Raw genomic sequence first — 72089 nt, forward strand, 5'->3', positions numbered from 1 at the left:
TCAGATTTATTAGTTAGGATGTTGTTGACTGCCATAACTGTGAGAACCCAAACATATAATGGCTCAGATCTAACAGTTTATTTCTCACCCAGACAACAAACCAAGGCACATGGTTCAGGTTGGTAGGTGGCTCTCTTCCATGATCTGATTCAAGGACCCAGCCTATTTCCATCTTGTGGCTCGGTTATCCCCTGGGGCCTCACTGTCTTCTGCATCCAGCCAGTGGAAGGAGACCAAGAGGGTGGAGGACACACACCTACTTGTTGAAGGCCTTACACTTATAGCCATATTCTTGGAGACCTTGACTATACACCTACTCCTAACTAAAGGAGAACATGGAAATACAGTTTCTCTGTGTGCCCAGAAAGGAGAAGAACCTGATAGCTATGTTCAGCCAGTCTCTGCTACCTTGTGTGACAGACCCATGGCCTCCAAGCCTGTGGTTAGAAGAGAATCCTATTGATGGCAAGTAAGGTAAAAGAGAAAGGACTCTGGATCAGTGCTTAGAACTTCAACCTTGTCTAAACTATTCAAGTAATAAGAGACCTGATGTGTGTTACATTTCAAGGAAATTCTGCAGGAACTCCAGTGGTGGAAGATGGCATAGAAAAGGAAACAGAAGGAAGTAACTAGTGCACAACTTTGCCAACCAAACAAGCCAGGAAACTGTGCCTGTGTTCAAAGGCCACATGGAGAACTTGGCTGAGACCATTCATTAATTTAACCAATAATGGAAGTCCCTTTCCCTGTGTCTTGTACCAGGTTATAGCAACTATACAACTTGGATTGGTTTAAACAATAAGGGAAGTTATTGGCTTACAAAATGATTATGCATGGTTACGGGGTGGTGTTCAGACAAGAGCTGATCTTAGAAGCTAGTCATCGATGTCAGGAAGATTGCAATTTCTTTTGTTTCTCTGCTCTATCTTCCTTTTCATTTGCTAAATAATTACATTTGTAAAAAAAGTTTCAACCATTTATTTCACAAAAAGAACACTTAATACCAAACATGTCAGAAGGACAGAAGCTCAGAATGAAGAATAATCCTTTAAATTGAATACATCTAACTTTATGAAAAGTCATTACATTGTTCTAATCTTTCCCCTACTTTTGGCTTGAATCGGTGGCACCGTCATCATGGATGAGCATGTGTCCATGACTTGCACGTAACATTGGGACAGATGTTGCCCCTCACCAAATGTGAGATAGTCTAGTGCTCTCCGTGGGCTCAGGAGGCTCTTGATTGAAGTGTATGTCTTTCCTCTGTCCTACTAGGGAAAGGCAGATTTGCCTGAACCTTCCCATATAGCTCCAGAATATACTTCACCCACCCCAACATACAATCTCCGTATCTGCAACATCATGACCCAGCCTCCCTGTCTTTTCCTCAAAATCCAAGCCAAATGATTTAGTGTTGATTCTATTCTGAAAAGTCAAACTATAAAATTCCATTATTGGATTTTTTTTTTACCCAAATACCAGGCCCATATTCTAGTTTGTTGACCAGCATATTAATATCTATATTTAGGTTAGAAAAAATTAATTGTATTAGTACAGACTTCGGAGTACCTATTTTCACACAGATTTATATGAAAAAAGTCCAGGGAATTTGGTTGATGACATCTCATATGGGGCAAAGTGTGAAGAGGTTCCTAGCCTGGCTTACATTAATATATGGGGCCCAGGTCACAGTAGATAATCATTTCCCTATTCTGTCACTGGAGAGTCTTGTTCAGTTCTGGGCAATTATTTTAACAGGACCATTCACCAACTGCAGTGATTTCTGAAAAGAGTGGGTAAGATGGGAAAAGTCTGAGCACCAAGTCACATGGAAAATTGCTGAATGAACTGAAGATTTTTATCTTGGAGAAGAAAAAATCAGGACGAGTCCAGTAACAGAGCACCTTGGAACTGAGGTGCTTTTAGTGTTACTTTGAATACTTTCTGGGGGCAAACTAGACCAATGGGGAAAAGTTATAGAAAGTTAAACTTAAGTCAAAACTATAAAGAAAAATTTCCTACTCATTACAGTTTTCTGACAGGGAAATGGGCTCTTTAGGGAAAGAGGTGAGTTTCCTGTTAAGAATAGTGCAGAAGGGCTTCAGCAACCCAAGATGCCGAAAGGGAAGAAAGTGAAGGGGAAGAAGGTGGCCCTGGCCTCTGCTGTCGTGAAGAAGCAGGAGGCCAAGAAGGTGGTCAATCCCCTGTTTGAGAAGAGGCCCAAGAATTTTGGCATCAGACAGGACATCCAGCCCAAAAGGGACCTCACCCGCTTTGTCAAATGGCCCCCCTACATCCGGCTGCAACAGCAAAGGGCTATTCTCTATAAACGTCTAAAAGTGCCTCCCGCAATTAATCAGTTCACCCAGGCGTTGGACCGCCAGACAGCTACTCAACCGCTTAAGCTGGCCCACAAGTACACACCAGAGACAAAGCAGGAGAAGAAGCAGAGATTGTTGGCCCGGGGCCAAGAAGAAAGCTGCGGGCAAAGGGGATGTCCCCACTAAGAGGCCACCTGTCCTTCAAGCTGGGGTTAACACTGTCACCACCTTGGTGGGATCGAGCCCCGCATCGGGCTCCCTGCTCGGCGGGAAGCCTGCTTCTCTCTCTCCTGCTCCCCCTGCTTGTGTTCCCTCTCTCCCTGTGTCTCTCCCTGTCAAAAAAATAAAATCTTAAAAAAAAAGAGTCGGACCCTTAACCAACTGAGCCACCCAGGTACCCCAAGTAGTGCATATTTAAATCCCATTCAGCCTCTCTAAGACTTCCCTGATTCCCAGGCTGGAGGGCCTTCTTCCTTTGAATTTCTATAGCAAGTTGTATGTGACTGTTTATTTATTTTTTTTAAGTTATTTTAAGGCTTTCAATAGAAAGCAATACAGACTTATTATAAGGAGAAAATATAGCCCTGCAGGCAAATTCAAATATTATTTCACTCTACTATTCCACTACTTCAAAGCTGTGTGATAATGGGAAATGTACTTCAACTCCCTGTTTGTCTCTTTTTTACAGATGGGGCATAAAAATATACCTATTTCATAGGGTTTCTGAGAGATTAAATAAGTTCAATATACAAAACACCCCAAATAGTGCCTCATTAGATGTCACTATTCTAAAAATAATAATTATTGTTAGAAAAATAAAAAGAAAGTCACCCATAACTTCACCACCCAAACACAATCAAATTTACTGTTTTTCCCTACTTTTTCTTTGACATAATTGTGACCATGTTGCAAATACAATTTTGTCCTCATTTTTTACTTAATATTAAAACATAAGCATTTTCTTAGCTTATTAAAACTCTTCATGAACCTTAATCTAAAGGTCTATTTGATGCTTTACCATATGGCAATGCCACGACTTATTAATAATTATTTTCATATTTCTTAAGTTATTTTCTATAGAGAGGTTGTTTGCAATCTTGATTATTATAAATCATGCTGTGATGGATGTTCTTCCTGTGTTATCTTTTTTTTCCCCCCCAGCACATTCACTTTCTCCACCATTAGTGTGAGTTTCTGGAGGCCAGGGGCCAGAGTATGGCTTCTGGAATACAAGTAAGGACATTTCCTTTCATCTGGATACTGATTTGCTATGTCATGTGTCAAAGACCATTGGGCAAAATTAAAAGTGAATTAGTGAAATTATCATTGAAATTCTGATTGAAGAAGTATGAAGGGTTTGGAGGATTAAAAAGGGTGAGAAAATGAGATCTGGAAAAATGAAAATAACTGGTGAACCACATATGTTCCAACTTCTAGGCAGGGAGACATAGTGTCATCCCCATAAGGAACAGAAACTGATAATAAAGAACTTTGATCTTTCATTAGATTTAACATTTTCAGGCTGATTTTAAAGCTATGGCAGTCTGTTTGCAAAGACTGGAATCTGAAATTTGCTTCCCATCCTGATATGAGCTGACATTTTTTTCTTTTCAAAAAGCATGTCCCTTCTTCTCCTAGAAAGAATAATATAGTAATATCTTGACATTGAGCAGCCCTTACCCTTATTTCCAGAGACCCTGCATTTCCAGCCCTGTATTTTCACCATTCATTTCAACTCTAGGTTTGTTGGAGATACCTTGCCTTGTGAAGTTAATGTACCTCTGAAAGCTAGTGTGCAAATAGCCTTTGGCAAATCCAAACATTTGAAAAGTACACACTGGGCAATGTTTTTTTTTAAGAAAATGAAAAAGTTGGCCATTTTGTTAAGCAACTAGTCAATGCTGTAATTTATCTTCTGAGTATAATGTTTGTATTTTACACACCTCTTATATGTAAATGGCCTCTGTAGGTAATAATCTTCTTTGATTTTGTTTCCAATGACATCTTTCTTCCTAGTCATTTGAAGTTGTCATCTGTTAAGCTAGTGGATGGGATGACTGGCTTGTTAACCATGGGTTCCCCTCTCTTCCCTCCAGACCCATGGCCCTCACCCAGTCCTCTTCCTTGTAGGCCTTTGGGAGGGTTAGGGTGGAGGGTGACTCCTCCCTTCCACCCACAGTGGTACCCATTTTGGGATCAGAAATTTCCTAGACTTGACACCACACACTCCACCCTGGATTCCAGTGGCATGCAACTGAGGGGCTGGGGGATTTGGACTCTGAACCTGGGTCAAAATCATTCATGACCCCATCATATGGATCAGATCAGTTGGCTAGATGGAGGGCTATCTTGTCTCCAGTCTCTTGTGCTGAAGCTTTTAGTCTAGAAGAGGGCAGTATAGGTGGGGAATCACAACCCTAGAATTCGAGTCTGGGCTCCCTCAGGGAACAGGGAGGTCATCGCAAGGCTGGGCCCTTAGTCTCTGGGTGAGAACTCAATCCACTTAGCATGATCACAATACAAGATATACAGAAAATATGGAAACAAAAGAAAAGAGAATAAAATAAGAGACGTATTGGAAAAACCATGCTACCAAGGGAAAGAAGAATTCAAGATAAAATAGGAGGAACATTTTGAATTCAGAGTTGAGAAAGTGAGAAAGGTAAAAACCTTATTGGTGCAAACAGTGAGCCTTTGTGATCCCATCTAAAAATTACCCCAGCATGCTAAATCACATTTTGTTTTATGTTAGGTAGTCACAAGAGTGTAGGTAATATTTAATGTATTAAGCAATCAGTGTGGTAGAGACTGATAATTGGCCTCCAATAGCAATTAGTTCTTCTATAGCAATAGGAGCTCTAATTTTTAGCTGGGTGTGTGATTTCCCAGGATAAAGACCCTATTTCCTAACCTCCCCTGTAGCCAGCTACAAAGCCAGGTCATGTGGATAAGTTCTGGTAAATGAAAGTGAGCAAAAGGGATGTGTGCACCTTTGAGGTTACACTATAAGCAGGGAGGGGTAGGTCCTCCCTGACCTCTTTCCCCTTCCTGCTGGTTGGATACTGTGGTGATAGTGATGACATATCTTGAACTATGGATGAAACACCTTGGACTATGGGGTCCTTGAGATGGCAGAGCAACAATAGGGAAGGAGCCTGTGCCTTGTCCCCATGGAGACGTCATATCCTTACTGGACAGCTAACCCTACACTGTTACATGTTACACGAGAAATTAATGTTTCTCTAGCTTTAGGCACTGTAATTGTGGGTTTATGTTGTAGCAGCTGAGTCTATACTCCAGCTAATGTACAGTGAAACCAATCTTCAGGCCCAGAAATGCTTTGAAATCATTTCAGAATCACATATCTTCATTTATCCTCTGATTTCTTTCCCTGAAAGGATGTATGCTTGTCTTTAAACACTAACATCATAGGCACTCTAATCTACTTGACTTTTTTTAAAAGATTTTAAAAATTTATTTGACAGAGAGAGAGACAGCGAGAGAGGGAATACAAGCAGGGGGAGTGGGAGAGGGAGAAGCCGGCTCCCCGCTGAGCAGAGAGCCCGATGTGGGGCTTGATCCTAGGACCCCGGGATCATGACCTGAGCTGAAGGCAGATGTTTAATGACTGAGCCACCCAGGTTCCCCACTACTTGACATTTTTTTTAAATAAACCTCATTTTTCAGAAGTTTTACAGAAAAATTTATTAGAAAATTTATTAGAAGATAGTACACAGAATTCCTATATATCTCACACTTAGTTTCTCCATCTTATATTCATATGATACATTTGTTACAATTAATAAAACAGTATGAACACATTGTTATTAACTAAAGTCTATAGTTTTTTCAGATTTCCTTAATTTTTTACTTAATGTCCTTTTTATGTTCCAGGATCCCATCCAAGATACCACATTACATTTAGTTACCTTGTCTCAGGCTCTTCTTGGTTGTGACAGTTTCTCAGACTTTCCCTGGTTTTGATGACCTCAAAAGTTCTGAAGAGTACTGATCGGGTTTTTGTAGAATGACCCAGAGTTGGGATTTGTCTGATGTTTTTCTCATGATAAGACTGAGGTTATGTGTTTTGGGGAGGGAGATCACAGGGGTAAGATATCATATTCATCACATCATGTCAATGTTCATGTTGACATTGATGACCTGGCTACTGTAGTGTTTATCAGGTTTCTGATAAAGTTACTTTTTTCCTCTCTTGCCATAGTGTTCTCTTTGGGAGGAAGTCACTATGTGTAGTCTATGCCTAAGGAATAAGCAGATATGCTTCACTTCTTGGAGGTTTTAGTATCTGTATAAATTATTTGGAATTCTTCCACACAGGAGATTTGTTTATTATCTCCTATTTAGTTATTTAATCAATTATTCAATTATTTATTTATGCCAGGATGGATTCATGGATATTTATTTTATACTTTGTGTTATAATCCAATATTTCTTTATATTGTACCTCAAACTGTTCCAGCTTTGGCCATTGGGAGCTCTTTCAGTTGGCTACTCTGTCCCTTTGGCATACACATCATTGTGGGGTTTTTCCTACTGCTTTTCCTTACTTTCTGGTACTCCAGGCTCATCTTGTATATTTCTGTCTCAGTTCTAGTATCAGCCATTTCTCTTTCTCTTCCTTTTTTTTTTTTTTTTTGGAGAATGTTATTAGAAACCAAAATCTGGGTGCTAGGTGTACTTACTCTAATCTACTTTTTTCTTTTTGAGAGAGAGAGAGAAAGAGAATGAGAGTGTGTGCACGAGCAGGAGAAGGGGGAGAGGGAGAGAGAAAATCTTAAGCAGGCTCCATGTCCAGCATGGAGCCCAATGTAGAGCTTGATCTCACGACCCTGAGATCATCACCTGAGCCAAAATCAACAGTCAGACGCTTAACTGACTGAGCTACCCAGGCACCCCTGCTGTAACCTACTTTTGATTGCAAAGGTTTGGTATTTTGGTACACTATGAAAATGCATTAGCATTTTGGTTTAGGCCAGACTCCAGAGTTCCTAATTTAATAGGTTTGGGGTGGAGCCTGAGAATTTGCATTTCTAATAAGCCCCAGGTAATGCTGATGCTTCTGATTCAGGAACCACATTTGGAAAATCATGCCATTGTGGGTCAAATGGGGTTTTGAGATTAACCCTGGGAACCAATGCATCCCAAGTTTCAAGCTACTGACATGCACAAAGTTTCTTCTAGAATTTATGCTGTTAGGTGTTAGTTGATGTAATTGGATTTACTTATCCTGGATCATTTACCATAGGAAAGTGTACAGCTAATGGAGGACATGACAAAAAGATTAAAAACAAGTCAAATTAGAGTTTTCCAAACTCATTGCTTATAAACCAGGAATCCAAATTATGCCCCAGTTTTTCAACTAAAAATGGAGAATCTGGTAAGTTTCTCCATTGGAGAGAGAAAAATGGAAGGAGAGTTGCTGTCTATGGGTTTATTGGTAGAAAAGGAATTTTCCCTCTTTATTCTCAGGTGTTGGGTTGCTATCAAATGAAAGATACTAATTTTTTTTCCAGTTAGGTCTCCCTTGAGTAGATCTAACTTTACCCCAGATGCCCAGTAAGGAATTAGGTAGAAGGAAGAAGAGGATTGATTATTTTTATTATTTATATTTCTAATATAATTTTATTATTCATATTATTAATTATATAAGTGGTCACTTTTACAAGAATATGCAATGGGAAAAAGACAATCTCTTTAACAAATTATGTTGGGAAAACTGGACAGCTACATGCAGAAGAATGAAACTGAGCCACTTTCTTATACCATACACAAAAATAAACTCAAAATGGATTAAGGACCTTAATGTGAGACCTGAAACCATACAAATCCTAGAAGGGAGCACAGGCAATAATTTCTCTGACATTGGCTGTAACAACATTTTTCTAGATATGTCTCCTGAGGTAAGGGAAACAAAAGCAAAAATAAACTACTGTGGCTACATCAAAATAAAAAGCTTCTGCATAGTGAAGGAAACTATGAACAGAACTAAAAGACAGGGTGCCTGGGTGGCTCAGATGGTTAAGCATCTGCCTTCAGCTCAGGTCATGATCTCCAAGTGTCGGGATCGAGCCCCATGTCAGCCTCCCAGCTCTGTGAGGAGTCTGCTTTTCCCTCTCCATTTGCCTCTCCCCCTGCTTGTGCTCTCTCTCTCTCTCTGTCACTCTCTGTCTCAAATGAATAAATAAAATCTTAAAAAAAACCCTAAAAGACAATCTATTGAATGGGAGAAGAGATTTTCAAATGACATATCTAATAAAGGCTTAGTATCCAAAATATATAAAGAACTTATACAACTCAATACCAAAAAAACACAAATAATCCAATTAAAAATGGGCAGAAGACATGAACAGACATTTCATCAAAGAAGACATACAGATGGCCAACAGACACATGAAAAGATATTCAACATCACTCATCATCAGGGAAATTCAAGTCAACCACAATGAGATCTCACCTCACACCTGTCAGAATGGCTAAAATAAAAACACAAGAAACAACAATGTTGGCAAGGATAGGGAGAAAGGGAAACCCTCATGCTCTGTTGATAGGAATGCAAACTGGTACAGCCACTCTGGAAAACATGGAAGTTCCTCAAAAATTAAGAACAGAATCACCATATGATCCAGTAATCCCACTACTGGGCATTTACTTGAAAAATACGAAAACACTAATTTGAAAAGATATATGTACCCCTATGTTTATTGCAGCATTATTTATAATAGTCAGATTATGGAAGCAGCCCAAGTGTCCATTGATTGATGAATGGATAAAGAAGATAAAGAAGAATGGATAAAGTATGGATAAGGAAGATGTGGTGTGTGTGTGTATGCACACACATACACACACACACAAGAATATTATTCAGTCATGAAAAAGAATGAAGTCTGGTCATTTGCAACAACATGGATGGACCTAGAGAGTATAATACTAAGAGAGATAAGTCTGTCAGAGAAAGACAAATAAATACTACATGATTTCACTCATACATGGAATTTAAGAAATGAAACAAATGAACAAAGGGAAAAAAGGAGACAAACCAAGAAACAGACTTTTAACTATAGAGAACAAACAGATGGTTACCTGAGGGGAGGTGGGTGGGAGGATGGGTGAAATAGGTGATGGGGATCAAGAGTACACTTATCTGAATGAGCACTGAATAATATATAGAATTGTTGAATCACTGTATTGTACACCTGAAACTAATTTAACATTGTATGTTAACTATACCAGAATTTTTTTTTAAAAAGTGGTTATCTTTATATATCTATTGTATTTGTAGATTTCTAATGCCTTAAAGGAGCTCTAATGCTTTAAAGAAAATTGCTGGAAACCTTGAAGTATTCTAAATGGGAGAATCCAGGAATGGGGCAAGAATAAAACTAACATTTATAGATGGTTGTTATTATTTAGTGCAGGCTAAACTTCTGTAATCAATAGACCCCAAAATGTAATGCCTCTAACAAAATAAAAATTTGTTCTTGCTCACACAACAGTGTAGACCGGGTATTCCAGGATGCTGGGGTGGCTTGTGGTAGGGGAAGGAATGGGAGTAGGAAGAATGGATGGCTTTGGTCCACACAGTTATTAGGGACCTAGGGTGCCATGCTCAGTGTGTGGCTTCACAGTCTGTTTGAGATTGTGCCAGCCCATGGACCAATTGCTGTGACAGGGGAATGGGATCTTGTTTGACTCAGCCTAGACCAAATCATCACTGGGATGGGAAGTCTTCTGGGGAGTGCTGAGTAGACATGAACAATCTTTACTATAAGATCCTTATTCTTACCCAAACTTCCTTCACAGAAACACTTGTAAACTTATACATTTGTATCTTCATGTAAATTAACACATGGAGACAGTATTTTTCTCAAACTTAAAATCTTAGTTCTTTATCTGTAGTAAAGGATGTATTCATGATGAGGAAGTTCAAGGACTGGACCCAGCAGATGGAAGCTGGTACTTGAGGTTGAATTGGATTTATGGGAGCTGCTAGGAGCTCAGGAAAGTAACACGGTGTAGACAGATGGACCTGCGTTTGAATCCTGGCTTAGTAACTGAGTAGGTTTGTGACCTTGGGCAAGTTGCTTAAATTCTCTGGGCCTCAGTTTTCTTGTGTATAAAATAGTGAGAATTTCAGGGGGAGATGAACCATGAGAGACAATGGACTCTGAAAAACAAACTGAGGGTTCTAGAGGGGAGGGGGGTGGGAGGATGGGTTAGCCTGGTGATGGGTATTAAAGAGGGCACATTCTGCATGGAGCACTGGGTGTTATATGCAAACAATGAATCATGGAACACTACATCAAAAACTAATGATGTAATGTATGGTGATTAACATAACATAATAAAAAAATAGTGAGAATTTCAGCTTCCTTGTGAAGTATTAGGAGGAGTGAGATAAAATATATATAGTGCCCAATAAATGCAGATTCTCTTTCCTGAAATCACATGTCAAATATGGCCACCATTCCTCCTACATATAAGGCTACCTCTCATTACCAAGAATATGTATTAATACATCTTTCCTGACAGTCCCAAAACAGATCTATCTTGTTAAATTTGAACAATTTATAACAACACTTTAAATGGCTCTCATCTTGAGAGAAGTAATCTTTCCAATGTTCTCATAGGATTTGGATAATTTGGGTAATGTCAAATTGGAACTTTTTCCTCTTTCTATCATATCCCTGTTTTGTCTTCATCTTTCCCCTTAGCTAATAAAAAGATCAAAATTAATTAAATCTTTCAATGTATCAGGATAGCTCTTAGAGTAAGTGTTAAGATAAGGACACTGAACTTTTCCACATGATTGTAGCTCTATAACCTGAACATAGATTTAGTGTCATAATCTTTTAGCCTCTGGGAGGTTAATTACTGCACCAAATTCTCCTAGGCTGACAGGGTTTCTTACCTGAAGAGTGGGAATATGAGTACCATTTTATGGGGGTTATCTGAAAGCAGCTGAGCAGGACTCTGAGCAGGCACGAGGATTTAGGGGGTGTTCACACCCTGGGCAATCTCCTCATGCAGACTCTGGTTGGTCCATGGGTCTGGACAAACCACCATTAGAAAGGGGGTGGAGGGGATAATGGCGATTGCCACTTCCTAGCCCCCCCCGGGTAATAGTGGTAAGCATTGAGGCTGGTGAGCTTGCTGTGAGGAAGGGAATATGTTGCTATACCAAGCTCTCCTGCCATTTTTCTCATTTAGAACCTGAGTGTTTTAGTTTTCTTTGAAGAAGAAGGCTTGGGTTTATAACTGGAAACATGTCTTTTAATCTTACATGATGTGGATGCTACTTTAACTCATCTACGTGCTTATGAAGCAGAAGTTCTGGGTTCTGCTCTCCCAGCTGTGGACAGCCACTTCATGAGGACTTGTTGGCTTTCTCATTTGACAGATGATGAAACAAAATTGACAAAAGTTGATGATTTTTGAAGTCGTTATTATCTGTTCCTGCCAACTGTCTGCACTCTACCTGGCCTACACATGTTGCATTCTCATACAATGCATTTCATTTCTACTGACAAATGTTGACTCTTTTAGGAACCTGATGCAAAGAAAGAGCTGATGCGCATTCTGGTCAGTATCCATTTCCTGTTTTCATGGCTTATTGACTTCAAATAAAGATGCAAAATGAGCTTGGAAGGAACAATGCACATCTGATCACATTACCACTAACAAGGCTTTCACAATCACAAACATTTCTAGGTTCCATTTAAGAATCAATTTATATCAGTGATCTCAAACCCTGCCAGATTTCAGGACAGCCAAAAAAGCTGGATGTCCTGTGAAGTTTGTGGGCATGGGATGTGACTAACCAGAAATACTTCAGTTACAGTAGATCAGACCTCAAATCTGAATGACTGTAGGTTTCTGCAAATGCTCTTTACTGGCAAGAAGGTGGCTTCTTTGAACATGTTAAGAGTCCTACAACCAGAGGCAGATTTACTCTGAAGCCAAGTAAAACCTAGCAATGTGGTTTCATGGTTGTGATTTTGAAAAAATTTGCAAAAAAATAAAAAAAATAAAATAAAAAAAATAAAATAACATGGTCCGTTTCCACTCTGACTTCCTATTGCACCTCCTCTTGAATTGGGTGGTGTTGAAATGGCTGTAGGGATTTTTGGGTTCTGGCAAGGGGAAGTTGAATTGGGGATGCATTTATTTTGGGTTTAGAGGGATAGAGTTATGTGGTTTGCAGTTGCTCCTGTGTATAGTTATTTTTAGCCATCTGGTGAAAGAATGACTTCTAGGAATACTTCTGCTGCCCACTGGGCTGACACATCCAGCTTTGTGAAATATTAATTTCAGGGATAGAAGTAGCATCACGATATGGATGTGCCCTGCAGTGTCTGACACAAATAGCTGCTGGGTGGTGGAGAAGGAGCATGATTAGAGATGTCTTTTATAAAGTTAGATGTGAGGGGTGCGTGGGTGGCCCAGTAGGTTAAGCTCCTGTCTTCGGCTCAGGTCATGATCCCGGGGTCCTGAGATTGAGCCCCCGTGTCGGGCTCCCTGCTCAGCAGGGAGTCTGCTTCTTCCTCTGCCCCTCCCCCTGCTCATGCTTACTCTCTCTGTCTCTGTCTCTCAAACAAATAAATAAAATCTTAAAAAAAATAAAAAGCTAGATGTGCAAACTTTTGAAGGGAGGGTTTGCTTTTCATTAAAGCCTAAACAGAATGGAAGTTCTCCCTGTCGGCATTATTCTCGATAATGCTGCATACAATTATAACTGTACCATACATTTTCTCTTTTGATGGGAATTCAAATTTATGAGAATTACCATGTGGTAAGGCAGCATCTGTAGCAGTACTACTACGTTTCTGGACATCTGTAGGTGAGGTTGCATGCTTTACCCACCCCAGAATGTTGCATTGTCCCTTTAACGTACTAGTGTACATTTCTCTACTAAAATCTGGTGGTTCCAGATGAAAAGGCACACAAAGTTGGTACTGTTTTAGCAAACAGCCAGAAAAAAAATCAAGAAACAAAACTACATATATTTAACATATGTGATATAAAAGGAATTTGATTTACATTGTGATTATACCTCAATATAATAAGTGACAATTTAAAAAATATATTTTAATTTTCTTATGTATGTCTTAAGATTAATATTTTGTAACTTTTCAGAATATGTGGACAGAAATACAGGAAAGATAGAGGTATATCATAAAGTCAATTATAAATATATATGTATTTTTCTGGATTTTATGATGTTTGTGATGTTGGATTATACACTTTGACTTTATTAAAGAAGGCCCCTGAAATTGTAAAAAGCTCAGGTCCCCCAAACCTGGATTTACCACTGTTTGCAATGTGGGAAGATGTATGATAGTCCCAGTTACATGTGGCTTACAGTATTCTATATCTTAAATCCTAGGTTGAAATTTTTTATATTTAATACATTTGGTATTCTAAAGAATTAGAAATGAAGAACAGCAGAAAAATTATCCTCCTATCTCCACATCCCTAACACCTTAAAAAAAGTCAACTCTAGAGTCTATTTGTTAAGTTTCTAGGTCCCTCTTTCCCTATAGCTGCCTTCAGGGGAGAGTACTCTTTCTTGGCATCCCTGAAGCCAGGGAGGGTGGTGTTCATCTTGCTCTCTCATGCTATTTCTAGACAATTACCCTTCCGCCATCTTGTAAAAGCTCCTCCTCTTTTGAGGTTCATTCTACCTACTATGTCCTCTCCTTCATGTCATTACTGAGCTTTCTACTTACTCCCTCATAATCATCAGACTCCTGGCTCAACCCATGGTGTGTCTAGGATGTTTCAATGGCCATATGACATACTCAGCAACCTAGCTGTATTAGTTAATGTGGCATCTGCAATATACTATCTCAAATTTGGTGGTTTATGATAACAGAAATTTATTATTTCACAGTCCTGGAGGCCAGAGGCCTGAAATCAGCATCACTGGGCTGAAATCAAGGTGGCAGGGGTGTCGGCGGGGCCACACTTCCCCTGAAGGTTTTAGGGTTTCTTTCCTCTTCCAGCTGCCAGTGGCTGCCAGCATCCCTAGGCTTGTGGCCACATGGTCCCAATCTCTGCCTTTGTGGTCATATTGCCTTCTCCTCTTCTGAGTGTGTAAAATCTCTTTGCCTCCTCTGACAAGGACATATGTGTTGGCATTTAGGACTCACTCATATAATCTAGGATAATCTCTTCATCTCAAGATCCTTAATCACACCTTCAAGACCCTATTGCCCCCTTTTGCCATATAAGGTGACATTCACAGGTTCCAGGGAATAGGATGTAGTTAAATTTGGGGGGCCATTTTTCAGCCCATCACACTAGCATTGCATTTCCTGCATATTGTCATCTCCACATTCCTCTGTCTCTGTTCCAGTTCAGCTACCCAATTCCTGGACAACATACTCTGAGGACCATCATAACCCAGAACTGCTCCATGTTACAAGGCTGACCACAGCCTCCTCCCTTCTCTGCCTCACCCCTACTTCTCCCACATCTGCACTCTGGTTGCTGAAATCCTCAATTTCCTCCCAATCTTTTGACTCCCTCTGGCTTTTCTTCCTCCTTCCTACCTAGTCTAGATGCTCCAGCTGATTGAACCTTGAACTTTTCTCTCTCTATAACCCCTGATTACTTGCCTCCTTTCAGGCGACTGCTCCAGAAAATCCTCAAGCCTGGACTCACATGACTGGGGACATGCTTGGCTTCTATCCTTGGTCTGCAGGGTCCTCCTGGAAGGTAAGTCACAGAGCCACACTGACTCCACTCTGGTCTTGGCACCCTGCTTCTGCTCCATCTGCAGTGTTCTCTTTCCTCTTTTTCTCTGTCTGCTGACTAGTCTTTCTCAGAATATGTTCTGTGGATCTGTTCTATCAGAACCTCCTGAAGCGCTTGTGAAAAGTGATTCCTCGGTCCTAACCCCAGACCTATTAGATCAGAATCTTTGGGGAGGAGTTTGGGAAGTTTCATTTTCAACAAGTCCCCGCACGTGAGTTTTTTTTCCCCTCTCAGTCTATATTTGTTCTCAGGTGTTTTTCTGTCCAGGACTTTCTAGTACATTAACACCAGTAGTTAAATAGGAAAGAACTTAGTACGCATTGGTAAAACACCCCCCCCCACGTTCCCTGAGTGTCCCTGACCTCCTCTGGAGACACATGGATCTCCCTGTGGCGTGGCATCTAAGGGGTTACCCATCCCTGTTCTGATGGTGGGGTGAGGGCCCTTGCCATGCTATTTAAATATTGTGAATACACCCTTACTCTCTGCCCTTCCTTGACATTGCCCTTTTCCAACTACTGTCTCTCCTTTCTCTTCCTTTTCTAATATAATTGTTAAAGATGTATCAATCAAAAAATAAAGTAAAAAAGAAAATAAACCAAAAAATCCCAAACAAAACAAAAAAATTATGAGAGCAGATAAGAGAAAGTACTCTGGCTAACCCAGGAGAAGCGGGTTTTAACACAGGGAATTATCAAAGGGGTTAGAGAGAGGACTCAGGGAGCTAAGATGGCACCCAACACTCTGGTGGTGATCCAGAGGCAGGGAGTTCTGCTTCAACCCCAATGCCTGATCGAAGAACATAAGGTTGGAAAAGGGAGTGTTACTGATACTGATTTGCTACCTTGGCAAGAACTCCAGGAGATGGTGCAAACTCACTTCTAGGATGGCTCCTAAGCATAGAAGTAGCAATGGCCTACACTAAGTGAGATGTGGTATCAGAATTGCCATGACAGAGGATGGAAAAAGGGGTTGAAGGGCTCAGAGGAGTCAGGATGCTGGAGTGGATATACTGTGAAAGGTTAGAAAACACCCTATGATTACGTTAAGGCTCAGAGGATGCAGTATTTAGCAAGACCATGCAGAATTCACTGGTGGGAGGGGTGTAAGCATCACCAAGAAGTCTGGTGATGGCTCTCCTCTGGAGGCCAGTGTTGATGGTAGGAGACGCTGCCACAGAACCAGGCACCTTGGTAGCAGAATCTTAGACCACAAAACAATAGAGCCCAGGTGGCAGTGATTAACCTCTAGGAGCCAGGTGGACACAATCATTATAATGAATAGCAAGTACGAAAGGGAGAGGGGTTGCTAATCTGTAGAGTTCTGGATGGTTAATAGAACACAGCATTTCTAGGGACAAAATAGATGAGCAGTGACAAGAGTACTAAATCTGTACCATCAAAATAAATCAAGGATGGATGGTGTATTAATTTCTTAGGGCTGCTGTAATAAAACCACAAACTGGGTGCATTAAAACAACAGAAATTTATTTTCTCAAAAGTTCTGGAGGCTAAAAGTCTGAAATCAAGGTGTTGTCAAGGTTGATTCTTTCTGGAAGCTTTGAGGGAGAATTTCTTTCATTCTTCTCTCTTAGCTACTGGTGGTTCCAGGAATCTTTGGTGTTCCTTGTCTTGTTGATGTCTCACTTCAATATCTACCTCTGTTGTCACATGGCATCCTCTCTGTGTGTCTCCACTTTCACATGGTGTTCTCTGTGTGTGTGTGAGTCCAAATTTCCCTCCTCTTATAAGGACACCAGTCATTGGATTAAGGCCTCACACTGGTACAGTATGATCTCATCTTAACTTGATTACATCTACAAAGACCCTATTTGCAAATAAGATCACTTTCTGAGGTTCCAGGTGGGCATAAATTTTGGGGGTATAGTATTCAATCCAGTAAGGACGATCAGAAGGCTGAGAGAAGTTTTCATAACAAAAGTCACAATCCTTTTCCCATTTTTTAGACCTGAGCTAGTTTTGGGGTCTAGAGCATATTGGCTGAAGGAATGATCCTGCAACACCTCAGAAGGTATACACAATAATGATCCTCCTAGTCCTTCCTTAAAGGGGTCTACTATCATTTACCTGGGTAACTAAGCACGGAGCACCTAAACATTTCAAGAATTATTGGACACAGAATCTTAGTTGACATATATACCTGGAGCCCCTGAGCATCGTCATGGGCCTCCTGTTAGAGTGTGGGCATACTGGAGCCAGGTAATAAATGAGTGGAGTTCTTGCCACGGTGGGTAGGTTGGGTCTGGTTCACAGTGGGCAAATTGGGTCTGCAGATCCATCTGGTAGTCATTTTCCAGGTCTCTGAATGTATAATTGGGAAAAACATACTTGGTTGGGACCCTGTATGGAATCTTTGGCTAACTGAGTCTCCACATGGTGCCATTTGGAGACCAATAAGCCATTTGCTGGGAAGTTGACTGCATTGGATCCCTTCCATACTTAAAGGGATAGTGATTCATTCAGACAGGAATAGACACATATTCTGGGTATGGATTTGCTTTTCCTGCCTCCAGGACCTCTTCTATCACCACTATTTGGGAGGCTTATTAAGAGTTTGATTCACTGGTATGAGGTCATACATACTAAGACATCAAGGGACCCACTTTTCAGCAAAGGTGTGGAAGAGGATCCATGACCATAAGATTCACTCATCTTATTATGTATTGCACTACTCTGGTGACCTGATAGAACATTGGAACAGACTGCTAAAGGCACAGCAAAAGTGCCAGCTTGGAGGTAACACTTTAGAGGGTGGTGTCATCCTCCAGGACACAGTGTATCAAAGAACACTATATGTGTTCTTTGGAATCAAAGAACTTTATATGTGGCTCCATCCTCAATAGGAAGAATACATTGGACTGAGAACTGTAGTATGGCAGCAGACCCCACTTACCTTCATTTTCAATGAACTACTTAGGGAATTTGTGCTTCTCATCTCCACAAGCCTGGACTCGGCAGGGTTAGAGATTGTGGTCCCCAAAGGGGGAACAATTCTACTAGGAAGGGTCTACAAGGAAGAGTCTCATTGAACTACAGAGTATGGCTACTACCTGAGCCCTTTGGCCTTCTGTTGTCCAAGAAAAAGAAGGGGGGGTGTCATTGGCCCTAACCATCAGGTGGTGGCAGACTGCAGTTACACAATGGGGGTGAGAGTAAAATGTTGGCCTCAGGTGATCCATTTGAGTGCCTCCTGGTGTTCACTAGATCAGAATTGATAGTAAGTGGACAAGTGCAGCAACCTTGGCCTGAGAAGGGCATAGTGACCGTTGCTGAGATATTTCAGGGATGAGTTCTTGGTCACATCACTAGGGAAGCCACAGAGACTAGCAAAGGTGGTAGATGAGAGTGGGGAAACAAATTTAGAATGGGTAATGAAGGAGGGAAATGATGAAGATCAGCTGTGGCCCCAAGACCAGCTGCAAGAATGGGGTGTAGCTCATTCTACGACTTCCTCTCAGATTTTGCTCAGAAGAGAGGTCCATTGGAATATTTTTTAAAAAGATTTATTTATTTTAGGGGGGAGGGGCAAGGGAGAGGGAGAGAGAATCTCAAGCAGACTCCCTGCATGGAGCCCCACGTGGGGCTCAATCTCACGACCCTGAGATCATGACCTGAGCCAAAATCAAGAGCTGGTCCCTTAACTGACTGAGCCATCCAGGGGCCCCTCCACTGGAATCTTAAAAATAATTCTTTTTCTTTTAATTTTATCAGGAGGATAAATGAATTCTTTATTTGTTGTCTAGCAATAACTAGAAATATTAAATTTTATATTCTAATTTTTCTCCCTGCCACTAACCCCCCTCACATCACATTCCTCTTGAAGTTGGGAATATCTGCAACAAGCAGCAGGGAGTAGTGATGGTGTAAGTCTTGTGTTTTCTTCTCCAGAGGGATTTGCTTTTGAGTATCAGCTCATATAGACATTTCTGTTGCCAAATGGGACAAGGGAGAGATGGCAGGGCATCAAAGGTTGGCCTCCCCCAGCCTGGAGCTCTAAAAGTCAGTTGACTCAGGAGGGCTAGGGATAGCTGGGTCCAGGCCTTTTAAAAGACAACAACCCAAGGAGAGGCAACATAGAAATGACAGCTTGCACAATGGGAGGGAGATCTGTTTATACTGATTTTGGAGTGCTGGGGGATTTCTCCGTGAACAAAGGAGCCGGCAGTTGCCATTTTCCTCCACTGCTCCCCAGCATCAACACAGAGCCACCTGCGGGAGGCTGTCCCGCACAGATACTTGCTACCTAACCTGCTAGCGGTGTGTCCCGCCCACAAGTTCTCCTGAGGACTTGCCTACTCCAAGCCTGCTGACCTCCACCCCGGGCTCAGCACAAATTTCGTTAATGCTGTGCATGCCCCACCCAGCCACTGCTTCTACAAGCATTGCCTCGGCAGCCACTGCTCTTCAGGGGATCTGGTCTAGGACTAGTGGCTCAGCACGGATTTTGCTACCACCACCGCCTGGCCCCTGAGCTCTTCTGCAGTCACCCCTCCTCAGAGCCAGCCTGCCTGGGTCTCAATAACATCACAGAGAGCAAGCACAGCCCACAACAGGCAAAGAGTCAGTGCAGACATCTATACTGAAAGGAAAAGTGACTCAAACACAATAGCAGGATACAAGCAACACACATAGGAGACTCCCTTGAAGTTCCAGGTTCTGGGGAACAGGGGACACTGCACTGCAGGGCACTACAGGACCTCTTCTTCATAAAGCCATTACTTTTAAGAGCAGTAGATGTAGCTGACTTTCCTAACACAGAGAAACAAACACAGAGAGGTGTACAAAATGAGGAGACTGAGAAATATGTCTCAAATGAAAGAACAAGACAAAATTACAGCAGGAGAGAGATTTAAGCAAAAGAGAAATAAGTAATATGCCTGATACAGAATTTAAAGTAATTAGCATAAAGATACTCACTGGACTTCCACCAAAGGGTGGAAGACATCAGTGAGACCCTCAACAAAGAGATAAAAAATAACATATCAGAGATGAGAACCCAATAAATGAAATTAAAAATACAATAGATGGAATAAATGGTAGGATACAGGAAGCAGAGGCACGTATCAGTGACCTGGGGGATAGAGTCATGGAAAGCAATCAAGCTGAACAGGTGAGAGACAAACAAATACTACATAATCAGAAGAGACTTAGAGAACTCAGTGACTCCATCAAGCATAATAACATTTGCATTGTAGGGATCCCAGAAGGAGAAGAAAGAGAAAAGGGGGCAGAAAATGTGTTTAAAGAAGTAATAACTGAAATCTTCCCAAATCTGGGGAGGGAAACAGAAATCCAGATTCAGGAGGCGCAGAGATGCTCCAACAAATTCAACCCAAGGAGGTCCACAGCAAGACACATAGTAATTAAAATGGCAAAAAATAGAGATAAAGAAAGAATTTTAAATTTTAAAGTTTGCGAGAGAAAAGAATACAGTTACATACAAAGGAAACCCCATTAGGCTAACAGCTGATTTTTTAGTGGAAACTCTGCAGGCCAGATGGGAGTGGCATGATGTATGCAAAGTGCTGAAAGGGAAAAAAATCTACAGCCAAGAATACTCTATCCAGCAAGGCGATCATTCAGAATAGAGGGAGAGATAAGGAGTTTCCCAGACAAACAAAAGTTGAAAATCACAGCCCTACCAGAAACGTTAAGGGGGACTCTGTGAGTGGAAAACAAAAACCATAAGTAAGAGTAAGAAAAATAGGAAGCACAAAAGAAAAACAATAATAACAAAAACAACAAAAACTGTATCTGTCAAACCCAGTCAATAGAAGAGCAAAATGAAAGAATGTAAAATATGATACCAAATATCTGAAATGTGGAAGGGAGAGGAGTAAAGAATGAGTTCAAAATTAAGTGACCATCAGTTTGATACAGATTGCTTTATGCAGAAGATGTTCTATATAAACGTAATGGTAACCACAAATCAAAACATGGTAATAGATATGCAAAAAATAAAGAGTAAGTAATCTAAGTATATTACTAAAGAAAACCAGCAAACAATGAAAAAGAGAAAGAGAAGAAAGGATCAGAAAAAAACTACAAAAGCAAGTACAAAACAAGTAACAAAATGGCTATAAATACATATCTATACTTACTTTGAACATAAATGGACTAAATGCTCCAATCAAAAGACATAGGGTGTCAAAGTGGATAAGAAAACAACACTCATTTATATGCTGCCTATAAGAGACTCATTTCAGACCAAAAGACGCTTGCAGATTAAAAGTGAGGGGATGGAGAAACATTTACCATGCAAATGGATGTCAAAAGAAAGCCAGAGTAGCAATACTTTTATGGGACTAAATAGACTTTAAAACAAAGTCTGTAGAAAGAGACAAAGGACATATATAATAATAAAGGGGACAATCCAACAAGAAGATATAGCAATTATAAATATATATGCACCCGGCATGGGAGCACCCAAATACATAAAACAGTTAATAACAAACATAAAGAACTAATCGATAGCCATACAATAATAGTAGGGGACTTTAACACCTCACTTACATAGATGGACAGATCATCCAAACAGAAAATAAACAAGAAAACAGTGACCTTGAGGGACACATTGGACCAGATGGATTTAACAGATATATTCAGAACATTCCATCATAATACAGCAGGATACATATTCTTTTCAAGTGCACATAGGACATTCTCTAGAATAGAATACATATTAGGTCACAAAACAAGCCTCAATAAATTAAAAAAGACTGAAGTCATACCATGCATCTTTTCTGACCACAACACTATGAAATAGAAATCAACCATACGAAGAAACCTGGAAAGTCCACAAATACATGGAGGTTAAATCACATGCTACTAAACAATGCATGGGTCAACCAAGCAATCAAAGAAGAAATAAAAGAGCACATGGAACAAACAAAAATGAAAACACAATGGTCCAAAATCTTTGGGATGAGGCGAAAGCAGTTCTAAAAGGGAAATTTATAGCAATACTGCAAGAAGCAAGAAAAATCTTGGGGTGCCTGGGTGGTGCAGTCAGTTAAGCATCCAACTCTTGGTTTCAGCTCAGGTCATGATCTCAGGGTCGTAAGATCGAGCCCTGTGTGGGGCTCTGCATTCAGTGTGGAGTCTGCTAAATTTCTTTCTCCCTTTCCCTGTACCCTTCCCCCAGCTCTTTCTTTCTAAAATAAATAAATAAATCTTAAAAAAAAAAAAAAAGGAAGAAAAATCTCAAACAACTTAACCTTAGGAGCTAAGAAAAGAAGAACAAACAAAACCCAAACCCAGCAGAAGGAAGGAAATAATAAAGATTAGAACAGAAATAAATGATATAGAAACTAAAAAAAAAAAAACAAAAACCAAACAAACACCAAAAAACCCCCAATAGAACAGATCAATGAAACCAGGAGCTGGTTCTTTGAAAAGATCAACACAATTGATAAACCTCTAGCCTCTAGCCAGACTCATTAAGAGAGAGAGAGAGAGAGAAAGGATTCAAATAAGCATGGGAAAGAATGAAACTGGACCACTTTCTTACACCATACACAAAAATAAATTAAAAATGGATTAAGACCTAAATGTGAGACCTGAAACTGTAAAAGTCCTAGAAGAGAGCACAGGCAGTAGTTTCTTTGACACTGGCCACAGCAACATCTTTCTAGATATGTCTCCTGAGGCAGGGGAAATAAAAGCAAAAGCAAACTATTGGGACCACATCAAAATAAAAAGCTTCTGCTCAGCAAAGGAAACTATTAACAAAACTAAAAGACAATCTACAGACTGGGAGAAGATATTTGTAAATCGCATATCTGATAAAGGCTTAGTATCCAAAATATATGAAGAACTTATACAACTCAACACCCCCAAAACAAATAATCCAATTAAAAATGGCCAGAAGAAATGGACATTTTTCCAAAGAAGACATCCAGATGGCTAACAGACACATGAAAAGATGCTCGACATCACTCGCTTCAGGGAAATGCAAATCAAAACCATGATGAGATATCATCTCACATCTGTCAGAATGACTAAAATCAAAAACACAAGAAACAAGTGTTGGCGAGAATGTGGAGAAAAAGGAACCCTCGTGCACTGTTAATGGGAATGCAAACTGGTGCAGCCACTGTGGAAAAGAGTATGGAGTTTCCTCAGAAAGTTAAAAATAGAACTACCCTACAATCCAGTAATTGCACTACTAGGTATTTATCCAAAAATTATAAAAATACTAATTCAAAGGCATACGTGTACCCTTACATTTATAGTAACATTATTTACAGCCAAATTTTGGAAGCAGCTCAAGTGGCCATCAATAGATAAATGGATAAAGAAGTGGTATGTATATACAATAGAATATTATTGAGCCATAAAAAAGAATGAACTCTTGCCATTTGCAGTGACATGGATGGAGCTAGAGAGTATTATGCTAAGTGAAATAAGTCAGAGAAAGACAAATACCACATGATTCCACTCATATGTGGAATTTAAGAGACAACAACAACAAAAATGAGCAAAGGAAAAAAAGAGAGCAAGAGAGAGACAAACCAAGAAACAGACTCTTAACTATAGAGAACACACTGATGGTGACCAGGGGTGAGGTGGATGGGGGGATGGGTGAAACAGGTGATGGGGATTAAGGAGGGCACTTGTGATGAGCACGGGGTGTTGTATGGAAGTGTTGAATCTCTATATTGCGCACCTGAAACTCAGATAACACTGTATGTTAACTCTATACTGGGATTTAAAATTAAATTAAATAATAATTTAAAAAAAGCTGGTCTCCCCCACCCAGTTTTTGGAGGGTATTCTGCCTTGTTTGGCACTGTAAGCCCGGTGTGTATTGAGTCTTGTACTTAGGAGTCTGTGCTGATGTGACTGTCCCTGAGGCTGCCTGGCAAAGCCAAAAGATGGCATTCAAAATATACGTAAGGACTTTTTACCGGAGTTAGGAAGGAAAACTGCCTACATCTCTGGGATTATATACACCACAAAAGCTGGGCTGGAAGCCAGAAGATTCCAGTGGACCAGCCATTTGCCACAGTCAGAGCAAATATCAGATATTATCCTGCAGGGACCAGCCCCGGGGATGGAGGTCAGTGGCTGTCCAGTGACACCACTGGCTAAGAGATCTTTCAGTTCTCTCCACCACCTATCACCTCTCCTCACTGCCATCATCTGGTGACCAGAGGAGAGGTGGGGAGGAGAGGCTGACTGGAGATGATGTTAGATACTGTCCTGAAACTGGGCTGATAACATCATTTTTAGCTGAAAAATCATTTTATTGCACCAACTGTATCTGAAATTAGTGGAGTTAAGTTTTCCACAATTAGCAGAAATAGAAACTTGGAATCCAGATTATACAGTTATGAAATAAAGAATGTTTCATCCTCTTCCCTAGTTATTCTAACTTATATCTATTTGTAATGTTTGCTTATGAAATACAACCTGCAAAATTCAGGTAGGTCACTTGTAGTCCCACTAACTGAAGATAATGGCATTAACAATAACACGAAAATGCAGTCTATTTCTCCAAAACAATCTTGAGAAAGAAAGACAAAGTTGAAGGCCTCATACTTCCTGGTTTCCAAACATATTACAAAACTGCAGGAATCAAAACAGTATGGTACTGACATAGAGCCAGATGTATAGATTCATGGAACAGAACAGAGAGCTCAGAAATAAACCCTCATGTATATGGCCAAATGATCTTCAAATGGTTATGTGCCAGAGCTACAAATGAGGAATGGATAGTCTTCATCAAGTGATGCTGGGAAACTGGATATCCACATGCAAAAGAATGAAGTTGGGCCCTTACCTTACCCCATATATAAAAATTAATTCAAAATGGATTAAAAACCTAAAGACAAGACCCTGAACATATTACAAAACTGCTAGGAGAAAATATAGGGGAATAACTTCGTGACATTGGTCTTACCAATGATTTCTTGGATATGACACCAAAAGTACAGGCAAGAAAATAAAAAATAGGCAAATGGAACTACATCAAACTTAAAAAACTTCTTTGAAGCAAAGGAAACAATCAACAGATTGAAAAAGCGACCACTAGAATGGGAGAAAATATTTGCAAACCATATATCTGATAAGGGGTTAATATACAGATATATAAAGAACTCCTACAACTCACCAACAAAACCCAAACAATCCAATTAAAAATGAACAAAGGACTTAAATAGACATTTCTCCAAAAAGAACATCCAAAGGGTCAACAAGCTCAGGAAAAGATTCCTAGCATCACTATTCATCGAGAAAGTGCACATCAAAACAACAATGAAATATCACCTCAGTATAAAAAACCCAGAAAAATCACGAGTATCTTCAAGAAGTGTGGTATATACACAAAATGGAATATTATTCAGCCTTTCAAAAGAAGGAAATTCTGTCATATGCTACAACATGGATGAACTCTTAGAATATCATTCTAAGTGAAATAAGCCAGTCAGAGAAGGACAAATACTGCATAATTCCACTTATAGGAGATGTCTAAATTGGACTCTTAGACAGTAGAAGAGTGATTGCTAGGGGCTGGGGGTAGGGGGAATGGGAGGAGTCATTCAATGAGTATAGAGTTTCAGTTTTGCAAGATGAAAAATTCCTGGAGATCTGCTGCACAACAATGTGTTTAGTTATACTACCGTACTGTACACTTAAAAATAGTTAAAATGGGAAATTGTATGGTTTGTGTTTTTTACCACAATAAAAAACATATTCTTTTAGCCTTTTTTTTAGCATATAATCTTTCTTTTAATAACCATCAATTATATTTACTTGGACTTGTGGCTTTATTTGCAAATCCTGCCTGAGGAAGACAAATATTTTTGATTGTTGATTTATTATTCCTAGAAATGAGGTTCTTGTGATCCTCATTAAATTGTGTGGTGGCCAGACCCCCAAAAGCAAATGATCCATTTAAGAGCTACTAAATAATAGTCTGCAACATCTTTCTAAATAACAACTAACCCCGATTAGTAGCAGTCAATATTTATTGTCAACAGCTGTCCTGAGAGCATGATATATACAGTCTCATTTGATTTCCATAACAACTCTGGGAAACAGGCCCTTGTTACCCTAATTTTACTCCTGGTAAAACTGAGGCTCAAAGAGGTTACCTAACTCGCCCAAGGTTGTGTAGTTTGTAACTTGCAGAGGCTAGATTCACTGATGCCTAGTTTTAAAATAAGAAATTATCCAGGGAGGAAGTATTATTAAATACTTTGGCTTAATAACTTAATGGGAATAATCAAAAGAAGAAACTTCTAAGAAGACACGGAGTGTGGCTAATTTCATCAACCCATTTGAGAGCCTTGGATGTTTGCCTCTTTCCTCAGAATATGTATCAGAATCAGAAAGTGATTATCATTTCATTCTCTTTGCACAGACCTGGCTTACAGTTTGGGGAGACAGCATGGGACTTCTGCAGACTTGCGTGTACATGACCATTTCATCTATATGGTAAGCTATTAGTACAACTGTTCTAGTTTCTAACTTAACAAAGAGTCAAACATAAGCCGAAGAACCATTTCCCATGACTTTGTGGTCATCTGGGTATCGCAGGGAACTGGTGGGAGGGATGGCAGAACAAAGTATGAGGATCTTAGATACTTCGCAGCATTTGGTGAGAGAGTGTAGGGATCGTTTCCTGCCCCTGGTAGACCAGGAAGCCAAAGAGTTGCTGTATTTTTAAAAACTTCTCCTTGGTACCCCTCTACATCCAGCAGTATTGGATCCTCCTCTGGCTGCCACTCAGCTTGGGGTGGGACCTGGGGACCAGCAAATCCATGGACAAGAAGACGGGTAAAAGGGAAACCCAAGGAAAGAAGAGAAGCCATTGTTTTTGGATTGGGCCAGCCCACTCAGGAGCACCTAAGCTTCTTCGATCTGGATGAATAAGGGCTTTTAGAGTTCATAATAAATGGATTGTGACTCTTTATTCCTTTCTATAATTATGTAAGTTGCCTTAACAGGGCTTAAAACAGATAATTCAGTTCAGTCTGGCATCTTGGTCTTGGCACTGTGTGATGCTATAGAAGAGCAAGTCACCTTTCCTCTCCTGAGCTCCAACACGGAAAGGTTGGAAATGCACGGAAAGAAAAACTGCATGAATTCCCAGCCCCTCCCACGAGACTGAAATGCCCCCAGCCAGGAAGGTTAATCATTTTCTAAGAGGAAATTTGACTAGAGGGTGAAAATATTTCATGGTCTTATCATGTTACACCCATTCTACCCCCTTTCTGGAAGTATTAGGGATGGGAGAAAAGTCAAAAAGACTTAACGCTTTTATGCCCTATTACCATTCCAGGTGAAGTCTGGGGAGGGGGCAGGATGAACCGGTCGAAATGGATCCATACACTCGGGGCTCATCTTTCTGGGGGCCATGTGAGAACTGCTGCCCTTGGTTGTTTTTACAGCGGTGCTTCTCTCTGACTCAGCCTTACTCTATGCCAATAAGAATAGCCTGGAAATATAATTAACGTCTTTGTGTTTAAGACATTTCATTTCAAAATGACTGGGTATACCAACAGTTATGGCACTGAAATCATTAAAATCATGCAAATGCTTAAAGTGTATAGGCCTGGGAGATTATAGTTTCATTAGAGAAAAGGCTATAAAGTTAGACCTAGGTAATTACCTTTCCCATTAATGCTAGAAAATTCTGTGCTCCACTGAGAAGTGATCGTGGTGCATCGTGCCTTCTGTGCTTCTACATTCAAACTGCGGGGGCCTTTAGTTCCTCAGCACAAACTGCAAAGAAGCCGCAGCAGCTTTCCAGGTGTACTTTGCAAATTGGGGTTTAAATGTGGAACACATCAAATTAAAATTCAATATTAATTATTTTGTCTTGCTAGGAGTCTGAGTGGTTTAAAGCAGCAAGGGTAATTGTCTAATTCATTGTGTGTGTCTACAGCGAACTTAATCATTATGTCAGCTTCCTAATAAAAGGTTATTATAGAAACAAAGATCCCAATTTTACATATGGTAGGCAAGGGAGGATTCGAAGAGCGGGTCTCTAAGGTAGACTTGAGGATCTTGACAAATGATGCCCATGCTGTGATCAGATACTTAACAAGAAATCTCGTTATTAACTAGGCCTGTACAGATAATTAGCACTTGAGCTTCAAATTTTAAATCTGGCTTGAGATGTATAATTTATCAAAAGCCTTAGCTTGCTGTCAAAGTCCGATAATAAGGTAGTGTTATTGATGAATTGAGATTAAGAGCAGATTGAAGAGAAAATTAGGCCACTGGTTAGCCTGAAAGGTCTGATTTCAATATTTACAGTACTAATTTGGTATTATTTTGGTAAATGGATGTGGTCCCCAAGTGCTGCATGGTATAAAAGAGTAAACTATGCATCATTATTCTAACAGAAAAAGTATTGTTTACTGTGTACTGGATTTTGCAGCACTAGCAGCTGGTTAATAGGCTGCTTTATAAGATGAGTGTACCTGCTTTTTTATTGCATGCATTTATTATAACCCATTCAGCACCTAGGGCTTTTAGTGAAAATTAGAAAATGTAGCTTCTTTACATTAAAAATGATATTATATTAGACTAATTGCCACAGAGCCTGTCTTCCTGATTTAACTCACTTTCATTTATCTCTTGGCATTGTCTTCCCAAACACTCTTGCCACTGGAATGTAGATAACTATCATTTTATATATTCAAGCTACATAAAATGAGCAATCTTTTTTTAATGATCTCGGGTAGCACTGCATCGCAAACGATCTTGGCGGGGGGTGGGGGAAGGAATGAGATGTACAATAAACCATCTATCTGTAGTGTCTCTTGGCTTTGAAGCATATTCCGAGGACACTTATGTGACCCTTTGCAAGTTAAATCTTCTTGATGCATGTAATAAAATGTTGTTTGGGGCAATAGCTGATTTCCAAAATTATATTAGGCATAACATAAGGCTGTGGCAAATTGTCTCCCTATGTTTTCCTTGCTCGAGCTCACAAATGGGATTGGAAAGTGTTGGAGTGTTTTATTGTATATCATATCAGGTATAAATAGACAGTATACTGCACCATAATAGATCTAGATGTAGCTCATAGCAATATCTGCCCATGAAATAATAAAGCACAGGACTGCTGGTTTCCAGAAAATGGCTCGAAAATCCCTTGTCACATGTTATTGGCAGTCTCCAGCTGTCCAGTGGGGTGTGCCAAGTCACAGCAGGACCTGTGGACTGTTTGCGTTGAATGGTGGCACAGAGCTTTCTGGTGATTTTCCTTGTATACTGTGCACTTGCAGACAAGCAGGCTTTCTGAAACTCAGCAGGAGCGTTTCAGTGTTTATGCTGAGGTGGTTAGCTAGTTGGCAAATTGCTATTATTCAGAAATGTGTGGCAGAGGAAAATGTATTGCATTACATTTTCTATCAATATCATCTTAATGCTGACCAATAACAGGCCTCCACTCAAGCTGACTTTTATCTTAGGTGTGATTAGATTGAGTGGAATTTAGCGGAGACATTTTCTTGGGATGGGGAAGAGGGTTTTTTGCTCCGTGCCAGCAGCATCTCCCCTAAGCTACCCCCATCTCCACTCAGCAATGTCTCCCCGCCTGCCCCCCACAGCTCCTGAAATAACATTAGTTTCGCCTTCTGCTTTTAGAAGAAAAAGATTTGGTGTTTCAGCTGTTCCAATATATGTTGACTACTGACTAATGGATATTTATTCCACTTTATTGCTTTCTACAGGCAAAACTCAAACAAAAGGAATTGGATTTTGCTAATAGCAATGAGCGGCATTGGCATTTTTTTGACAATAGTAAGGATGATAATGACCCCACCCACGGAGAGAGGACTTACAGCTTTTCAAACCCCTTTTACACACATCATCCCCCTTGATTCTAGCGTCTGACACAGGCAGAGGAGGGATTATAATGCCCTCTGCTAGGGCGGGGGGGTAGAAAACAAGGAAAGAGGTTACAGAACTAGCTTATGGCAGAGCTGGGAACGTTTTATTCTTTGAACTTTCTGACTTTCACGCTCGGTTCTTTTCTCTGAATAAAGAAGTGGCATTCTTTATAACCATATTTCTTTTTTATTATTAGAGTTTGCAGGAGTACAGTCTCCACAGGGCATTCATCCCGCATCTCTCAGAGTTTGATAAAACAGCTGTCGAGAGCCCAGAGAGTGGGTAGAAGTGTTTGACTTCAAGTCTGTTCTTTGTGGGATCACTATCTAACTGCACTGTACTTGGTGGGGCATCGCCCAATAGCCCACGAAGGTGCCACAGAGTGTAGCCTTACCTACTCTGTATTAAAAACCATCGATCAGTTATTAACTTCAGATCAGGTAGTGCATTTGTTTCAAGAAAATCACCTTTTTTTTTTTTTTTTTAACCCATTCAGGGAAGGTAGTGACAGAGACAACAATGCTGGAATTAGAACTCAGGGGTTTCCCTTCTCTGATGTCTACATTACTGGGCCCCGTAGCTTTCTGACCTTTTAAAAATTCCAGCCTGCCACCCCACTACAGTCCCACACTCAGAACTCGATGCCAGGGATGCTTTCTTCAGTGCTGGTATCCTGAGGCCACATTCACTTGGGAACTTTGGGGTGGAGGAGGAGATAAGTGTGTTTCTTAAAAAGAGAGCTCCCTCCTCAAACATCCCCCCTTGCGAGCTTCTGTCTGAGGGGCTCTGTCTGAGCTTGTAAATAAGCCATCCCGAGCAGTTGCATGCAGCAGAGTACAAATATTTTCTTCCATTTCAAATAGGATTAGGAACTCATCACGAATAAATTATACACGCTTGTGGGACAGGTTGTTACACAGGCAAAGGAATAAATGATCATCAATGATTACAAGGTGTGAACAGGAATTCGTATTTACATTGAGCTCATAGATACCAGATTTTTATGCTCCACAGCCAGGCTCTCTCCTGTGCTAGGTGCATCAGCTAAAGGTGAGGAAAGGACTATGTTCTGAAGAGGAGGGTCTGTGCGCACGCGCGCGTGTGTTTTGAGGGGGGAAAGAAGGGGAGGAGGGACGGTGGGAGAATTAGCAATTTAGTTTGCAAAGAAAAATAATGGAGAAGAAGACAAGTATGAAAATGTTAATAAAACAAATAACAAAGTAGTCAAGAACTTACTGTACAAATTTTTGAAGTATTTTGTGCTTATTAGCAGTATTTTTGTTTAATAAGATGTCTTATGTTAATATGCCAGTTAAAGGATATGGATGGTTCAAGTCTCAGCTCAAAGACATTTTTCATCTGGAAAGTGATGAGTTTGCTTTTTCAGAACAGTGTGGACAGGGTAGAAGTTTTGAATATTTTTAGAGCAAATATTTAAAATAAATAGTTATCACATTCATGTTGCCATGATTCTTTAAAAAATTTGTTTTAAAAGTAGATAGAAAATAAAGAGGAGCTCTGTGAATGGTGGAAGACTGATGAATCACAGACCTGTACCTCTGAAACAAATAATACATTATATGTTAAAAAAAAGAAAAGAAGAAGATAGTAGGAAGGGAAAAATGAAGGGGAGGAAATCGGAGGGGAAGATGAACCATGAGAGACTATGGACTCTGAGAAACGAACTGAGGGTTCTAGAGGGGAGGAGGTGGGGGGATGGGTTAGCCCGGTGATGGGTATTGAGGAGGGCATGTTTTGAATGGAACACTGGGTGTTATACGCAAACAATGAATCATGGAACACTACATAAAAAACTAATGATGTAATGTCTGGTGATTAACATAACACAATAAAATTAAATTAAAAAAAAAAAAGGAAAATAAAGAGGAAAAATGCCAGGCAACGTTTACAAAACAGCATTCTCAGATAATCCCCCCAACCCAAATGAATGAAGATTTATGGTACCTTTAGCATCATATAACACCTTTTGTATTATAGTTATAATAGAAACTCTATTTCATCTTTTAATCTGTCAAGCTAATTACAATATACACATTGAAAAATTCATCTAAGATGTTTGAGAGGTAATCATTTTTCTCATCATAAATAAAGTTGTCCTTTATAATTTGAAACAAAAATTTTACTTTAAGCATTCAAAGGTTCCAAACTAGTACCTTTTAATTTAAATTAAGCAAGTTACCTTTTGAGGGTCTGCAAAAGCCTAGTTATTTATTAAATTCTATCACAGAAATATTTAAAAGCAATACAATATTGTTTTTAAAGTTGGACATATGAAGTGTATAATTTACTACCTAACTCTCAGAGAGACTGGGACATTGTGGCTGCTTCGCTGTATTTGATCAATAGGTACTTCTATAACGGCAATGCTGCATTTACCCCTGGTGTCTATTCTCTACTGAAAATGAATTGCCCTAAAATTATAGGAGGTCGCATAGTGTTTTTCTTGTCATCTGTACTGCCTTCTTATTTAGGGATGTCGTCATACAAACAGAAAGTACAGTAAACACACACGTTTGCTTTCACAAACTGATTAATCAGTATGCAAAAATTGTCAGTGTCGTCGCTTTTGGCTCTGCTAGAACCCAAAGGAGCAGAGCAGAAGCCGACCCAGTTTCTGTTCGTTCACTGCCCGTGTCTCACCAATAGGGGTCTCCAGTGTACCACAGAACTATTTACAACCACTCCATTATGATTATTTACAGTATGCTGTACAGGAAGACAGAAGCAAAGGGGCAGAACAGATTTATATGGGCTGGGGCTGATAACTGGATTTATTCAAGGAGTGAAAGGGTGACGTCACAAGTTATAAGTGATGAGGAGAAGCACCGACATGTTTAGGTTTGGTGTGAGAACACCTTTAACCTAACTGTGTAGACCCAGTCTGACTGTTCCTCAAATAGAGAAAAGAATATTCAGGCAGCTACACTGGTGTTTCCAAATATTTAAATATGGGTCTTTGTTCAGATGAAGCACCCAAAAGAGCGAGTAATTTCTCGATTCTCACTGGAACCTTTTGGAAATGAGCTGACACTGTCTAAATATCAACCCTGAAACTGGTTCATAACAATATTTTATAAAGTTATTTGTATTTAGTGAGATTGTAGGTGTTTAAACTTGTCTTTCCTCACTTTTAAAAAATAGATAATTAGGGTAAGGAAACCCAGGAAGCACAATTACAATTTAACCATAATTGAATATAAAGTTTAGGCCATATTTAGAAGTAGCAATACAGGTTCATGATATATAAAGCATGTCATAACATACTTTCTTCTTATGCATCACAGAATTCCTTTGTGCCATCCATTCTGTGAAAAATTAGTTTTTAAAACCCTTGGGTAACAAATTAAGACATTTCTGGAGTTTGGGGGTTAGCTCCATTTGTGTAGAAGGCAACAGAGAGTCAAAATGCCTTTCTGATCAATCATTTATTCATTCAACAAACTTTTACCCAGGTCATGCTTTGTGAAGTTACTGAGTACCTAAAGGAAAATGTCTCTCTTCAGGGAGTGCCGTCTAGTAAATGATAAAGAAGAAAGAATTTTAATAGAAAAGGAAGGAGCTAGCACTGAGGTAAAAGTATGGTATTGTGAGAGGGAAGAAGACTAAGCAATTAATTCTGAGGGAAGGAGTTGAGTGTGCTCAAAAAATGAGCAGCCCTTCGAGATGAATTTGAATGAAGATTAGGATTGTGATGGTCAGTGTTGGGGAAAAGAACATTCCATGTGCAAAGACGTGGAGGTTATTCATGGAATGACAAGTCATGGGCAGAAATGGCGTAAACTTTATGAAATGTGTTGGCTTGTTCTTCCTGAGAAGGGAGAAGAGGTGAAGCTCTAAAGGATAAAGACAACCTAGGTGAAGGTGAATTGAATTTAGAGTTCAAGGTTGTGATGGAGAGGAAAGGAACCCAGGTATACATAGAATATCAAGTTCCAGGAACCAGAGGCAGGAAGCTTAGATGGATTGTCAAAAATGACCCCATTGGAATGAAGCACATAGCTGTGTGAAGGCTGATTCAGTAAAACCCCATGTCACCAGCACCATTGTGATCTATTTCATTTTCCCACATTTAGGTGTGGCCACTTTGCTTCATTCGGGTTTGGAAACAGGACACTGACTATAATCCATTTGTGTCACCCTAACTAGCTGGATGAGTTAGTTAGGAGTTAGTCTCTTCAGTCTTCCCCAGATTAATCTCTTATCTATAAAATGAGAGATTGTATCAGGTTATAGCTGAGGACCCCACCAACTCTTAAGGATCTTGTGTATCAAAATAAGTCTGAACACATAGTTAGGTGTATCCCACAAGACAAAGGAGTTGAGAAGAGCTGCATATTTTAGAGGAAATACCACTAAGGATACTTAAGAAATGCTCTCATTGCTCATGTGAGAAAAACCACTGAGGAATAACATGACCAAAGAGCCCCAGTTCAGAAAACAATACTGCAAGATGTGAAAATAAGATGCAGACATTAGAGATGAACATTGTGGAAAATTCTAAGCTCCCTGAGATCATCTGAGTAACTGTAGCAAAACTGCATTTGGGCAAAACTGGTTGCTTATAGAACTTCTGTCAGTGAGCCTTTTGATTCAGCCAAAATTAAGTTGCTAATATAGGGAAATGAATGAGGGTGGAGTGACTAATTCTAACCCGAGGGATCACAGAAGTTTTCCCAGAAGAGATAACACTTGGGCCCTCCCGCTAATAATGAACTGTGACTCTATAGGTGGAAAGTGGACAGAAGGGCACTTTGAGTGAAAGGACCAGCATAACCAGAAAATAATCAGAACCACAGAGACTTCTTGGGGTTGACAAGTTACATTCAGAAATAGAGGAAATCTACTTGGTTGGATAGATAACAAAGGAGAAGATTTTTCTCAGTATTGGCTAGGCAAATGGTCTTCCTTACGAGCCAGTTATCATTCTGTAACATCTCTGAAATTCTTGGGTCTTAAATGATAGAATGGCACCAAGATGGTGAGACAAAACGACAAACAGAATTTGCAATCTAATAACCTTTCAAGTTGAAAAATGGCGAGGAATATTTGGGACAACCCTTAACAGGAATATATATATATATAGGTTATGTAGGTGGGAAAAGAAAAGAAACCTCAAATGAAATTTAGAAAATGATTCGTTGTGTACATCAGACAGGAAATGATCTGGGGTTATAAAGTTGAACACAAATCAATAGTATAGTTATATACATTCTAGGGGCCATGCATTGGGGTCTCCTAAAAGGTGAGGGAGCTTTGAAAGAAGATTCTTTTGCTATGCCATCCCAAATTCTTGAGTTTGAGGTAGAAGATAGACAACAGTACTTACCAATTTCTACTCTTTGGTAAACACTGTTGTGGAGAAATATGGATATAAAGCTGTTATAAGTTTGCAGTTCAATTTGTTTAAGCCAACATTGATTGTAAATTCAACACAGTGTTTAGTCTGGAATGGGGGTGAGGTTAAGGAATGGTATAAGACAAGAAAGAAATAGATACTATGAATTAGGTTATCTTTCAGTTTATGCAAAGTAGGAAGATATAAATAAAGTATCAAAAATGATTAAGGGCATAGAAAATAGGTCCCCTGAAAGAATATTATACTCATTGTGATTATATAGCTTAGAGAGAGGAGAACAAAATTCTGACTCAGTTACACTCTATAGAAGGGATTTTAATAAAACTAGTGATCGATTTTAGCTCTTCACCTGATTAGATTTAACTTGCAACATCCTCAAATTACAGAATTACAGACATTGAAGTTAGTTGAAAGAATGCTGATTTTGTTAGTGGAAATGATTATTAAGCACAGGAATTGGCCCAACTCTTGGATGTCAGACTGACTCACTGAATTTTAGCTCTTCCACTCAGGAGCTGTGTACTTAACTTCTCTGAGCAAAATGACCTAACTTCTCAGGGCCTCCATATTTTTATCAGTGAGATAGAGATAAAGAACGGTTTTCAGCTCAGAAGAAGTTGTAAGGATTAAATGTATTAACAAAACGGCAGGACTCAACAATTCTGAAACATAATAAATGCTCAATAACAATCAGCTCCTATTACTATTACTTGAGCATAATTGGTGTGTTCATTGCATATCTATTGATTGATTATCCACAGCTAGTGCTGCCAGATTTTTATCAGAGTATTTTAAAAAATTAAGGCAATAATTTTTTTTGGCATGGCTTAGAGCCTTGCTGGAATTGTATACCGTCTTGGTAACAGTTGTCTTTTCTTAAACAGTCGTGCAGTAGATGTGCACCAAATACTTCTAGATGTCATAAGGCAAAATTAAATAACAAAACGCATTTGACAACTCAGCGTGGAAACAGGTTCTGGTAATTAATTGAAGGCACGGGATGCATTTGATGGGCAGCTGTACATTTCCAATTGCCAAACAAGCAGAGAGACAACTGTCCCAAAAGCTGAGGACGTTTTGAAACTGGAGCCCAGCCCCATAGTCAGTGACAATGTACAGTGGTTGATGAGTTAGTTCTAGAGGCTTCTGAATTTTAATGATGCTGGAGATGATATTGTGTGTCCTTCAGCTTGTTAGAGTGACACTAGCACTCCATAAATCATAATACCTGTGTATTGTAAAATCAATAGCAAAGTGCTATCTCAGCGCTAACCCTTAATAAGTTTTTCAGCGCTCTAACAGCTTAAACTTTGCCGTAACGCTATTGGACCTGTAGGTTAGGATCAGAGCATGCTTAATTTGTTTTGTAATAGAGACTTTTCACTAATGAAGGACCGATTAGTTAAGCTTTGGTTGACACTCTGGTGATCAGTTGGCAGAACAGCCTCTGCAATTAAACTCGTGTATCTCTGTCCTGAAGCAAAAAAGCAGGCTTAAACAGTCAATAAATGTTAATCCAGTCACAACCTGTCTCTGCCTTTGAAGGCTGCCCATGAGGGTTTTTTTTTTTTTTCCCCACATCACATTTTTTTCCCTCTTGTTTTAAATGTGGTGGTCCCCATGGAGTCGGGATGTGGCGTACATGACCTCCCATGGTTCTGTAATAAGATCTGGCATGCTAACAACATTGTCTACAGATCTGTCATCTATAGGTCTGTCTTCCCCCCCACCCCCATCTCCTCGTCTCTTTATCCAAGGTTGAAGAATAAATGAGCAACTGAAACACATGAGACCTCCAGAAGAAATTGGCTAAATATGTATGCAAAAAGGAGGGTGTGCTTTGTGTTGTTGCTAAGACATATATTATGGTCTCTCTCTCCCAGGTTGGCATGGTGTAGGAAAGCCTTTTCCTTATTTGCTTTTATTGCAGTGAATGTGGGTTGTAATCATCACATCAGTGCTAGGAAGTGAGAGCTCAGGGCAGAGCCAGCAAGCAAAATGAAACTTCAAAATAATTTCCAGGGTGGGAGGGGTGGGGAAAACGGGAGGTGGGGGAGGAAGAAGAAACACTGGGAAATAAAAAACCCCCTCAAAACTATATAATACTCCCCATGTTATCTGTGTTCTCAAGCAAAATTCCAGGTATTTTCCCATTGTTTTTTATTATTCTTTCACACAAGAGAGAGGAGTGAAGGCTGACAGCAGGAGAGGGAAGTAGCTAATACAGACTTGTGGATGAATGAAAGAGTGTGGTCTGAAAATGTAAATGTCTTCTGTTGGATCCAGGGCCACATGCTTGGGGAATTAGTGACATTTGTTTATTTCTTTCCTCTAAGTAGAAGCTTGCATTCCGCAGGGCATGCATGGAGTCCATTTTACTTTAGGTAATTTAGCCTGTACTCCTGATTGGAGGATTCAAAGTTGTGGAGAAACGTGATGCAGAGGAGAGCGAGTGGGTGAGAACACAGAAAGTTAGTTTTCTAGGAGTCACTCGTCTAGCATGGCAGTACTGAAAAATGATACAGCGAACAAATCAAAATAGTGCAAGTCCAAACAGGGAGGTGTCAAATTTAACTTGCCCTTAACCTGCGTTTTGTAGATCTGTTATTTGGTTGGCACTTAATTCAGCATACTAGCAATTTATGATAAAATGTGATCTTTTAAAATAAGGTGAATTAGTACTCGCCAGAGTCTCAATGTAATTATGCTTTTCAAACTTTCTAAAGCTGAAGGGCTCTTTTATGTAGGTCTTCTTCCTGGAATGCAAACACTTGGATAAGATCTGATAGCTTAGGAGCAGGCAGGAATGAATCATGTCCCTATGAACTCATTTGTTTTAGAAGAACCCCCAGTGATTCCTCCGCGATTCACTGGTTTTTCAGAGAAGAGTTTCAAAGCAATGCTATAGGATATACACAAATACATTAACCCTGCCTTAATAAAGGCAGGCCCTTTCAATTATTCAATTACTCAGTCAACAAATATTTATTGAGTGTTTACTATGTACTCCTTACCACGCCAGGTACAGAAGAAACAATGAAAAATAAGACAAGCTTGGTCTCTGCTCTTGGTCCTATGCTCATTGTTGGGAAATCTAACATATACAAAGAAATACATTTAAAGTAAAAAAAACCCAACAAAATCCAACACAAATATATTGATCAGAAGCACTGAAGGCAGAGAATAATTAGCATTACTCAAGTAATTTATGACCCTAATCGACATTGAGCCACATGCTGCAAGCCTAAGTTAATGGTGTCTTTCTGGCTCTCATTCTGGAAAAAGCACCATGTGGATAATTGTGGATAATTGTCAAGAATGTTAAAGATACTCAGCTCTCAAACTTTATAATTTTATCTTTCTCCCTCAAGAATGTAAGATGGAACATATATGTCAGAAAATTTGTAATCAATTAAAGCAATGTAATATACATAAACTATACATAGACCTCATTTCCTCATTTTACATGACGTTTTGCTGAACTGTTGGTTGTTAAGTAGAATCATTAGAAATGCACAATTTAAAGGAATCCTGCTGTGATTCCTTTTATCAAGAAGAGGAGGATCTTTTTAGTGTGGACAAATTACTGCAAATTTCCTGTCCTCTAAGTCTGAATTTTGGTCAGTTGGGTTTCCTAAATAGGGCTGAATGGACAGATGTGTGTACACGCATGTACAGAGTCTCTTAGTGAGTCTGAGTAACGAAAGAGGCAGGAAATGCAAATTGACCCTCCCAGGGAATTTTTAGGCAGAATTGACTCTGCCGCCAGTGGTCAGTGAGGGTCACTTTCTCCTGGAGGTTGCTTATTCCCCATGCTACCGAATAGCCACAAGCCAAGGACAGTCATTCTGAGGTAGTGGCAGGGAGTAAGTAGGAATGGAGAGGAGAAAATCAATATCATTATCAATGTTGTTTAACATTTCTTTGTTAAGTTTTGCAGCCTAACAAATATTTTTACAACTCTTTTGTTCCCTAGTCTGGTTAACCAAGAAACAAACCCGGAAGGAAAAGGGTTCTGTTCTCAAGCTTCTGGGAGGGAACTTGCTGTTCCCTTTGACCAATTAAAGGCCATTAAAAGCATGTGGCTTTTCCCTCAAGGCTCTAATTTAAATAGATAGAAGCAAGGATGTCCCTGATGGACGGGCCTCCTTACTTCTTTCGTTTATGGTTGGATGGCACAAATTTCATCCCTGTGGTGAGAGATGCAGCTGGATAGAGGACAGGTGATGTTGAAATGGAAAGGAAGGTGGGTTCAAGGCAGGAGCCTCCTCGGCCCCTTGGCCCTTCCGCACTGCCTCTTGCCACCCAGGGCAGCACTCAACAGGACCAAGAGTCAGTCCTTGAGTGGGTTGGTGGCTACCCATTCTTCCCAGTATTTGTAATATGAACGGACAGAAGGATTTCTCATGGGACATGGTCTCCAAAGAAGCAAACGCAGCTTGTGAAATAGATAGGTATAGCTTAGTGGTAAACTGCAAAGAAGCATAAAATTATCTTTCTCAAGGCCAAGGCCCTGAAGCTAAACAGACAGCACAGCCACAGTGTATCTCAGTAAACTGACACCCAGTTTCAGATCTCTGTAAAAGTGCCCACATGACTTTCTGGATGAAGCTCTTCTGCAGACGATTCAGAAACTTGCATTTAGTTCTCAATTGCATACATCTGTCTTAACAGTTCTCTTGGAAAGGCCCTTTGCATTTCTCTGCTGGAGGCTGTCCGACCCTTCACCAGTTGGCGTTCCCACGAGAGGAGTGCATACGGGGAATCTGGTGCTTTGGAAACCAAACCCTATTCTCCCCATTTTCGTTGGGATTAGACACTTCTGCTGACAATAAGCCAGGCTAATTGGAGAATTCTTTGGGTAGAAATGGAAGAATGACCAAAGCCATAGTTGCCCCGGTGAAATGAGTTAATGGGAGGAAAGAAAGTCAACTGTTCAGTAAATTACAGCAAGCGGAGTATAGCTTTTGAGGCCTGACACACTGTGTTTGAGTATCTGCTTTGCCATTTAACTTTGTGACTCTGGTTAAACCTATTTAACCTCCTGGAGCCTTATTTTCATGAGATTGTGTTGAAATTTTATTGAAAATGCATACATAAAGCACCTAAAACGGGGCGGGCACCAGAATCGCTGCACTAGACGTATTGATTTCTCCCATCCTTTTACTTTCTTTTTGGTCTTCTGCAAAACTCAGATACTCATGCTGCTTTAACCTTTTAAGACGAAATGTCTACAAACAAGACAAAACCGTAATTAGCAAGGGTAAAATGAAACCAAAGGGAAAGCGAGGATGTTTAATTTTATCTGTATGTAGGGCGTGCTACAATCAGTCTAGGCATTTGTGCATTCCCCATTTCTTCTTGCCAAGATGTCATTTGTAAGCATTAACGGGTAATGGAAAACACGGTTATCATTGCAAAGCTTTGCTTCCAGTGAGCCCTGCTCATGTTTAGGTTTTACTCCATAATATGATGGTGGTTAACGTGTGCTAATCATGGAAAACCATTAATACCCCTATGATTGAAAGCATTATACACTCTTTATTTCCAAATTGATTTGAGCCATGCTAAGTCCTAGACCCATACTGTGAAACAAAAGTAATTGTGTGGCTAGCAATAGTTTTTCCTAAGCTCCAATAACTCAAATATTTTCATTAAAATACACAGCACCCTAGACTTATTTGATGCCTGGAAAGTGCATTTATTTTTTCCTTTTTATTTTTAAACAAAGCAAGGAGCTCAAAACATCAGAAATAATGAAAGCAGCATATTTTTATTGCTCTGTTCTTACAAGAACTGATTTTTAATGAAATTTAGTTTAAAACAAAAAATCTTGTTCCTGTGTTGAACCTTTTTTTTTGCGTGGTGCATTCCAGCCTGGGGCTATCTTTTATTGGCCAAGTTATAAACCCCAGAAAAGGGGTTTTATAGTGGAAATGCTGACAGAACCCGCATAGTGCTACTGGGTGCCTCTGTAATTAGTCTGAAATCCTGAGAGCTGAATTCCATAATATGTGGCCTGGACTGTAGCGAGATTACAGTGTGGGCCAAACCCCCAAGCTTAACTGGGCGTTTCATGCGCAATCAGGGCTTCATATAGACTATGGTGGAGCCTTTTACAGTTGTAAAATGCTAGTACTTGTAAGCAAGAGAAATCTTTATTGGTCCTCTTACTTATTTAAATGTTAAATAGGGCTGTTTGGATATTTTTTGATAATCGAGGCTTCCCAGGCATGCATACCCTACTTTGCAGATAGTGAGCTCCTACCCACGTCTGGACAGTTGGATCTCTAGGGATTCGTTTTAGCACTTCTTTAAACACCTTCCATAAAGCCAACTTCTATTTGTGCTCAAGCGTTTGGTGCTAATGTTGACAGAGAAACATCCTGCCGGGGCACTAAGGTACATGAACAACAGGACACATCGAGCTTTACATGCGTGCGTGCGCGCACACACACACACACACACACACACACGTTCCCCATTTTGCCTTGTCGCCCTCTGTCCCCTGCCCCCACCGTGACTGGCCTTGTCGAGGCCCTCTGTTGGCCTGGAATGATTACATGCGCTCCTACTTTCAGGGTACAGGTCTGATAACACCTACTTCTCTTGCAGCTGCAGAACCTCGTGAAAAGATCCCTCAGCTGGGGTGCTTGGGTCTGGACTTGAGCCAGGCAAGCTCTCCCCACCTCAGAAAAAATAAAGTACCAGCTTCAGTAAACAAGGGATTGTACATTAGCCAGGCCCACCGCTTGTGAAAGAGCCTTCCCCCTTCCTCCACTGTGACCTTGACTTCCCTCTTCTTTCTCCTTCATCTTTTGGTTGGTTGGGTTCCTCCCACCATGGGTTTCAGTCTCCTGACATGTTCTGCCATGTTCAAGGGGTTAGGGGACACACACTGAACAAGGTTTCTATAGCTATCGGTTATTGTCTAAGAGGTGATGTCCCCAAAGTAAAAGACTATGATAACAAAATGTCTGAAAGACTAGAGGTTCTCAGAAGTATCATCCTGAACTGCAACATCCTGAACTGCCTTTTGGCTGAAGGCTCTGTAGGCACAGCATTGGTCACACAGAAAACTTTGAGAACATTTATTGAAACTGTGACAACCACACTGTCTTTCTCCTGGTATTCCATCCCTTGGCATAGTATTTTTGATCCAGAAATTACTCCTTAGCCATTTTCAGGGCATATAGTATAAGATGACAGCATATCTGTGATTGAAATGACCTCCTTAAAATAATCCTAAAAGCAATGGCAACCACACCTTTTTTTTACCCTTCTTTTTTGTTTAGGTGAGGTGCATGGTGAAGGAGTTAGTATGCTTACACTCAGCTAACATGAGTTCCGATACAATTTTAAAAATAAATTATGTATTAATTATAAATCTATAATGAAAATAAATTATGTAGTACTTATGTACATTTATAAATTGGACATTTCATAGGAGAAAAATCTTGCAGAGTGAAGTCGTAAATTTGATCAGCAAAAAATGAAGTTGGCTTGTTCTCTTTCCTTTCTTCTGTGAGAGGGCTACTTCTAGTACGACCCAGTGATTAGTCTTATTAAGATTTTGGAGAATATAATTTGGCAAACTCTTCATCTTGGACTTCTCCAAGTCCATTTTGATTACAAATATTTTGCTAAGTGATAGACCATGGGTTAGACCATGTACACTGCTTTGGGGTTTGGAAAATATATGATCATTCTGCCCACAGTCCAACAAGCTGTTCAAAAAGTAGATGATCACCTCCTGGGGTGTGGGGGTGTTGGAACGTTGGAGAGAGAAAAACTCAAAGCAAGCCCTTGCAATTATTTATGCAACTGTATTTGCCTGAGTGAAAAAGCATTCTAAGGAAGAAATCCTTGAGTGAAATAGATGGTAATAAGACTAGTCAACTGTCTAGGACTTAGCTGATTGGACATGCAATGAAGTACTGAGACCCTAGGAAAGGCACACCAGTGGACCCATTCAACTGCAGAGGGAAACAGTTTACTCACAAAGAGGGCAGACAACTTGACAGGCTGATTTTCTTACCGTTTGCACAGAAGATAAAGAATCAAAAATAGTCAAGGCACATTTGAAGAAGATTAGAAGGGAGAATTCATCCTAGAAGACATCAAAGCTTCTTATAAAGTTATAGTCATTAAGACATTGGGGCTATTGTTTAAAAGACAGATAAATGGACCAAGGAAACAGAACAGAAAGCCCCAAAATAGACATATGGGCATTAAGCAGTTGGCAGAGATGGCATGAGATTACAGTGGCATAACAACTTAAAAAATGTTGCTTGGACAAATAGATATACAAGTAGAAATGTAGATTTCTTATCTTATACCATATACAAAAATACATGTAAAATGTGTGATAAGGAGGGCGCCTGGGTGGCTCAGACGTTAAGCGTCTGCCTTCGGCTCAGGTCATGATCCCGGGGTCCTGGGATCGAGCCCCATATCGGGCTCCCCGGTCCACGAGAAGCCTGCTTCTCCCTCTCCCACTCCCCCTGCTTGTGTTCCCTCTCTCGCTGTGTCTCTCTCTGTCAAATAAACAAAATCTTTAAAGAAAAAAAAATGTGTGATAAGGAAAAAATTAAACTTTTAGGATTAAATATGGAAAATATCTACATAAAATGGGATAGAGAAGGATTTGTGAAATACAAAGTGCAAACCATGATGAAAGAGACTGATGAATTAGACTAAATTAAATATGTAAACTTAGAAATGAGCTGTGGACTAGATATTTGCAATACATCTAACTGAAAAAAGATTAGACTCTGTGTGTGTGTGTGTGTTTACAAACATTTATTTTAAGTGTTGTCCCTGTAAATCTCTCCCTCTGGAGAGAATCTGGCAATATCTACTACAGTTCAAGTCAAGCATATTCCATAACCCAGCAATCCCTAGTCTAACTATATACAGTAAAGAACTTTTGTTTGTGTATATAAGGAGTCACGTGGACTATTCAGTGCAGAATGAAATGGTAAAGAATCGGAAACACCAGAAATGTCTATCAATGATGAAAGAGAAAAATAAATTGTAAAATCATAAAATGGAGTAACAGTGTACAGGGGTTAAAGTGAATGAATTAGATCTACATGTATCTCCGTGGCTACATCTCAGAAACATATAGTTAAGTGAAAAAAGCAGTTTGCAAAGAATATATACTATATATACACTTTAAAACTATGAATAACAATTTTTAAAATTCACTAGGTACTTCTGTTTTGTTATGGATATATGGCTATGTTGCAAAGTATAATGATAAAGTTATGAAAGTTTCATTACATCTTCCAGATAGTGGTTTCCTCTGGGGAGCAAACAGGGAGAATAGTTAAGTCCATATAGTTTTATAAATTTCTATTTGTATTTTCAATCTCATCCTCTTAATATTTTCATTTTATGTATAATTTACAATGTACATAGGTTATTAGTGTAGTAAAACACAAGTAGTATTAATATTTAGGAAATCATGTTTTGCAATGATATACAATCATATCACAAAATGTTTTCGAGATGCCTTTTTTCACTTACATGTAAACAACTTTTTAGATTAGCAAATCATTTTCCTCAATATCATTTATTTAACTACTACCCTTTTTTGTTAGACTTTTTGTAATATTTTAAGTAACATATTTCTTTCTGATTATAAAAATAATATTCATTGCAGAAAATATAAAAATTAGAAAGGAAATTTTAAATCGCTCATAATCCCAACACTCAAAGAAAATCAAGACTAATATATTTGTGTGTGTATTCTTCCATTCTTGTGTGTTTGTATATTTAGAGAATACAGACTATAAGTCCAATTTTGGAAAAACTGTTAAAAACTTGCATGTACCGTTTTGCCTTTTTTTAACTTAATATTTTCTCATAAGCATTTCTCCATCTCAGTAAATATTCTTTAAAAACTTAAATTTTAATGGTTGTTCAGTTTCCATCAAATAGACCATAAGTTGTTTAACCAGGCCTATATTGTTGGACACTGATGATATTTCCAATTTGTCACTATCATAAATAGCACTGCAATAAACACCCTCATATAGAAATTGTGGTGCGCCTTAGTGATTATGTCCTCATAATAGACTTTGAGTCCAAGGATAAGAGTTTTTTAAGCTCTTAATACATATTGCCAAATTGCTTTCCAGAAAGAATCAGACAGTATTTTACTCTTACACATAAAAGATATGGGGATATATAAAAGACATTAAAAGTTTTATTTTCATATAATCTAAGTGTGCATATTAATTCATGGAATGAATCTGTTCCTGAATTTGATAGAAGAATCTATGCTTGTGATTTAATTTGCTTTGAAATCCATGAATAGAAGTAGTTCTTATAAGAATAAAATGTTTTCTTAATTGATACATTGGTTATCTAACTTGATAAATGTCCTTTTAAGGCACACTGTAAACTAGAAGGGAAAAAATTGACTGTTACTTTTGTGGTTAAAAAAAAATGAATAAATCTGGAAATACTATAAATTTACATGTAAATTATTAAGGGTGCCTCAAAAAATAGAGAAAAAATATACTTGGAAGAGGAAAAGATTCAATGCTTTTTAAATAATATGTACCATAATTGGAGCTTATTTATAAAACATTTTCATTATTAAAACCAAAACATATGGTTGTTTTTCATGAGAGCTGGCAAGTGTTTTTATTGCTTTATAAAAAATTATTGAATTATGCTCTATAAATCTAATCGGCATATAGATTTTTAATGGTATATATTCTCTTTCATTAACTTAGAGCTGTTTTCTATAAATCCCAAATAGTGGTTAAACCTCAAAATGAGGGACTACAAGGTTAAATCTAGGTGTTTAAAATTTAGATAAATCAAATTTTGAAATATACTTTTAGAACATGTTCTAGGTCCTTTAGGATTTTTACGGCAGGCTAATTTGAGTGATTTCTAAAGGAATGCTTTATTCCAACTGCCACTTTGAATAAAAATACTAACCCACAGAAAAACAAAGACAGGGATGTTAAGTAGTTTTTAATTTCAGAAGTCAATAAAGGTCAGGGCTCTCTGGCCACAAAAATGGGTTATTTACTGTGTTCATTCTTTTTACCATCCAAACAGATACGTTCTGCCAGTCTCAATCCAAGAAGGAAGAATCTCATGGACATAACGACAAAAGCTGTCACAGCTGCTCTGTGGAATGTGAAAACAAACCAAAGGTAAATGATATTTTGTTGAAGTTTGGAATTTGGTTCCAAATAGCTCAACTCTAAAGGTTCAGTCTATTAAAATAGTTTTTGTCTGTGTCATTTCCTGCCTTCCAGGAATGGACTCTGAGGTCCTCCAGAGATCAGTGGCAGCTGCCCCCCAGGCCTCTTTGGGGTGACTGAGGTATGAAGGCTCATATGCTAAGGGGATAGACAGTGGATGGGACACTCTTCTTGGAGGTCCTAGTCCCAGCTGCTAGGTCCTAGAAGATCAGTGGGTATCACATCTGTTCCAGGGGTAAAATAAGAATATGGTAGTTACTGAGTTTAACTCATGATGACTTTTATTGTTGAGAGAGAAGAGTGAGAGAAAGAAGTTAAAAGAGCAAGTTTTAGGCAGACCCAAAGAAGAATTCTTTCTTTTTTAGATTATTTATTTATTTGTCAGAGAGAGAGAGAGAGAGAGAGAGCACAAGCAGGGGGAACGGCAGGCAGAGGGAGAGGGAGAAGCAGGCTCCCCACTGAGCAAGGAACCCGATGCAGGACTCAATCCCAGGACCCTGGGATCATGACCTGAGCTGAAGGTAGACACTTAACTCACTGAACCACCCAGGTCATCCTCCAAAGATGAATTCTTAAATGATGAATCCAAATCCCCAATATACTGAATAGTAAGAGTAGGTGAATAAGCCCAGATTTCTTTTTTTTTTTTCAGAAACAAATTATAATTTGGTTTCTTTAGGGTGCTGATTAATTCATTAATTAGTGTATACTGATTGCTTATTATGTGCTCAATATATGCAAGTGAGGTAAAGGGGTATGAGCCATAGTTATCTGCAGAAAAGGAGTCTTAATCTATTTGGGGGCCTTATGGCACAGGGAAAAATAAGACCAAAAGATGGCAGCCTTCTTTTAAAGCTGGTAGTGCCATAGGAACTCATTCAGCTAATGATGTCTATGGGTCGTTAGGCCACTCGGGCCCATTCTATTGATCATTAAGCCAACTAGCTCAGACGGTTGGACATTCAGAAGACGACATAGTGACACATCCTCAACAGAGTCACTGTGATTTTAGTGCTAGGAAGGAGGGGGGAGGCATATAGCCTAATGGTCAAGGACTTTGGCCCTGGAGTTAGACTAGAAACAAGCTCAAGTGCGTCACTACTGTCCTAGCTATATACTTTGGGCAAGTGACCTAAACACCCTGAGCCACAGTTTTCCCATCTGTAGGATGAGGCATCGAGCTCATAGTGTTGCCATAAGGATGAAAGGAACGGTACATGAGAATGCCTAGGACATAAATATCGGATTTCCTTGAGTCTAAGGTGTTAGCAGTTGGACAATGTACCTTTGGTCGAATAATAACTTTGGAGACAAGAGAAGAAACATTCGATTAAATACAAACATTAAAACGAAACCTGCTAACGGCATGTATTTATGTACCTCCTTCTTATACTCTAAGTTTGCAACTTAGCTTTCTCCATATTGAGATAAAGAGCCTTTTAAATCACTTTTGGTAATCAGTAGTTCTGTGTATGAGGCAAGACAGTGACATGTGGCTTTCCGTAGCTGATACTTGTGACCTGGATCTTGTTAGCACCTTAGGACTAATAATCTAATTTTTGAGGGTTATGGAAGAAAACTATGTTTTCATCTGCATGTCCTGTTTGGTTAAACCTGCAGCGTTTTCTGCTTAGCTGAAAGAAATTTTAAGTAGCTTTTCTTGAAAGTCAGATGGAATCTCCTGACAGACAGGTATCTGGTTCTTGAGACACCCTTATGATGCTTAAATCAGTCACACCACCCTCTCTAAGTTTTGGTCATTCTTAAATGTCACCGCTAGATTTGGCGAGTTTGATTGCCTTTCGTCATACTGCCAAGCACAAGACAAGCATCCTTCTGTGTTCCCGGTAACTTTTCCTTTCAGTGCTGCTTCACAATGTAATCTTGTTAAAAGATATTTTCAGGGCAGTTCAAGATACACATTTGAATAAAATTCATCCACTTGTGGTGCTATCAATGTAAATCATAATTGAGATGATAATCAGATACACGAATACTTCCTAAGCAAGCCTGCTTTCACATACACCCATGGAATAAAACTACTTGCCTAGAAGCCAGCAGGTTTCTTAAGGCTCCCTCCTTCCTCAGAAACACGAAAATGTTCCTCTTCAAGGGAAGGCAGTGGTAGAGATCAGGTGGCGATCGGGCAGAGGAGGCAGCCTATCCAACAGCACAGACACGGGGACGTTGGAACCGTTCAACGTGTGATTGCCCAGCACAGGGTGTTGCTGGGCAATCACAATGGATTCAGAGGCTTGAACACATTTGTTAAGACACGGGCTTGCCGCTCATAGTAATTTGGGATGCAACAGCTTGAGAATCTACAAAAAGTTCCCTAGCAAATCTTGTCAAAGTTGTGGACACAGACGAGAGGGGCCTCTGGGCCAGGGCGCCTCAGACAGCTTGTCCACATGGCCAAGAAGCCACCAAGGCTATTGTGGACAAGTCTCCGTCTTCTCCCATTCATCTGTGATTAAGTTTGGCAGGGAAGTTTTAGAAATAGGACAAGCAACTCAGAGTTAGAGAACTAAAAGTAAGTAGGCTTAGGTGAGGGATAAACATATTTACAGATGTGGAATTGCAGCTTTTAAGATAATATGAAAGTGTTTAGGAATTAAACTTTCTCTTATTCCTTCTCACTGTTAGGTAGTAGAAATGCAGCTATCTAAAAAATCTTGCACTGTAAAAAAGCACCTAGATGAAGAACCCATGGAGCACAGACATGCCTTTCCTAAGATCTCACCCTTGCCGTAAGCATAATGGTGGCACGTCTGCTACCCTAGTCCAGCCATGCAGCATGGCTCGCTGGGTGTAGCCACAGAGCCTGGCCGGAAGGAGAAGGAGAGGCCGTTGCTGCATTTGCCTGCAATTTTAACCTTGTTTCAATGGTAGAAATGTTTTACCTTCCAACATTCCCACATTCCAATTTCAATTCTCATCAGAGAAGAGAATTTGTTGTCTGAAATGTGGAGATCCCTGCAATGTGAGGAGTTAACCTATAGAATCTGGGCAGGTCTCAACGGTGAGTGGAGTTTCATTCCACCAAGATGGGAAAGAAAAGAACATTAATGCAACTGGTTTGCAAAGGTGACCCTGGGTTTGCTCACTTATCCAAGGAACCCTGGATACCCCGCTGGGAACATTTTCTGTTCCCCTCCAGAGAGATTGACTTTGGAATTAAGATGCTTTTTGTATATACGAGTTTAAAAGGTCACCCAGAATACCAATAAGAACAAATAAATTTACAGCATGCTGGGATTTCCCCTGAATTTTACAATCTTGGGATACAGCGGAGCTCTACCTTAGTGTAGTGTTGGGTTGGAAAACATATGTTTAATATTTAAGCAAATACATAAGTGTAATGAAGCATTGATGTACATATCTTCTGAAATTTATTCATAACATGAAACCATGATGAGTTCTATTTTCCCTCTTCGCTAAGCCATTTGTTCTTTATTCAAGAAATATAAACCACTGACACAATCGTAAATATAGAGGCTTTCCGGAGATGTAGACCTCAAAGCCAAGAAACAAAAGGGGGTAACACCTGAACAAGCAATGATGAAACTGTGATTTTCTATTTGAAGTGGAGACAATAGGATGACAAACAAAATGGGTTCAAGACTAAAACGATAGGCTGTAGAACATCAGAATTTTTTATGAAAAACACGTTCAGTGCATACAGATGGAGCCATATAGTTCTTAAAAGCATCAGTAGAGAATGTTTATGGAAGTGCTCATAAACTATAAAGCATTATACAAATATGTGATTATTTATATTACTATGACATTTTAAAATAAGAAAGAAAATACTTTGTAACTAATGTGCTGTGTATGAGGTGTGTTCCACTCACACGTCATTTAGGATTTAACTTAGACTGATCCTTCAGTGCTCTGTGGGAACTTTTCAGTCTTATTATGGTTTTGATGGTTTATGCATTTCTAATTATTACTACTTCTATCATCTATCCCTGAGAAAGATAAAGGCATAAAATTATGACAGGAAGGTGACATGAGGCACACTTTTAAGATGAAAAGGGAAAAAAAGAAGTAGGAATATAGGCTAGAAAAACAGAATTGGGAACAGAAAACTAAAATTTAAAATAATTTATCATTCAATGAATTCAATCAAATTTTTTATTGGGTTAAATGCCAGGCATTGTTAGGGCCTGGGCATCCAGAAATGAAGACAGGAAATTAAATGTTCACTGTTGTTTTGAGTTCCTTGAAGGAAAATGATACTTATCTGAAGCAAACAGAATTGACTATGACCAGCATTGAGTATCTTGACTAATATGTTTTCTTGTAGAAGGGATTCTTTCAGCTTCATGTGTGACCTTGAGATAGCCAGAGGTAATGTTTTCACATGAGATGTGACATGTTGGGTCACTGGTCAAATGGTTGATCATGTGTCAGTAGCAGTACTTAGGGGTAATTTTATAGGCTTTTTTCTCCATCATGTCAAAAAATATACAGTATTGAGAAATACACAGCATCATTTATTTTGAAAAATGGACAACCCTATCCTAGTCAATGAACTGAAGGAGTGGCATCAGGAATTTAATGGTGGCTTACTGGAGGACGAGGAGCTATGACAGAAGTCATTCATTTAGGAGAGTCACAGAACAAATGGGGAATGGAACGCTGTTGTCATTGGTCTAGGGTTGTGAAACATGCTTACTACAGCCAAGCTGCATTGATAAGAGTTGAGGAACACTCACCTGGCCATTGATCTATAAATTCGGGAAAGACGATTTTATTCAGCCGAGTTGTGAATGTCAAATGTTGTCAAGTCCCTGTCTGGGTAGCCGAGTTTCAGAAAAGCAACTAGAAGGGGCAGAGAGCCTAGTACGGAGGGAGTATGTGTCTGCCTAGGAGATGGTTGATGTGTTGGCATCCACAATGTCATGGAATGACATTTGTTACCTTGGTGGATTTACACGGCCCAGAGACTGATTCTGTTTTATAAGTACAAAAACTTGATTTTTATTGGCACACCAAGAATGGATTCATCTCTCAGGACTAAGCTCATGGTAATCAAGCTCATGAGACTGATGTATAAAACCATAACTTCTAATTTTCTACTTAATTAGTAGTGGAAATATATTTGTTCTGGGAATGAATCTATTCCGAGTCTGGAAGATAGACTTAATTTTACCCTCTAGACAATCAAATTGTGGTCAGAAGGTGACTTAGTAAATGTCAAAACAAAACAAAGAAAGTCCAAAGAATTAAAAGTTTAATTATGTCAGATTAACATAACTTGACGCATAAACTTACAATAGAAATGGCCTTGCCCAAAGTTCTGAAAATCCAAAGTCCTTGGCCTGAAGCTCTCCTGCCACGAACAGAGCCATTTAATTATCTCTGAGATATTTCATTTTCTTTGCTTCCACTCTTAACCAAACCCCTCTGATTTATAAATGGTCAGGTGGTGGAGAGTTGCAAGAGGATCAGATATTATGTTCTAGAGGAAAAACTTAGTGCCCTGGAAAACACCCGAGGAACTATTATGTCACTTGGAAATGATTTTGTTAGCACTCCCCAATGCCCCTGAGTCACTCTGACCACATAGGTCAGGCAGCAGCTGGTGAATGGATTAGACAGTGGTGCTCTAGAATTGATATCGAGACCGGGATTGGTATTGACGAAGAATCCTGACCTGTGTGCCCCATGCGATCATGCCTTCAATCAGGAAGACACTTAAGGCTCAAGTTAGGAAAAAAAGAAAAGAAAAGAAAATTTAAAGCAGAACCCGAAGTTGTGATGGGAAAAGATTATGGAATAAAGAGAGAGTCTGTAACCATTAATAAAAAGTCAGGAGTCTCAGTAGAAAAAGTGTCTTCCAAAGGGATATTCTTTGGTTTTTGGCCAAGCCTCTCTTCAACTCTTTCCTTAGCCTGTTCCATCTCTGCCTTGCAGTCCAGAACCCTCCCTGCAGTGGCCAACATCGGGCTTTCTCCTTGTACCTCACTGTACCAAGTGAGAGAAGCTGATTTGTAAAATGGCTTTTTGAAACTAGAACAATGAACCTCGAGGAAGAATGTTAGGGGAAGATGCTGTCTTTTTGGAAAGCTTTTAGGCCAAACCACTAAGAGCTCCAGGAAGGAAGTTTTCCTTTTGAAAAATCTTCCTTAAAAAAAAAAAAAAGGCTTCCCTCCTGTGTGTTCACCCTGAAGCCCTGAAGTAGATCTTCCAGGCACCTCGAAGATGTCAGCCAGCAGATTATATCTAATGAATGCTGGCAGAGCCCAGCAGCCTAGGAGGAACTGACTTCAGGAATCAGAGACGGGGCTAAATTAGCCCAAATGCTAAGCAGGCCCTATTGTTATTATGCATACGAAGCACTGGGGTTTGGAATTACCCTTCCAGAAGCATATTTTATTGTATTATCTCTCTAATAGAGTTCAAGTTTGTTCTCTCCTGCTCCGTCTTTCTTCCAAACCATGAATACAGGGGACTGCTGCCCCACAGAATGACAGGGACAGGGGAGCAAATAGAGTTGACAGAATTAAAGCTGGAGGGCAGGATGGATTACAGGATGAATATGTATAGTCAGGCAGTGATTTACCCTTATTTAATTGTATATCATCTCATTAGGATAGGAAGTGGAAGAGGGAGGAAGATATTCTTAGGCAATTACTAATTAATCTTCTTTCCTTCCTTCCTCCCTCCCTTCCTTCTTCCTTCCTTCCCCTCTTCCTTACTTCGGTACTGGACGGGATCTTATGGAAGTATTAAATTCAATTTTAAGTCCTTAGTAAAAAAAAAAAAAAAGATGTGGAAAATTCAAAGAAAGTTCGTAAGAGACTTGTTGAAAAAGTGTCTTCCTAAGCGTAGAGAAGGCCTCTGCTTTTCACATTCTCTACTGACATCAACAGAGCTGCCATTCTCTATGAGCTAGTTCTGAGTCATTTTCAACTCTCTTTTCTTTATATTTCAGTTCCAATCCCTCCAATTCCTACTGGAACTTCCATTTCTTTAATTTGGCCCTATCTGTTCACTTTCCCCGTCCTAATTATCCTGTCTAGAAATTACTACAGTGGTAACTGAGCTTGTCAGTGGTAACTGCTTCTGGTCTGTAGGTCTCTGTTTGCCCCAACCTCAACCTCAAACATCATTTTTATTACACCACTTTTTTGAGAGAGCTCCTTTTTGTGCCTTGGGTAAATGAAGTATTTAAGCATGTCACCATCTTCAAAATTAATTCATAGGTATTATTTCTAGTCACCATAGATGTTCTGTGGTCCCCAAAGAAGATGCACTTCCAGAACTGGGGGGGTAAGATCATGAGGAATCATGGTAACTAGAATAAAGAAGTCACATAACAAAACGTGTTTAGTGGCCTTTGGAAACTGTCCTGAAACAACTCACCTTGTAAGGAGAATTGCAAATATATTACTGATAAGATTGGAGCAGCTCTCCTAAATACCTCAGTCTAAAATGGAATAAAGGTAAAATAAGATGCAGTCTTAGAGTATAATATGAAAAAACATAGTGACAGATTGGTAACTTGGAACAGAGACATTAAATGAAAAGATGGTCAGCGATTCTGTCCCAGATGCCCCATGTGGCTGGTATGTGTGCTTGGTCTGATACATTCTCGTCTAGAGACTGGGATTGGGTATGTGTTTTAGTACGGGGTAGAAATATCCCTCAAGGGCATTCAGTTCCCTTTGCTTTCATTCTGAGTAGGCCACATGACTTTATGCCTAATAAAATCATAAGAGATTCATTATGAACTGGGAACCAATTTATTGATTTTTTTGGTTGGAGCTACACGGTCGGTGACTCCGGGGTGGGGGAAACACCTACGTTGTGCATGCCCCGCTCACTCTGAGTGAGCACGTGCACTCAAAGGGCTAGGGTGAAGTTTAGCACCCCCAGGAATTGAGCACTTGCAGACGGATCAAACTTAGATGAAGTAAGAAAATTACATTCAAGAAACTGAAACTGAAAATGCCGACCTCAAGGCAAACTCTTTGCTCAGGAAGCCCACATACCTCGAAGTCAAGCAATCCTTAAGGACCCCAATGCTGGTTCTCAACTTTTATGTTCAGAGCACCTGGGTGGCACAGTCGGGGTTAAGCAACTGGCTATTGATTTCTCCTCAGGTCATGATCTTGGTGTCGGGAGATCAAGCCCGGGAGGGGCTCCACACTCAGCGGGGAATCTGCTGGAGATTCTCTCTCCCCTCTCCCCCTGCCCCTCCCCCTGCTCGTGCTCCTGCTCTCTCTCTCAAAATAAATAAATCTTTTTAAAAAATAAGGCTTTATGTTCATAAATATGACCTGCGGAGCTAATTAAAAATGCAGACTTTTGGCCCCACCCCCAAGGATTCTGAGGCTGTTGGTTCACCGTCTTTACTTTGGGAAACACTGCTTGATATAAATCCTTAAGTCTAGCTACAACTGTTTGGTATTTTTCTGTCTACAGAGCACTCATTTCTGAGGACGTATCTTTGCGTGGGGCTGTATGTGAACGTGCCCTAGCTCAGGAATGGCAGACGTGAGACAGGAGTGTTGCAGCTTTCCGCTTGGCTCCATGGCAGACACCCATAGTTTATGCCAACACTTTTGCCTACCGAGTTCTGCTACGGTCTTGAATCCTTCTCAGTACCTGTTCCCAGAGACTACAACCAATGGATAGGATGTGGCATGGAGTCAAGCCAATTTGCTTTCCTTGTTCTCCATCGGTGAATTGCAAACCTGCTGTGAGAAAAAGCGCTCAGACTCTACCTTTGGCACACGACAGGTGCTTGGCCTATTGCCTGGCACAGAGGAGGGGACCAGCATTTCTTCTCTTTCTCTTCACTTGTTAGGGAATACTCAAGATCTCCTAATCCTTGGCCTGCAACTGAGTAAATATCTTAATGAAACACTGTGAAGTCCTTCTGGTGTTCGTCTCTCTGTGTGATTCTGGCCATCCCCAGGGTGACTGAGAAGAGGGCCCTTCAATCACGCGTTCTGTTCGGGAGGATGATTTCCACGCCAGCGAGTTACCTTTGTTCGACAGAACATAATCACTTCAGAATTTAAATCTATAATAGGATATACAAGATAATATCAGAAATGGCCCCTAAGGGTGGGCTCTGAAAAAACCCCACAGTCCTCAGCTATGGATTTTCTACCTAGCTTTCTTTTTGAACTCTGGGAAAGTTCCTTTGTGGGTCTATGTTCTCCCTTTTATACTGATAATCATGTAGAACCATTAGTACAGAGGATGATTTGGTTTTTGAGTAGCGAGACTTTCTGTGATTGGAAACGTTAGAATTTAATAAATAATTTAAATGCCAAGCTTATTATTATTTTAGAAAAGCACAACTTCATGGAGGTCAATGAGATAAAACTATTCATATCATAGGAAGTTGGAATTTGCTAAATAAACCACACACCTCTCTTCAGACAACATTTGCCAACGTGGCAGAAGACCTATGGCGCCTGATGTGTTCGGGATTCTGACGAATTGTGGTGAATGCACTGTGGGGGAAACTCTCTATACATCACCCTCAGAATATCCTGCCACCGAGGTGCTGGACCTGCCCACCACCCTGTGCCTCTCCTTCCCCTCTGTCTGCAGTTAGTCTGTTCCACTCTGTATTTCTACCATCCGCCAGATCTCGGTCTTAATGGATCAAGCGATTTGTCTTACTTTGGGATGTCCTGCCAGTCACGCAAGTGCCTGACACAGTGCTGGGACACAAAAGGTAAGTGTGGCAAATATTTTGTGAATTATTCATGGATTTTTAGAGCCTTTCATGGTCCAAGAGCTAGAAAGTGGCCTCATACATCCAAGCCAGGGTGACAGAGATTTCTTTCATGATGACTTATGATAAAAGGGCAACATTTTCTATCCATTGATACCAAATACCTTCATATACCTAGCACACACACATGCCCCGACATTATTTTCATTTAGCAAAGTAAAAATAAAATTTCCTCTCAAAATATCTGGTAGAGGATATGTTCTCGGTAGTTTTGTTCACCATCTACAATTACTTTCTATGCACAGTGGACATAATTCCACTTGGGAATAGGAGTACTCTTTCCTATCTCAGTTCAGCCTGATTGAATGCATTTATTTTGGAAGGTCACATGGCCAGTCTTTTCTTAAAAAACAAAAACATCAAACAATCCAACAAAATAATTTATTAGAATCTCGTTATTAATTCTTAGTCATTCTGATACCAGGTCTCGTTTGTTCTCAGCCTCATCATGAATTTAAGAGAAATAAAAAATGGGGTGCCTGGGTGGCTCAGTCAGTTAAGTGTCTGCCTTTGGCTCAGGTCATGATCCCGGGGTCCTGAGATCAAGTCCCATGGGGAGCCTGCTTCTACCTCTCCCTCTGCCCTACCCACCCCTCATGTTCTCTCTCTCATATAAATAAAATCTTTAAAAAAATAAGAGAAAAAAAAAACGAGAGGAATAAGTGTGTAGTTCAAAATCTTTTTGAAATGAAATTTGATTTGTAGGAGCAGTGAATCTTAATGTTCTAGAACTGCTAGTGGCCACAGCAGTCAGCAAATCCAACTCCATCATTTTGTAAATGTAGAAACTGAAAAATCAGATTAAGAAAATTATTGGTTACTCCAAAGCTTGTTGCTGTCATGCTCTGAACTACATGGTCTCATTCCCTTAACATAAATGGAAATAAATACTAGAATTTCTACTTTTTCATCATTATTGGTTAAATGTTTCTACATCCTTAGGAAGCGGAGGTGAAGCCTAAGTGTCTCTCTTAATCTTAACGGATCCAAACTGGGATAATTTCTTGATTATCAGAATTTTTTTAAACCTCAGTTAAATGAGATCACATATGAAAAACATTCAGGACAACATTTGGCAGATAGTAGATGCTCAATAAAGTTTTTTTTTTTTTTTACTCTTTGGGGTGCCTGACTGACTCTGTCTGTAGAGCATCTGATTCCTGATGTCAGGGTCATGCATTCAAGCCCCACATTGAACTTGGAGGCTCCTTAAGAAAAAAAAAAGGATTTTTTTTTTTTTTACTCCTCTTTCTGCCTCAGTTTCAGTTCAGACATTTGGCATTTATTCTTTTCAATAGTTGTACATTTAAAACAATGTTATTGGAACAGCAGATATATCCTTTCTTCCCCTATGATATTGTTTTGAAGGCCATTTATTTCAGACAAAACCAGGTAGGGGGTAGAGGATGAGGTCTGGGACTCACAAGGTTTTGAGCAAGATTCTCCGAGACCCAGTGGCACAGGGTGTGAGTGACTCTTGTAGTTGCGAGACTGGGTTATAATTTGTGTGGAAGCTACATGGGTTTTCAGCAGCAGGTTTTGTACATAACAGGGAGTTTCTGGATCTTGTTAGCTCAGGGCAAAAAGTCATGCTTTGGAGCAGTTACCCCAGCAGGAGGAGAAAAGATGATGGTTGGTAATTACATCAGTTTTGCACTGTTGAGCAGATGTTCTTGCAGATAGATTTTGGCTGGCATTTTCAGACTATCACTGGTGATTCTCAGGATAGTGTCAGAGCTGCTGCAAGTGGAGGGGACTGCAGGTGTGTAGAACATTGTGCGGAGGAGGGCGAAGGAACCAGACAGCAGGCTGGAAGTTAAAAAGCACCTCCTAAAGAGGGCTTTGTGAGATTTGCTTCGAGATGATAGTTTTGTTGGACTGGATTGTTGGATCGAATGTGTATCTGGTAATGTATTTCACTGTTTAACTTTGAGAGCAATTTGGTAGTCCCTCAGTGTTTTTTTAAAAAGTATTTCTTTTTAAAGTTAGGGATAATTTAGAAAACAGTTGAGGGGGCTAGCTGAACTTTGATTAGAACATAAAATTAATGAGCAAGATCAAAACCCATAGTGGGTAATGGAAAAGAATGACCCAAGCATGTTCACAAGAAATGCTACCCATTTGGCTAGAAATTCTGTCCAACTTCAAATCAGCTGAAATCAGCTAGTCAACAACGAGACACCACTGGACTGGTGTCTTTCTCCCTTGGCTTAAAAATCTTCTCAAATTTATCCTGTTTATTTTTTCATACTGATTTAAGTTCCTTCTCTCTATGCTTTGGGACTTGTAAGTACACTCTTAGCAGTATATCTTAGAACCTTTGTTTGTTGGTGTCATAAGTAACTGTAAAATCTTCTCTATATGCAGTGATGAGAATATTTTTTAGCTTACTGACAGCCAGGCAACATTAAGTGAGAGATATACTCTAATACATGGGTAATTGCATTGGAATCTCTACCATTTCATTTTCCTGGGCCACAGAAACATTTTAAACACCGCCAGTTTATTGTCATGGGCTCTTCTGGGCAAATGATCCCAAAAGGAAGCAAGGAAGCAACGCAGGAAGGCAGGAAGGCAGGGGACTCTATCTAGGGTGGCAGCATTGGAGGTGGGGAGAGTGGGTGAATGGGAGGGCCTGGTACAGCATTTCATGGAAACTAGTGCTTCATAGCCACTAGAGTGGGTAAATCAATGGATAAATGAAATGACATGAGGTTCTAGGAAAGTCATACTGGTTACAGCACTGTCAAAAGAATCCTCTTACACAGAGGTCCTATGTGCTTCGGTGTGTGGCTTTGGGGAAACAGATGCTCTATTGTTTTGTGAAGCAAACATTGAGTCTCAGAATCGATTGGTAGGAGCAGAAGGAGAGCCACTTTGCCCACTTCTGTGGCTCTCAAAAGAAGACCTTGCACCTCTTCCTCTCATTCTTGGTTTACCACCAGCTTACATTTGGCTTTTGTGAGTAGTGAGCTACTTTCATCTTGCTAATCATTCTGTGATGTTTATTTTTCTTCCTTTACAGTATCTCTAATTCTACTTCTCTACAAAATGGGATCACAGGTAGTTACTGTAATGTAACTGGATTTTTTTTTCAATTAACAAAATATCAGAGGCATATTTTCACATATCAGATGGTCTGCTGCAGTGATATTTTAGTGGCTATATAGAGCATTCCATTGTAGAGATAAACCATAGTTGCTGGGCCTTCAGGTTTTTTTTTTTTTTCAGTATTTTGTTATAGACTATGCTGCCATGAGCATTTTTTTTTTTTTTGGCTATATCTTTGCCACATCCATAATTCTTTCCTTAAGATAATTTATATAAAAGTGAGTCAAAAGGTGGGATGAGCCTTAAGTGGCAAACTTCAAGCACAAAGGCAAATGATGGAGAGACGTTTGGGAAATGTCAGGACTTTCTGGTGTTTCCTCCCCACCCCTGCCAAAATGCCATCTAGGCCTGGGATAATTCTGGGCAAAACAGTGAAGTGGGAGGTAAAGATTTTTTTCTCCGATTGCTTTCAAGCTCCTTTTTTGTTCTCTTTCCTCTCTTCAAAAACCCACTTTCTCCTTTTCCAAAGCAGTGTATTTTAAGTTATAAAGTTATGAAACTTATTCTAGGAAAGGATCTAGTAAGTCCATTAGTTAAGATCTAAACGACTGATACGCCATTATTTACAATTACCTTAGGGATGAAACCTCTGTTTTGGTAAATCAGAAGAATGAACATCCAAGTGTGGGGTTGGGACATCCGCTTGAGAGGTTAACAAAAAACCCTTCTGAATGTCCTGACATTAAACCTTATAGGCAGATATTCACTCGCAGGGAGGAGGCCACGCGTCATACCTGAGATTATAGATCTGTTAGGTGCTTGGCCTTAATGATTATCTCCATGTTATCTCATAGGAACTATACTCCACTCATACAGTAAAGGGATCTCATTTAATTCTAGTTCTTAGGGGTTTACAGAAGAATTATTCTTGTGAATAATCATGACCCCTGAAAATGAACTTTAACACCAACCAAAGGTAGTTGTTAATGGGAAAAGGTCACTTGAGGTAAATTTATATAAAATGAAGACTCAGATTTCATAGTATTTTTTTCGTCAAATATAGGAAACTCTAGCTTAAAAATGAAACTAAAATTATAAAAACAAACGTATTTTCTCTTATGTCTGACCACCTTCAGATCATACTGGCAAACTCTGTGTCAATTCTAGAAATGAAGGACCAAGCGAGAGTTGATTTTTGGTATAATTTTTCTGATGACCCTGGGACAACATGACTCAGTGTCTTTTATGGTTTGACCTTTTCAGTGTAAATGTGAAGTCAGTTTCCAAAGGCCTCTTTTTATTCTTGGATACTTAAATCATTGTCTTTTGAAATGCCTATTGCACTGTCTATTCTTAGCTGGTCCAACTTGGCCAAATCGTCCCTTGTCAATGGCTTTGCTTTGTGACTTGGGCAGTTCCAGACTAATGTGGAGAGGGCACTTATTTTTGAAGAAGTCAATTCATTAGTGAATATGTTCATGTTCTGGTGACTTTTGCTTTCCTACTCAACCTTATAACTGTAGGGATTCAAGCAACTAATGCTTAGTGATTGAGCAACACCCTGTTCTCAATTTCTTGGCAGACATTAAGTGTCGGGATATTTGTGTTAAGGAGTAAAGGGTCATTCGTGCCATTCCACAGATATATAAACTGAGGTAAAGATGACACTAATTTACAGTCAGAAAGGCAAAATGTGGAATGCTACAGGTTCTCTCTGAATTTTGCACCTACCCTCAACCCCGCTCCATTCCCTACATTGCGAAGGCTTCTTTAAAAGTGATGTTGCTGGCGGGCGCCTGGGTGGCTCAGTTGGTTAAGCGACTGCCTTCGGCTCAGGTAATGATCCTGGAGTCCCGGGATCGAGTCCCACATTGGGCTCCCTGCTCAGTGGGGGGTCTGCTGCTCCCTCTGACCCTCTTCCCTCTCATGCTGTCTCTCATTCTATCTCTCTCTCAAATAAATAAATAAAATCTTAAAAAAAAAAAGTGATGTTGCTGGCAAGTGGGAATTTGACCATTAAGAAAAATACTATCTTTGCCCTGGCCTATCCCATAATAAACTGAATGACAGAAAAACCAATGTCACTTATTAGAACATTGAGGTTTACTGTTCAAGTGATTAACTAAGAATCATTTGTATGATTAATGCTGGAAAATAATTTGCTTTCCCTATGAACCTATAGCTTAGATCTCATTACACAGAAGTGCTGCATACTAGTTGAAGCAAATTAACATTCAAACACTTTCTGGAGTGGCTGCTAATCACAGGCTGTTAATTACTGTCATTACATTAGGCTGCAGCAGAGACTACCCAAAGAATCATTCTCATGATCTTGGTATTTGAAAGTGATCTTCACCAATAAAAACACATGTCAGACATACAGAAATTGCAAATTGCAGAAATTGCTGACGGGGTTGAAAATTCCGCTGACTGTAAGTACCCATGCAGTGATGGATGCATTCTTGACACAGTTTCAGTGTTTGGACTTAGGAAATAATGAGTATCAATGTCCTAGCAAGGGAATATGCAAAGATGAAGGAGCCCTTTTGTATCCTTAATTAAGGAAAGTAGTAGCAGAACTCGTTCACAGATAAGTGACTGTACATAATAATCATGTATTTATGTAAGGGACTGCTATGCTATATTACTGTAGTGGCAATTAGATTTTCACAAAGTCGTTTTAATAAAAGGCATACTTACATAATAAATAAACAAAACTGCTCATTTTCATAATAAATAAACAAAACCTCCCTAATTATACACTGGCTTAAAATAAAATGTTCTGCAATGCTAAGTTAAACATATAGACTCTAGCTGCCTGCCGCAGTGTGCCCCAAATCTTTTTCCACCCCACCGTCTCGGTCGCCCCGGGAACTCTGCTAAACAGGGAAAGAGTAGCTGTACATTTTGCATGATCTGCATAAGGGAGGAATCATTTGAGAATTTGGAGGTCAAAACTTCTGGTATCTGCGAACCTGACTTCCTTCATTGCCCAGAAAGTTTGCTGTCCACCCTGTGGCTGCCAATAATTGGGATCACCACAGTGCCCGGATGGTGAGAACTCAGGTGACCAGCACATGTATGGGCTTGGCAGGCAATCCTCTTCATTAGCAACACTACATGAGGAAGGCCCAGGCTGCGGGCCTTCGAGGAGCCATGCGTAGGGCCCCAAGTTCTGGCTTCTCGTTCAACAAATATGTATTAAATACCTTCCTTGTAGAAAACATTGTACTGGGTATTGTGGGAACACAAAGATGAATTAGAGATGGATCTTGCCATCAAAGAACTCACAGCTTAGTATGAAATGATCATCTTATCAATGTAAGCCTCTGGTCCCAGGGGGCAGAATGGGAGAGTTTGGATGGATCTAGGCAATCCTCCTCTGATCCTGTAACTGGATCACCTCAGAGGACTTGCTCTACCACTTCTGAGTGTGGTTACATCAGTACCAGTGGAATCTCTGTCCCGAAGTTCACAGGTAGGACACTCTCTCTTAAGGACTAAGATGCATCCATGGCTATACATTTATTCAGTGTTTGCTATGTGCCAGCTCCTGGGGATTTGAAAATGAACATGATATATGTGATTCTGCACAGAACTTGCAATCTGGTGGGGAATATAGATAAGTAGACAGGCACTACCACTTTCTGGTAGAAATACCTCTGGCATGCCATGAGAGCACAAGAGAAGGACCCGCAGACTTGAAACGACACATTGACTGGGATTTAAGGGAAAACAAGCAGTGAATGGTGGGAGTTTGGGCATGGGGGGTGGGGTGGGGTATTGCAGTATGGTGAGTTGCGGGAACCCAGCAAAGTTCGGTATGACTAATTTATAGAAGGCAAGGATATGGGAGCAATGAAGTCTGATGCTGGAGAAGTAAGGCTTGTAAACAATAGGAATGAATTTAAGAATTTAAGATTTATCCCGAGTATTTCCTAAGGTAAGCTATTGATTTTTTTATTTTTAATTTTTTATAAAGATTTTATTGATTTATTTGTCAGAGAGAGAGAGAGAAAGAGAGCACAAGCAGGGAGAACAGCAGAGGGAGAAGCAGGCTCCCCACTGAGCAGGGAGCAGATATGGGACTGGATCCCAGGACCCTGGGATCATGACCTGAGCCGAAGGCAGATGCTTAACTGACTGAGCCACCCAGGTGTCCTGCTATTGATATTTTAAAACAGGGAACAGCATGATCAAGTTTGTGTTTAAAAAAACAAAACAAAACACTTTATATTTGTCCAGAGAAGGAGTTGGAAAGGGGCAAGAGAGAGCAGTAGGATGCTATTGCAGCGTCTGCCCGGCTTGGGTGATGAGCTAGCCGCGGAGGTGGAGCTTGATTGGATAGTAAGTGCGTGCGCATGAGTGCGTGCGTGCTTGTGACTGGCTGTGTTGAAGAAGAGAAAAAAGTGAAGGATGACTCCCAGGTTACTGGGGTGATGCAGTTCCCGTTCCTAATATAAGGAACACAGTAGGCTGGGGTGGGGGAAGGTTAGTGATGAGTTTGTCTTGAATGTTGATTGTGTAGTCTACTTGAAGGACTTCCGAGTGGAAATGTCTAGTAAATAGTTGGAGATGGAAGTCTGGGGCTCAGGAAAAAGAGTCAGTGTGAAGCCTAGTTCTTGCCGGTGTCCTTTGTGTTTATTTGCTTTTAGTTGCTTGGTTTCACTCCATTTCATCAACAGAGGCAGAGATTAAAGTCGGTGTTTTACTCAACAGTATTTCTCTCCCAGCATGTGTACTTACCTTTTAATTATCTTGCTTTATGTATTATTAAATATAGGAAATTGTGCTCAGATATCATGAGCTTAATTTAAACTGACAGAAGCAAAAGACATTACAAATTAAAGTTGCTATGTTTCCCTTTAATGCCTTTACAGTTTCCATTTATTAAAAGAAAATTTAAAATGAGAAGTGCTTGTGTTCTTTTCTGGAAGATGTTTCTGGGATCTATCCAACCTTGAGGCAAGTTCTTCATATGGTGTCAAAAAGGAGTACTGTCATACAGACACAAATCAGCTTTGGGTGGATTTATGATACGCTTTCCCTTCTGACAGAAGTGGGACTATGTTTAGCCATAAGAAAACACTGAGAGGGGCTCAGAAACCTGGATTTGTTTTTGGGTTTCAGTCTACAGCTGGTCCACTGGTGCTCTTGCCATTTCTTTCTCCATTAAGGTGCTTTCAGTATTCAACTCCATGCCAAACCAGTGACGGGAATTTTTAGCAAGGCTAGCTTTCCTGGGAAAGCTGGGGGAATTAAGTGAGTGGGGGTGAGGGGGTCACCAATATCTGCCTGCCGGCAAATAAGAGGAAGGGGTTACTCCCCTCAGAGCAGTCTCATGAACACGTGAGACACCACAAACCACACAGCACAAACTCACCCACTATTTCAAGATTGGAAGCATCGTCTCCCTATCACCAGCACAAGAAGAAGAAGCCATGATGCCATTTGTCTGCTCAATCAAGAGATAGGTTTCCCTTGGCAGAACTCTACTTTGCAGAAGCTCCCAGACTTACAGGCAGCAATGGCATATACTCTCACTTGACAGGAGAATCTCAGCCCACTTTGTAGGATCACAGTAGCTGCCTCCTCAGTCTTTCCCTTCTCATGAACTCCTGTAAATACATCTGGTGGCCACTGGTCAGAGCTAAGCTAACAGCTTGCTGAAGGATCACCCTGATTAACACAGAGCCATGAGGCATCTCCATGCCGAGATCCTTTGGCCACTCTGCGTGCGAGCCTCTCCCCAACTCCCAGCATTTTTCCAAACAGAGGTGAAATCTGGCTTCAATGAATCTGAAAATCAGCAGTATTCAACTGGACTCAGATGATGGCTGACTGAAGTTTCTAGGGGTTATTTGCAGGAGACAGAGCTCAGTGGTGGGGTCTGTGGAGGTTTGGAAAATGAGGGCATATGGAAGGGTGCCATCCTCAGGATGTGGCATGCCTTTCCTAAAAACAAGGACCTTCTTTACATGACCAAAGTACAATTGCCAATAGCAGCAATTAATAACATTAAATACAATACTCTTATCTAATTTATAGTCCTATGGAAATTTTTGTCATTTCCCTCTTGCTCTACCCTGGGTTCCAAGCCAGGATCACCAAGTGCATTTAGTTGCCACTTCTAACCTTAGTTTCTTTTCATTTGCAACAGTGCCTCAGCCTTATTTGTCTTTCACAGCCTTGGAGTTTTGAAGTGAACAGGCCAGCTGTTTTTCAGAATGTCCCGAAATTTGGATTTATCCAATGTGCCCTCATGATTAGATTCAGATTATGTGTTTTTGGCAGGGATACCACTCAAGTCACATTGTGTCCTTCTTAGCAAATCATACCGAGAATCACAAGATGCCAATTTCTCCCAGTATCAGTGATGTAAACTTCAATACTTTTGTTCAGGTGGTGCCTACCAGGTTTCCCCTTGTAAAATTGCTAATTTTCCCTTTATTATTTATACACAGTTTGTAGAGGGATACTTAGAGACTAAATATCTTATGCTTCATCATAATTTTACTCATTACTTTTAGCATTTATTGATAATTCTTGCTCAAACCTATTATTACTATGATGGTTACAAATGGTGATTTTTAACTCAATTTTTCTACATTTATAAGTTTGCATTCTACTGTAAAGATAACCTTTTCCTTCTGCCTCATTTACTTTTTATTCATTCATTTGTTCAAATCAATATGAACTCTAGACTCTCATAGATTTCATTATTTATTATTATTATTTTGATGCTCAAATTGTCCTAGATTTGGCCATTTGGAACCCCTTCAAGCTGGCTTCTCTATCTTTTGTGACATGTCTGCATTATATTTCAATCACTTCCTTATTTTCTGACCCCCAAATTATTGTAGATTTGTATGTCTTGTATTTTCTTTACCCCATTTTGCCAAGGAGATCCAGTTTCTTTTAGTGTAAACTGTTACTTAGTAAGCAAACCTGAGCATACATAATATTTTAAATAAATAGAATAAATAAAGAAGAATATAACCATGTGCTTTTTCTTACCTAAAAGTGATTTACTTGTGGAAAGAATTATGGGGAATTATGGAAACAGCCATAAAAACATGCCTCCAAGATGGAGTCAGCCAGGCAGTTAACTCTGTGTTGGGGAGGCTTGATGTAGATGGAGGGTGAAAACTTGAAAGTCTAAATGACTTGTCACCTCTTTATCTTTTGAAGATGTCAAGAAGGAAGAAACAATTCGATAATTTCCACATCAACTCTCTTTTCTTCTTTCCTAGCTGGTGGAGTTGCTAAACTTACCCAAAGCTAAACTTAGCTGCACAATGGCATAGAAAAATGTGTTCCATATAAATGAGCAACACATAGAAGAAACTTTGCATAAAGGGGTGACAAGTAAGGCAAACCTCTGTATTTATTAATTCATTTTATATGTGGAGAAACTGGGTTCATGGAGATTATATAATTTGCTCAAGACCAGATAGCTAGTGTCAGAAAGAGGAGTTGTGCCTTGTTTTGCCAATTTCTAAGTTCCCGTATTACGCAACTTTGCCCAATTTGTCTTCAACATTTAATTAAGTATCATTATTTTTAAGATACATTCCCAAGAGCCCTCCAGATTGGACTTGGTTTGGGGGGGGGCCTTTATGTTTTAGCTGTTTAGCTCTCTAGTCCTTAAAATAATAGCAAGAGCTAATTATCTCTAGAAAATTTCCTATGTGTTTATATGTTATCTTATTAAACCTCCAACAACTCTATGAAATGACTATCATCATCACCATCATCATCACCATCATCACCATCATCATCATCATCATCATCATCCCATTTATAACTGAGGGAACCAAGGCTTACCGCAAGTTAAATAACTTGTTCACAGAAAAAGCCTGTCAGTGGAGGAACTCAGATTTGAACCTGGGTAGCGTGGCTCTAAGCCTACATTTTTTAACCACTGTGCTCTATCAGAACCCATTAAGGGTGTGGGAGTATTCCCAGTGTTCCAATTGTTCTGCAACACATGCCAATTGGCTATGCCTAGGCTTCCTTATACCAACATGCTTCCAGTGCTGGAACCAGCCTTTCCCCCTTCATGTATTAACTCTCAACTAACCAGATAAATTAAGAAAGCAACAGCGAGATAGCTCACAAGTCATGGATACTGCTTTGGAGTGTACAATGATATTCTCCCCAGTAGATGCTGCCTTTTAAATCTGTCCCTGACAATAATATTCACTTTTTTTGAGGGGAAATAGCTGTAGAGTTGTTGGTTGAATGTGACATAGCAAATTAGTATCAGGATATTATTCCAGAGAAACTACCAAGTAGAAAGTATACTTATAGACAATTCAGAGGTCACCACATTACAGAAATCCAGCAAAGACCAAGTCCTCTGACCATGAAAAGCTGGAGTCAGGAAAGAGGCTAACATGGTGGTTACAGTGTGGGCTCCGGAGTTAGACCAGTCATGTCTGAATCCTGGCTTTGCCCGTTCCTAGCTGTGTGATTTTGAACAACTTACTTAACCTTTCCTTGTCTCAGGTTCTTTGACATAATATTCTTCGATAACACTTTTGCTTCATCTATTTTCTTCTCTCCACCCTCTGCCTGGATAGAAAACTACTGATCCAAAGAATTGTTTGGAAAAACGATATATTCTTTGTAATGTTTGCTGCTATAATCAACACATCCAATAATGCATAATGGCTCAAACATTATACCTGTTTGCTTTTGGTCCCTGTAAAGCTCAAATGGGTATTCCTAATTGGTGGTTATTCAGAGACTTAAGCTCCTTCCAGCTTGTGGCTTTACCATCTCAGTCTTGACTTCCAAGGTTACTGTGTTTGTGTGCATCCAGCTGGTAGGACGGGACTGAGCATGGAGAATGTGTCTGAGAAGTTTTTACGAGCTAGGCTTGGAAGTGGCTTGTGCCACTCCTGTTCACATTCCATGGGCTGGATCTGAGCCACATGGCTGCACTAAAGCGCAAGTAAGATTGGAAGATGCAGTCCAGCTGTGTGACCAGGAAGAAGAGGAAATGGGTCTGGTGAAGAGCTAGTCCATCTCTGATAAACATTGGTAGCAAAAATTAAGTTTAGGACAGAGCTTCAGGCTTGCAATTTGTATTGTTCTAACAAAGTCATTAACACAGTTCTGCACCTCTTTTGTTCTGATTCTAGCCCTTCAGGTTGTACCTGCTGATCAGTGCACCTGATCTGAGTCTTGAAGTGCTAAAATGAAATTTCACTATGGACATTTTCATCAAGCAAATGTGACATTGTGTAAACTCTGCAAAAATTTGATCTAATACCAGTGATGGTATAGATGGTAAAGATTGGCACATTAACATAATATTACCATTACCAGAGTGTACAGAGGCCATTGTGAAACTCTACTGCACAAACAGCCCATTGAGAGAAGTTAAATTTTGTATACTCCAGTGAGCATAAAATACATGGTTACATTTGACTCTAATATGTGTTAATTATGAAAATCAGCTCCAAGCAAAGAAAGCCATAATAATTAAAAATCCTCTTTTCATCTTAAAAAAGCCTCCCTCCCTAAAGTATTTATGTATTCTAATGAAACAAAAATAGTTATGGCAAAGCCTAAATAATAACCTCTATAAAGTAGTATATACACGCACTCCATAATATGTAATTACGTTGCATTTAAATAGCAACCAACATAGAACAAATCCATTTAGTGAACAGCAACAAAATAGATAATAGATTATGAATGCTGCTACTTCCTTTATTGTTTCTTTCTAGTTTCTGGTATATATAAGTTATGAAAAAAGTGCTGCTTTGGCATGATTCTCACCCTGCCTTGTGTATTTAAAATTTCAAAAGCTGAGATATTGGCCCTTGGACATCAAATAGGATTGATTTCACATGTTAATTCCTGCGGCTGCTTGGAACATTGCATCAAATTGCATGACTCTGTCCAAACGCACTGGGGAGAGTGCCATGATCAATTAGTGATGTCTGCCCAGGCATAGCAATAGAGAGTGGTGATATTCTTGTCAAATGTTTCCAAGCATGGTTATGTAGTCATTAAATAGACCAGAGATAAAAGAAAAAGAGTATAAGAAAAGGTCAATTTGGGTCCTTCTATTGGATCCAAAGTATATCCTTTCAATTTTAGGAACCAATAGGGTAAGGGAGACAAATCCCGGAGCCAAAAGCAACAAGTAGTGCATAAAGTCACTTAAGCTGCTTTTTTTTGTTTGGTTGGTTTTTGTCTATTAGTTTTGTTTCCCCAGGCTATCACAAATGTAGTTGAGTCACCATAATGTAGCAATTTTTAATAACTTTGAGTCACATATCTTAAATCTCTGGGTTCTATAAATAAACACACACAAAAACCCTATGTGGGGAATGACTATTCAATATCAAGGGAAAAAAATTAAGATAGTCCCCTTTTTCCAGATTGAGAAACAAAAAGGAATTTGCATATAAAAACCTAAAATAAACTTCTGATTTAGAGAAAATGTTAACAACTGCAAGTTTTCTCTCCCACTTACATGGAAATTCATAATGGAACTTCCTTTAGAATCAAGGCATTTCTGGGGCAGAGCCAGATGTGATTTCAGTCTTCAGGGATTCAGAGCAAACGACCCTTCCTTATCACTTAGAAGAAAGAAGGCATGCATTTGTTTACTTGTTTGTTTCTTATTGTTTGTTTGCTGTATTTGTTGAATTTCATCCTAAATGACTCACTCCTTCGTGCACCTCTAACCTCCTACCTCTTTCCCCGAATGAATCATCTTTGCCTTGAAGTAAGCTCTTTGCTGCATGCAGTTTGACGAATTGCATTTATCTGGATGATCTCATGTTTCTAATATGTCTGCACATCCACTGGCTCCAAGACCTCCCTTTCCAAAACAGAAGGTTTCCCTGGCACACAGCCCTGCCTACTCGCTCTAATACCGATCTCCTGCTGACCTTAAAGCTTAAGCTGTAGAAAGCTAATTTTCATTAATTTGTTTAGTATTTTCACTGTCCCATGTAAACATATCCCCAGCTGCTTTATTTCTGAAAGGAGAAATTACTCCCTCCTTCCCTCCCACTTGAACCTACATTTTAAATTATATTTCAATGAACTAGAACAGATTTAGAACACAGATATGGAATGGTTTCTACACAATTTATTGAAAAAGAGGGATTTTATTGTCACATACTCTTAAGTCCTGCTATTCTTTATTTTTACAACTTCATAGTGATCAACAAAACTCAAGTTCTGGTTTTTCTCTATGTCACACAGCAGCTGAGTTCTTTTCCTGTTGTGGAGGGGAAGACTTGTGCTAGATCTCTTTTACTCAACCCTAAGAAGTGGTGTAAATGAGTTTTAAACTTTATCTTCTCCACATGGATAAGTATAAATGATGACGCTATGAGGACAAGTTACTGGTGATAATTATAAACTTGTTGGTAGATTTGAAATGTTCTGTAACATTTTAATTTCCTCTACCACAATCCCAGCCTTTTCCCCACAGCACGACTACAACGGGCTATTCTTCTGTCATTGTCAGTCACTCAGAGACCAAAAGATAACTAAAAATTCTCAGACCCCTACCGAAAATTTGAGAGCCTATACCTAGACAACGTGGAGGAGATAGGACTTGTCATAGATCAACGGAGAAGGGCTATTATTATACAGCGCCCTGCCCTGGTTAAGCACTGGGCAGAAATTTCTCCCTGATTGTCCTGTTTCGATTTTAATGTGTGTGTGTTTGTGTCTGTGTGTATATGTATTAGAATATATATTAATATATATTAAGTATATTAATATTATGCATCATATGAGTATTATATACATTAGTATTAGTATCTTAGTATATTATCTATATTAGAATATTATATTAATATATGTTTTAATATTTAATACTTTAAATATACATATATTTTTAATTTCTCTTCACTACTGAACAAAGCTCCAATTGCCTTCCCAAATTAAATCTGCTTTTGAATAATTGATTTTATTTAATTGCCTATTATTTACCAGTTTGTTTTTTATTGATAATTTGATTTGCTGCAGGAGTAGGGACCTCTGTGGGGCAGGAGGTGTAACCATCTGCAGAAGTGCTAAAGAGAGACCAATTGAAGAGCCAAGGATGAGCTAGCGATCAACCAGCAAATGGTCAGCGGCAAAACAGATGGGAGGCCTTTATCATCTCCGGGCACTTTCCAAACATACAAATCAATAATAATTAAAGCAGATTATGAAAAGGCAATACTGGATAGTTAAATCTTTGGACTTGATTTAAATGGAGCTAAATGCTTTCACATGGAAATTTACTCCATGGAGAGGGTTCAAAGCTTGCCAGAGAGAATAATTGAAGGCTGTAGATTGGGTTAAGGCTTGGAAGCACAGCTAATACTTTCTCATAGTCATAAATTATATATACATATATACACACATCTATGTGTACATACATGTATGTTTATGTGTGTATATATTTCTGGTATATATGGATTGTGAAATGTGTGTGTGTGTGTGTACATTCTAGAAATCAGCACAAGATCAACTTTGGATTGTTTTTGGGGGTATTGGTAAGCCCTTTCCTGTCCACCTCTAATGTGATAGCTATTGCTGGACCCTTGGAGAACTCTGGAGCTAGAGCTCAAAGCTAATTGCTGACGTCACAGAAAGTCTCAGGGAAACTAAAAAACAAAAACATGAAACTAAACAAAAATAAATTACTTATCTGGGCTGATGACCTGC

At 39.6% G+C, this 72089-nt stretch overlaps 1 pseudogene; it reads left to right on the top strand.

The window, feature by feature from the left end:
- The first annotated feature begins 2114 nt into the window (after positions 1-2114).
- On the top strand, positions 2115-33996 carry LOC110592093 (annotated as a pseudogene).
- Positions 33997-72089: the final 38093 nt, after the last annotated feature.

Source organism: Neomonachus schauinslandi, chromosome 3 (genome assembly GCF_002201575.2).
Source record: "Neomonachus schauinslandi chromosome 3, ASM220157v2, whole genome shotgun sequence".
Taxonomy (NCBI): Eukaryota; Metazoa; Chordata; class Mammalia; order Carnivora; family Phocidae; genus Neomonachus; species Neomonachus schauinslandi.